The sequence below is a fragment of the Molothrus aeneus genome, chromosome 3 (assembly GCF_037042795.1).
Source record: "Molothrus aeneus isolate 106 chromosome 3, BPBGC_Maene_1.0, whole genome shotgun sequence".
Lineage (NCBI taxonomy): Eukaryota > Metazoa > Chordata > Aves > Passeriformes > Icteridae > Molothrus > Molothrus aeneus.
In genome coordinates, this window is record NC_089648.1 from 58,240,607 (window position 1) to 58,312,695 (window position 72,089).

Below are 72,089 nucleotides of genomic sequence, written 5' to 3' on the forward strand. Positions count from 1 at the left end.
CCAGGTAACAAGTGAAAGGATGAGAGGAAAACAGCATGAAGTTGCACCAGGGGAGTTTTTGCGTATTAGAAAAATACCCAAAATATCCTTACCAAAAGGTTTGTGAAGCACCAGAATAGGCTGCTCAGAGAAGTGGTTACTGTCCTTGGAAGGATTTAGGAGATGTGTGGATGTGGCACTTAGTGACATGGTTTCATGGTGGACTTGGCAGTGCTGGGTTAATGGCTGGACTCAATGATCTTAGAGGTCTTATCCAACCAGAATGATTCTGATTCTATGACTGTCAGCCTATGTGCCTTATGGATATGAACAAAAGGCAATTCTGCTGTCTTCTGATCAGTAGATCAGTCTGGAGTTTTGGAGTGATTCAAAACTCTTTCATCTCACTATATTTGTTTCATTTCAGTAAATTAAAAATAGAGAGAACTAAACATGCAATAAATGGCAACATAAATTTGACACGTGTTGTGGCTAAGGAGGAATACAATAATTTGCAATGGTATCCTCTAAAATCTGTTTCCAGGCTTCCATAATTATTCCAAGTTTGTCCATGGTCTCCATAGCAGCCTTTCCTGAGGCTCAAGCCTGGTGTGGTGAGTCACAGTGGTTCAGCAAAGGACTCAACTCCTTTCCAGGGAGTCTGAGTCACAGGATGCCAAACCTGGACTGGTTTCCTGTAATATAGAGGTTCCTGAGCTATGGCAGACATACCACACATGGTACACAAGCCACCTCAGCATGGTGCTCCAACACCTCCCAGACATTGCCGCAAGGTATGCGAGGGTAAGTAGGAGATGTTGCTGCTGCTGGCAAACAAACACAAATATTTGGAAACTTGTGCTTTAATAAGTTGCTGGACTCTTACTGACTCTGCCCCTGAACTCCTCAGAAGAGCAAAAACAGTTTACCACAGCCCAGCAGTAAAAGTGCTGAATATAGAGCTCACCATGAGCCCTGGGCTGGTTTCCCAAGCTCATTAGTGGTGCTGATGTGGGCACAGAGTGTTACAGCAGCTGCCCTGTGACCCTGCAGCTCTAGAAGTTCCTCACGGTGCTCTTATTCCTGAGGGTCCACTCTGGAATGGTACATTGGGCAACTCCTTCTGGCACAGGAACCTCCTCAGCAACAAGCTTGGGCTTTGCAGCAGACTTTGAAAAAAGGGAGGTGAGAAATTAGATCTTTGCCTCTTAGATTAGCATCCTAACCACAGAGTCACAGATTGAGGCTTCCTTTTATATTTCTTTCTGACTTCTGATCCCCATGAATCTCATTTTCCTGGAAAAGTGGGTGCCCTCCCATGCAGCAGATGGGTAGCTCCTTCCAACTTGCTGAGTATGGTTTATAACCTTGTATTTAAAGGGATAATTTTGTACTTTGAATCTACTCAGACTAAGGAAAGGCAGGAGCCCAGGCCACCCACTCACCGGATGACACAGGGCAGCCTCTGGCAGGTGCTTTTAGCAGACAGCTGCTGTGCACTAGGCTGGACACAGTGGTTTAGTGTATTTGGGAAGTGTTGAGAAGAGATTTACAAGAACAGTTCTGTCTGAAATACGAACAGTTAGATATTGGTTTATTTTCTTTAAACATGGTAGATCCTGAGGTTAACAAGAGCAAGAAACTCCAACATATTAGTCAAGCAAATTACCTCTCAGTTACTGACAGTAGCAACCAGTGATATAAGTCTGTACCACCTAAAAATCTCTCAAGGCACAACTCTACTTGTCTTGTGACACGTTTCACTTCTTGGCACATCCAGACCCATGAGCTGAAGTCTGCTCTTCCTCTGCCTTTTTCACTTGAAATAAGGCCACACTACACAGCAAAGAAGCAGTTACACTGAGTAACACTGATACCCATGTCACATGTCACCTTTCAGCTTTACCTACTGAAAATGCTTAGTGGAATGCTGTCATGGTTTAGGAATGGTATTCCCCAATTTAGTGTTCCCCCTGAAACACTCCAAACCACATGCCACTCGCTCATTCCCTGATCCCCTCTCCCCTCATCCTTGCAGCAGGATGGAGAGGAGAATTAGATTGCAGGTTGAGATAAGAACAATTTGCTGATGAGATAAACAATGAGATAAGTAAACAAACAGTAACAACAACAATATTAGTAACAGACTGCAGAAGACAGGCAAGTGATTCCACAGGTGAGTGCTCCCCACCACCAGACAGCAGGAAGGAACCCAACCTCCCTCCCACCCCCTGTATATGGTGTTAGGTGCTATAGAATAACCTCACAGTTCTGGTCATGCCTCTCCTGGCTACTGCAAAAATTAACCCTGTCCTGGATGGAACCAGGACAAGCTCTGACACCATACACCGGCTGAAACAGAAAACATTTTACATCCAGGCAAATGAAGCTGTAAAGTTTTTCTGAACAGAGTTTGCTGGTGACTGTAGGATGCTCCTTGGGTCCCATCAGGCTTCAAAAGGACAACCTAGTATCTGTCATCCTGGGGTAGGACTAGCCCCAGGACACCAGGACTAGCACCAGCATTTATTCATATGCTCTGACACCACCATTACAAATGTCTTTAAAAATCAAAGAAGAAATTAAATAAGCAGAAATATTTACACTTAACATTAAATGAGAATAAGTCTCTTCATTGTCAATTTGACTTGTCAATTTCTGGCAAAGGCACATTCCAAACCTCACTTAGCTCCTGCCCTGTCTTGATGACCATAATAGCTTTCACAACTGCTCTCCATTCCAAAATCAAAGGTCAAACCAGAAGTCACATGCTTGAAGACACACTGGTTCCATTTTTATCCAGGAGCTAGGCTGGCCCTGCCTCTGAATGGAAACTGGCATCACCTTAAGGTGTCAACATATCTATTTGTATTCAGGAGACAGTACCAGTTGTAAAAAACAACAACAACACCTTAATACCTTGACCATCTTTCTTCCTACCTACCTCTCCTAATAATAAATGTAACTAATGTTACAGATGGAGAAATTATCTTCAATTTATTGAGCAAAGAATGAAGCAACTCCCATTCCTCCCATTCCTTCTGCCCCCCTAAAAAAGTGAAATTGTGCTCTATAATTTTACCAGTTGGTAGCATTTGGTACAGAAAGGGTCACAAGCAGCATAGTACTTCTGATGGGTTTATTGGTCACAGGCAACATTACAAAGCAGTTACACTGAATAATGCTGTCACAGTTCTATCATAATGTGAGGTTGCTACAACACATTTAGATTTCACACAGTGAAACTACTTGATAAAAAAAAAATCATGCTTGTAACATAAGATCAAGAAAATATGCTTGGTTAAAAGAAAAAATGGTCCCAGAACTTCAGCCCACTCAAACTGAAGTTTATGGAAAAGCTTCCTCTGACTTCAGCAGGCTCTGAATCCAGCCTTCAACATGTCCTGGCCAAGTTATAAGGTCAAATGCCTCTCTGCTCAGTTACAGGCTCTTCATTCTTCTGACATACTTGTGCGTGATGTATTTTCTCCTTTTTAAATGAGAAGACCATAAATGTGAAATTGGCCATGCTGAATGTTATACATAAGAGAGCCAATTTTGGGTCATCCGCTTTAGAGTGTGGGAGAATTACAAAGGTGATAATATGTGTACTGGAAAAGGAGGGAGTTCCTACGTGCCTGAGTGCCTGTAGCAGCTGTTTTGTGTAGCCTGAAAGCTTCCAAGAAAGGTCATTACATGCTTCTTCAAAATTTGCATCTCTGACAGCATCTGCATTCAAAAATGGGATTTCAAAACCACAGCTGACAAAAACATGTACTAAACAGAGAAACACATTTTTACTTCAATAATGCAAAATTTTTCATCAAATCTAAGTTTAGCTTGAAGTAAGATAATTACTTCTGGGAGCTCAAACATATTCCTGATGTAAATTCTGCTCATTTTAAGGTGACTTGATGCATCCTACACCCACCTGTTCCAAGGATGCATGTACAACACGTGAACTGTGCATCCAATTCTCTGTCAGTGTTGGAGCCATCAGAGGGCAGCAACATGCTGAGGCTTCCCAGCCCACGGAACTCCTGTAGCCAGGCATCTCTTCCACGTGGGGGAAGGTTTAATTACTGGTCCTACTGACCCCAGTATAGCTTCTTACACCACAACGCTGCATTGTTTTATGACACCAAAAGCTCAGAGTGCAATTCACACTTCAAGGAAAACTGGAGTGAGAAGAGTGTTGTTGTTTAGATTTCAATGGTCACCAAGACTGCAGTTCTTTCCCAGAACGGTATTTGCTAATTGCCTGCATTTTGAAAGTAGAATGCTGATCATAAACTATGCTTTATAAAATTCTCCCTCTCCAGTGCATATCAAAGATAACATTTGTGTTCGTGTCTATGACTATGATGACCAAATGATCTTAGCATGATAATGGACATGGTTCCACCACATCCAAGTGGGAATGACAGGCGCTGCCATCCTGTGTCACAAGCATAGTCCATCAGGAGTCCCTGAGATACAAATATGGCACCCACTCTCCTCTCTACTGGCAATTTGGTCAAGAGTTCTCAATAAAAGTTCCAGCTTATTTTTTAAAAAAAGGTTTTGGTAATTAAAAAAATGTCTATTTACAAATCAGTTGTGACATGAATAAAAACCTTCCATAGGAAAAATCAGACTGTCTCAAAAGTTGGCAAATATGTTTTTAACTGTAAAATGTCAGATATTGGCTGTTTTCCATCTTGATAGAAGCTGAGTCCAGTAATTAATTCTATATCTCTGATCCGAGCTGTATGAAACTTCATTCTCTCTTCAACCCACATGGACTCAGACTTGCCATCCTATTGGGACACAGGAGGAAAAAAAAAAGGGGGCTGTAAAACTTCTTTTTTTCTCCTGAGATGCATTTAATCTACTAAAAAAAGACATTTTGATGTTTTATAAATGCAGAAATCAATAACTGTTGGCAAGCATCTAACAAACAGAGCATGCAAGGATTATACATAGTTAGAAGCTTGTCTGAATTTAGTTCTTGCTGTTCCCACCTCAAGTATACAAAACCTGTAGCTGCACCAGTTGGTGATAATGGGGAATGACAATTTATCTACCATCAGTATGATAAAAATATTCTGAGAACTGTGTCTGGCTCTAATTCCTTGCTGCAGGATTGGTCTACACACTTTCCACACTTTTTTTCTGGCGTATATGGAGTGTAGTTTTGTGTGTTCTCACCACAATGCCAAGGTACCTGAACTAGAAGCAACCAGTGCTCTTCAGAAACATCTGTGTTTTCTCCTTCTGGGAATGCATTTGGCCTTAGCACTGACCTTTTATTCTGGGTGACTCCTCTTAGAAGCTCTTAATCCTTCTCAGCTCTAGACTGAATAGTTGCATTACAGAAGTCTCTGTATGTATCACATTCATGCTCTCTGCATACTCTGACCCCACTTTGCTAGCTCTAAGCTTTGTTCTTTGAACAGATCTATTTTCCCATTTGATGATATTCACAGACTTTGACATAATTCTGTTTGCAAAAATATTGTCTTCTCTCTCAAGATGGGCATGTAGACTGTACCATTTTCAAAGGCTTTAACCAGTTAATTACTGATATCCAACAAAACAAACTCCAGCCCGACTTCAGAAGTTTATGAGGGCCAAACAGACTACTTACTGCACAGCTTTCACTGTTGTCTTCTCTGTGAGGTACAATGAAAGACAAGGCATCTAGAGAACCTTCACACTCCAGAGGAGTTTCAGAAGTATTTTTACAGCTAGTCAGCACAATGAAGAAGTGAGTTGGAACTAGAACTTCTGAATTACCACGGTATCTGAAATACAAAAGATCTCTCTGTAAATCCACCAAATCATACTTTCACAAAGATCAAATTACAACATTCAGCTATATTCAATTTTATCAATTCACCTATTTTGTCCAAGGAAAACTTAGGTCTGGAAGGAAAATTCCAAACCACTATTTTTTAAAATCAAGTTTGGCTTGTAGACTAAATAACAAGTTTGATGAGGTATAACAAATTGATTTGCCACAAAAATGTGTAAAACTCCAGAGGAGATGAAGAGTTCAGCCCAAGTCCAGGAACCTCTCTGCCTGCTAGCTTGAGGCAATTTTGCTAATTGGTGTAACCCACAACTTGTAGTAGAACACTGCCAGCTCAAGGAGTATCAACCATGTCAGCAGGGATAAGCCCTTCCTTGCCTTGTCCTCTGCTAGAGGCAATGGCAATGTCCTAAGTTTTCAGGCTGGTAGACATCATTCCACACACAACAGCTTCTCTTAAACTCTACCTTTAGTTTTAGGATGACACATTTTGAAGGTGCATTTTTCTCTTCAGGCTTGTTCCTTCTTTCTGAACTTTTGCGTGTCTTTCTGAAGAAGGATAATTACTAACAGACCAGTATTGGAGGAAAGAAACAAAGAATTCGAATGTGAAAGGTTCTCACCTTTTCAACTTTTCTGGGGTATCATAGAGCCCATCAGAGTCATAATCAAACACTGGACCACTGACTACATTGACACCATTCCTGGCTGCAGCATATTCAGGCAGGAGGTGTTGATGGAAGTAGTTCCATAACACTGAAACACAGTAATGGAATCAGGAAACAATCTTCACAATAGAAGCTGCTAATACAACTCTGCAGAGTATTCAGTGGAGTATAGACAGACATGATAAGCTAGGAAAACAAATTCTACAGGTGTTTGCTGTTGTTAAAGGTTGCATATAAGTGGGCAGCAGCATCCACTGCACCATGTCCTGACATATCTAATCTTGTGGGATCTCAGCACATCATTCCTGATGTTCAGAGATGCCAGGAGAACCCTTGGGGGTCTCGAAAATCCTGGAATGTTGCCAAGAGTGTCTGGTGGCTTGATTTTGATCCATCCACAGAAATAACAAGAGTTTGAGGACAAGAGAATCACTTTAGAGTATAAGGTGTAAAATAGACACATTTAGAAAGTGAAATATAGATTTTAAGGTTTTTTGGGTACAGGGGGGTTATGGAGACAAGATGGAGGGATCAGGGCGTGTCTTGTCCTTCTTCTTCCTTCTTCTTGTCCTCCATCTCCTGTGGTGATGTTGGCATTTGGGGATTGGTTTATGGTGAAGGTGCACTTGCCAACATGGGTGAAAAGCATTGGGAAATAAAGGTAAATATTGTGTACGTAGATATTAGTATAAAAAGACATGACCGCCCCGTGGGTGGTCAGAGAGTGCCTGTGACTGCTTGCAGATCAGACCTCTGTTGAGCAGACAGAAAATTTTGTAGATAAGAAATAATAAACAACCTGAAGACCGAAAAGCTGAAGAGTCCAGACTCATCCTTTAAAACGCGTGCCACCCAAGAACCACACTACTCGTGTCGGGGCAGAGACAGACAGCCGAACCCGACATAATCTATATAATATTTTAATTTACAATTAAGAATTGAACAGTACTCCATTACAAAACAGGATATCTCCTATTTTCCAGGAGAAGTACCACAGTTATCCTTCTTTTTCACCAGGAATATATTTATTTTCTCTCAGCCAACCATCTCATCTTCCCTCTCTCCCAGGAACCAGGGGTTATATGCATGGTTTAGAAGCCAGCACAACACCAGCAGTTTTCTATTCAACTATGGACATAAAATAGGCATACAAATAAAATACCTTTAAATTCAGGATACATTGGCACAATGTTGCTGGTAAGCAAGGCATCATAGTGAGGTTTCTTTGCATCTGTCATAAAATCTGAAACAAAAAAAGGTCAATTAATTTCACGGATTTTTTACTTTAAACTTGCATTTTCATGCTTTTAGTGATCAGTGTATTAACATTGGGATGGAGCTGACCTAACTTCATTTTCCAAAACTGGTGTGGGTGTAAGTGTCGACTTTCAGTACCTTCCAGATTCCACCTAAAATAAATAAATTTAGTAGCAGCAGCAATTACACTTGTCAGATATACAGTTGGCAAATTTCATGAGATTTAAAAATATCAGGATAGGCTTCTGAATTGTGGTGAGAGAAATAAAATTCATGAATGTCAGGCCAACTTTCCCTGACTGCAGAATCTAGGCTTAAATATAGGATTCTGTTGAAACTTTGCAAACTATGTTTGATGTGGATGTTTAAATAACCTGCTACTTGGTATTCAATGAGTAGAGTAAATAAAATACTTCCATATCAGGTCAGCAACAGTTCACAAACAATTTATCCATGTATACAGAGTGAATTTGCATTTTACCAGCTTGCTGGACTTTACTCAATGTCTATATGTCCTTCCCAGTTTCTTCTGTGAGACGCCACTTTAGAAGCATGATAAGTGCTTCAAAACTTCTGGGAAGTACTAAGTGACCTTGGACAACCCACCAACTGCTGAAGCATCTAAAGTGTTTTCCTTTCTCCTATGCTGAAGTGAACTGCAACAATTCAGCAACTACTGCTTTAATTCTGATTAGGTATCAAGAACACCTACAAAAGACTACACCTGCTACATTACAAACCATGTACATCAGACATACTATACAATGAAGACAAAGTACTTACTTGGAGGAGCAAGAAATCCGTAAGTTAGGCGAGGATGATTGTTGTAAAACAAACAGGTCTGGTTATGATTCTGTGAAATACGAACATCTTTATGTAAACAGTTGGAGGCAGCTCCTGTAGAAGAAATCCATTTGTCCTATTGAACAAGAAGAAAGTATCGTTGTGAAAGCTTACAATAAGTATCATTGTGAAAGCTTACAACTTACAATAATTCTCTTGGTATGAGGGACTGCAGAATTCTAAATATTTGGCTGCAGCTGCCTTTAAGAGTGTGAAGGACTTAATTAAGATGCAAGAATTGTTCCTCTTATGCCAGTGGAAAACAAGACCTCCCATCACTTCATATACCTTAGAAATGAACAGAACTGCAGCACTTTATTCAATTATTACATCTTCTAAAAGATAATCTAGAGGTCCTCATTTAAGACAACCTGATTTACTGACAGATAGACAGCCTCACATAATTGACAGATAGATGTGTGGGCCACTTGTTAAAGTAACTTGTTGCTTCATGCCACTACCCTCAAAATATTTAGGATCAAATAAATTTTCCCAAAGTTTAGCTAAATTTAATTATAAGTCATTATCTAAAACCTATGATTCCCAGATAATCAAATTTAAAATTATTCTCTACTATCCTAATTCCTTTTAAGCATGATCTGGCTTCTAAATTTTCTGTGAATGGGAAAGGCCAAATTGAAAAATCTTTCATTCATCAGATCAGTGCTCTACTCTGAATAGGTATATCTTAAGCATAGGGTTCAGGACCACAAAGACCAGCTTTATTTTCACTGATCTCTTTTTTTCCCCAGTCAGGATTATATTCTGAGAAAAGGATCATATCAGGGCATGAACAGTTCAAGATGGTCCTGAGATTACTTTTTTAAAAGGATCCTGCCACATTACAAACTGCTTTAAGACTATGAAACCCACATTGAGGCCAGTTTTAAGGACAGCACTGCTGTAGCACTGCTGTGGACTGCTATAGCAGAACTATGCTACCAGTGCATTCTCCTATATAGGTTTCTATACCAATGGCAATGGACTCCTCACTTCCCGGTGGATCTGCTCAATCTGCGGGCAAAACTGTTTCACTCTGAGAAATGGAATAGTCAAAGCCAATCCTTATTGGCATAGCAAACCTCACACAAATTTCCACTTTATATCTTATGTGGTTCAGCTTAGTTCCCTGGGAGATAATATCACAGACCCATTTCAACTGGAAAAAGACCTCTAAGATAATTGAGTCCAGTCATTGACTGACCATCACCTTGTCAACTAGACTATGGCACTAAGTGCCAAACCCAGTCCTTTCCTGAACACCTCTGCAGATGGTGAATCCACCAACACGGTGACTCTTATCATGAGCAGATATAAGAAGATTTCAGGAATAACTGACACTCTAGATTTTTACTTTTCAAGGCTGCTTCTAATCTTTCTTATACTTACATCTCTGCCAACAGTGTACGTGCTCCACAGAGCCATCCTGTAGTCCCTGCTGTACCCACTCACGTAGCGGTATTGGTAAAGGAGGCAGTAATTATGTTTTTTCTGCAGAACCCTGGGCCTTCCGTAGGGTAAATTAAGTTTCTCTGTCTTCTTAACTGCAACAAAAATAGTGCTTATTGCTTTTCAATTAATACTAGTTGTTAAATACCCTCCTCCTTTATACACCTAAGGCTGGCTTAATTTTCAATTGCCAAGCAAACAGAAGTCACAGAAATGGGATAAAAAATTTTCATTATTATATCAAAGGCATAGTTTCTATACTAGACAATAAATTAAGTGATGAAGTCATTAAAAATTATTTAAACTTGTACTACAAAACATGTGGAAAGCTTATGTACAAATTAAGCTTCTATTTGAACTAAAACCTTTTGCTGTTAAAAACAGAAGATAAATTCAAGTCGCAAGGTTAAAGTCTTAGTTGATTTTATGTTTCAATTTAAAAATGTGGAATCTGCTTTTATGTAACAGTTAGATGGGAGAGAAACCAATTCTGGTGATTTGAAATTACTATTTCAGTAGATACCACATCGTTGTATGTAAAAATGCATTTAAAAGACTAGGAAATACAGAGGTCTAAGTAAACAATACAGTGACATATTGGATTGGATTTTCAGCTGTGCAAGGGCTCACTATTTGCCTTTGAAAATTCAAGTATTTTCAATCATTACATGACTAAAATTATAAAGACGGTGTCAAAGTATATCATCCATTAAATAGGTCCTCACCATCCACAAATAATTATGCAGTTTTAAGGCAAGTGTATTACATGGGGAAAGAAATTGAGCAATAATGTGCAGGGTTTTTTCCACAGTACCAAAAAATGTGAAGATTATGACAGTTACTTCTCCACCCATGAGGGAAAAACAATTCATATTTTTTTCATTAAAGTAAAAATGCAGTTATAATTTTTTGTCCTTACAGACTGTCAAGTTGCGACAATCATGAGAGAACATGCAAACTGAAGTAACTAATAAACTCTATACAGTCTTAAGGCACTTCTAGGCTGTTTACTAGAATTCTTTCATCTGTGAAATGCTTTAATATCTGATTAGTTCTTAATCAATACAATTCATAATGAAATTATTACTGTTAAAACAGGGCTATACCAGGTCTCACTGATAATTCAAGACAAAATCCTACTGCTTCAAAAATGTAGGTTTAGAGCCTTAAGTTCCTGTTTCTACAAAAGAAAACTGAAATATGTTATTGTGTCTGGCCTTGTCAAGTTTCTTCAAAGCCAGGTAAACAAAGTCCTCAGAGATACTCAGAGTCTGTTTCAGCAAAACCCCCGGCACACTTTGGAGAAAACACATTGTACCATTATAACTGGATTTTATTTTGCTGCTCTCATGAGTGTTACAATACTGAAAGACTTACTTTAAAAGGGTTCTGGGACATGTTTTAAAATCATGACCTGTCATTAGTGGAAAAGATTCAAGAAAGCTCTATCCACTATTTGTTTCAGGACAAACTACACAAATCAACAGAAGCCTTGAATTAGCTCTGGATAAGCAGCAAATACTGGACCCTGCCAGTAAGTGTCATTTATGTCCAGTTCTCAACAATAGTGAGCTATAGTGCGGTGTTGCCAAATATAGAAAATAGATTTCATGAACACACACACACACACACACACACACACACACACACAAGGCAAGGTCTCTATCAGCCTATTTCTGGCAGCCTAATACTCTTGATATCATCTATCAAGGCATTAGCACCTGGGACTAGGTTCCATTTTGACTTACAGTTTTCATTATTTATGTGCTGTTTTACCTGTTTCTGTTACTTGTTTCAAAATAGTTTATTTTCTTTTATGACTCATGAGCACATCAACAGCCTTGCAAACTGCAGCTTAAACATGGCACGTGTATGTCCAATGAATGGAAATAAAGCATAAGTAAAAGAAGTAACAACTCAAGACCACATAAGAAACATGTAAAATACTCCTTATGCCTCATTAAAAGTATGCTGCCATTACAGGTATCATTATTTGCATTGATTTGCTATCGGGTAACAACACTTTTGCTTCCCATTCTGGAATGCTCATACAACACTTTTGCTTCCCATTCTGGAATGTTCATTACTTCAGTACTAGAGAAGTCATAAGTAACAGATAACACATATGCCATAAAGACACACATGTAAGGATACACATTTACCTGAGAACAAATGGTTCAGGAGGACTGTATTCAAAAACATGAGAATCATAGAATGGTACGGGCTGTAAGAGACCAAAAAGACCATCTAGTTTCAACCACCCGGTCAAGACCAGGGAAATCTTCCTCTAGACAAGGTTGTTCAAAGCCCCATCCAACCTAGCCTTTAACACTTCCAGGGGTGAGGCATCCACAAATTCTCCAGGCAGGAGCATAGTTCCAGCAAGTATTTCAAAGAATTTTCACATCATTTACTTGAGAGTTGCTCAGAAGTTTAAAAACATAAAATGTTTGATGACTAACAAGTTTTTGTTGTTGTTAGCTTTTTAATTTTATATTATTATTTGAAATTCTTACCTTCTGTATCAGTAAGATTTAAACGCTGATGAAAATCCCTTATTGGCAAGCCCTATAATTATAAAGGAAAAGCAGTGAGATTCTACAAAGCACATTATGAATTGGTACCACCCTTAAATGTAACTTCTGCCTTGCAAGTTATACATACACAGAACACATGTACTGGAGAGGAACTACAGGGAATTTGAAGTAACAAATTGGTTTTGCCACAAGCAAATCTACAGGCTTGAAAATCACAGTCCAAACACGATATTCACAGAACAGAAATTTCAGCATAATTAAGTGAGGCAAGCAAAAACTGAATGCTTCCCCCATCAAGCTTCTGTGGGTTTTTTCCAGGCTCTTCAGAGATTAATGTGACTTACATAAGTAATCTGCAAAAAATTAATACACAACTACAGGATAGCACTCATTAACCCCAAGCAAGAGTTGATTTTGAAACCAATAGTAAGGGACTGTAAAACTATCTGGAGAATGCAAAGTTTCAGTCTTTAAATACAACAGACTTCTGCCTCCACAACTTTAACCATTTTAGTGCTTACCCCTGTCCTGCAGGAGCAGCCAAGGCTCACTGAAAAGGCTCTTTCTCCCACCACAGAGCATTCAGAAGGATGACTGGTTTCTTTGGGATGGTGTGGGGTGTAAACAGGGTGCTTTAACAGATGGTTTAGGCGTCCATGAGTTCCATTGTTTGGGGCTGGCTTCACACCAAGCAAATCTATGAAAGAATTCAAGTGATATTAACAGGAGGAGAAAGCTTGTAATACACAGCCAATTATATTGTGCTTACCAGTATGGATGAGTCAAAGCTTCACTGCTTACTGCTTATAACACCCAAGAAGAAAAGCAATGTAACCTCTTTAAAAGGGGCCACACACATTCTTAGCTAGTGTTCAGGATGGTACTAGTCTTCTTGCAATGTTGAGCAAGTCGCTTGAATACAGCCACCAATCTCAAGCATTTGCAGTACTCTTAAGTATTTTCTGGATCAAACTCTTTGGTATACTTTTCTTCTCCCAGAAGCAGTATAGTTTCAAACCAGACAGGGAAGTAGGCAGGAAATAATGGAAAACAGGTGAGGACCTCAAGGGGAAAAAATGAACAGAAAGTGGTAGATCTAGTGACAGACTTATGGAGAAACCATGAAGTACAGAATGAAGAATGGAGACAGGAATAAGGAGTCACAGTAACATTGTGTTTGAAAGAGGAAGGAAAGGAGGTTTCCATTCATGATGATAGAGAGATTCTGAAGTAGCTATTTTTAGTAGTGGTGAGTCAAGCTCTGGTGCTCAAGTGAGCACCAGCTCTGGAAAAGCCAGAGGAATGCACAGTGGGACCAGTGAAAAAGAGATAGACAAGGTAGCCAGACCAGTAGATCCTAAACTGCTGTTAGTCATTTAGAGATGGCCCTTTCTCAGAAAAACAAACAGCTGATTTGTGAAAATAGCAGCAACTCTTAAGCATGAGTTTCTGAGGATGCTTAGCAATCTGTTATTAGAAGATTTACAATGCCCAAAAGATATTATACTTTACTGAACAAAACTGACGCCCATCCATTGTACTTACCACACATTAAATTGTATACTTCAATGTTTTCAAATGGATCAACTTGAGTACCAAACTTGAATCCTGGTCCAAAACCAATAAAGATAGCCTAGGATTTACAGAGAAAAGTATAGTGGAATTCTGTTTAAGACAAATTGAAATGAAAATTATCTTTATATTCAGAGGGCATTTTCTTCCAAGAACTTAATCTTGGAATCTTAACCTTTTTACCAACACAGTATGTATCAAGTCAAAAGCATGTGTTTTTCTTTTTTGAAAAAAGTAGATGTACAAGAATAATTTTTAAAAATAGTAGAAGAGTACTAGGAAACCCAATTCTGTCTCATTGTTGCCTTTAGCCATTTATGATGTCCCTTGCTCTTCTCTGCTTTTGAAGAAATTAAAAGGTATTTTCTTAAATGCTTTAAAAGAGTTAATGGAAATGTTGATCCAAAGTAACCATCACATATCACATCCTGTAAACAATTTGGAAGCTTTTAACATGGAGCTCTAAAAACATCTGTTGGTAGCAATGCTTTAAGTGGTTTAAGCAATGGTAGGACCGTAGGCTTCCATGCCTGGTTTGCAGCTGTTCCTTCTTGCACCACTTCCCAAGCTGTACTGGACCTGATCCAGGAATGCTGCCAGCTCAAAAACCTTTCCTTTTTTTTTCCTGCTGGCTCTTTTCCTTCTGGCTTAATTCCCCAACCTACTTTACACTGCAGCCACACAAATGTTACACCAGCATACTGCAGGGTTTGCAGCATGAACAAAGAGGAAAGGGCAACAAATGCTTAAGCTCAACTGCTGCCAAAAACATTGTTTTAAAACTTGTCCTCAGTTATTCAGCTTATTTTTAATGAAGATAAACAGATTGCACACATCTGTGGTATCAAGATACCAAATGAGTGATGGATGTTTTACACTGTATAGCATGCCCCTGGACAAGATCTCCAAGCTCTTTGTGAACAATGCAATTGTTGATTTCATAGCTGTGTGGCAAAAACAGAGGTTAAAACTCAACTCTTAAGTCCTTTCTTTGAGATCAAAGCATAACACAGGCATTATTTTGCAACTGTTGATACTAGAATCTGCAGGCTATTAATGTACTCAACCAGCCTAATTTGAACCAGATGAGGCAGGGACACGCTACTTCCTTTCTGTTGTTTTTGGTTACAGAGTATGAAATACTGTTATGCTGCTATAATGGTAGCCACAAAAAGGATAAATTATATCTGGTTTAGGACTTGTTAGGGGTGCTATGAACTGACAATCCCAAGTGTGGCAAAAAAGTTTGAATAGACTCAGTCTACTGAAAAAAATTTACACAGTCAAAATGCAGCAGAGAGAGATGGAGTACATATGGCACCACATGGCTTGCTGATTGCAACCCATTGCTAGAAACACTATCAGCAGGTTTTCCATAGTCAAATCAGGGAAGAAATATAAAGGGTAAATTGATGGGTAGGCAGCGTAAATTGATACAAGATTAAGACTTTTTTAAAAACAATTTGGTGCCAACATTATATAACTCTACAACATATGAAAAAAAAAGGCTTTTATGAATGAAAATGATTGAAAACAAGTTTCATGAGAAGACGTACAAAGTCCATGTAATACATGGATTTTTCTTTTAAAAGTGTTTACACATATTCACTGTAATAGTTCCAAGTACCTCACAATGGTTTGTGGATTTTAATCCTGAAAACAGAATTTTGAAATCAAGAATAGTGGCTTTCGTTTTATTGATAGCAGAAACTAAAGCAGAGGATAGGTTAAGTGACTTTCCAAAATTAGATGAAACTGAGGATCAGATTTCATGTTTTCCTATGATCTCTTCCCATTTCTCATTAAAGAAAAGTTCAAGACTCTCCTTATTTTTATGGGTTATCCAGCACATGACAGTATCAGTCCTATAAATGTTTTATTTCTTGAACAGCAGATGGAATAATATCACAGATCTTAAATCAATCAAACAAACCAACAAACAAACCTCAACACCCAGCAAACACAGCATTTGGAAACAGAGGAAACTAAAAATAAGAGCTAACATAAGTTTAAACCTTACCTGCATATTGGGGAAGCGATTGTCTGAGCCATGGAATCCACCTTTGCAGCTTTTAATCTCAAGTGGTTTTCTATTAAAAATACACAGTTTATATAACTCACAAATCACATCGGCATAAAGTACATTCAGTGATGACATATTTACTTCTCTGTTAAAAGATACTTAGAGGATTATCCATAGAGAATGAGAAGCCTTTAGTGCTTGGGAAGAGAATGCCTTTAAAATCAGAATAGTAATTTTCTCTGCAAATGTTACCCCTTTGGAATTTTCATGTGTCTATTAGAGTCATTTAAAGTCAAAGCACATGACATATGAAAAAAAAAAATTCATTTCAGGCTAACAGATTTTCATTTCACTGTCACTTGAGTAACAACTTTACAGTACTTTAAGTATATTCTCAATATTTTTATAATAAAAACAGTAATCTAATTTAGACCATTCAGATGAGAATCTTATAGTCTAATAAAAACAAACATCCAACCTGTTCTAGGTCCATACACACTATGTAAACACGCAGTTCTATCAACCCAAACCTGATTTGCACAACTTGCACATATCTATAGTGTTACACAAAAAGATTTATTGAAGAGGTGCACTGAAAAATTCTTCCATGATGAAAGCCCTGAAGTATAACTGTGGTGCTCAAAATTAATACCATTACAACAGATACCACTGTTCTGGGACTTGTAAATTCTTTAATCGAAACACATAAAGTAATGAACTACCATGGACTCAGTAAGTTCAATGACTTACAAGACTGATTTAACCTAGAAATTATTTACATGCTCAGCTTTCATGAACTCACTTTGGAAATTCCAACAGCATGGCAAGATGTGCTCAAACATCTGAGAGTGAGGACTTTAGTTTCTAACCTGCCACTACCTCCATACCCAGCAGGCAGAATATGAATAGCTGCCGGTTTAGAATTTAGCCTCTCCAGGCCAGCAAAACCTGCAGAAAAAAGCATGCATTGTTCCTTTGCAATGTCCTTTTGCTACAACAAATAAGAATATCACACTCTAACAGCTATCACTGAACTCTAAGCACTTGGAAGAGAAAACAATAAATTATTTGTTGTTCAGTTGGGTACTGAGAACTGAAACTTACCGAGCAAGCTGCCACTGGGAGTCTAAATAAAAGTGCAGCGGTTCAATCCGGTCATTATAGGAATAATGGAAACGCTTGGGCAGCAGCTGCTTCATATAAGCTTTGAAAGGCTGGTTTGGTTTTATGCACTGCAATGTTTAAATTAAAACATAAGGAAATTTTGGTGAAATGTGTACTTTATGTCATGCACAGTTCTTAAAAAGCACATCAATTGAAAATGATCTGTAATAACTTCCACTAAGAACAATGTAACTCCACCAGGTTTGGAGTCATAAGATCTGAGACATATGAATGAATACTTAAATCACAAATACTGACTGGATTTGGATTCAATAGCTATTAAAAGATATTTAATATTGCATTATGGACAAAACTTGCTTTTTTTTTCTTACAGCCTACAGTTGTATAGAACCAAACTGTACTGCATAGAATTAATAAAGAATTACACTAAGACATGAACATCATGATACTTTCACAAGTGATAAGAGATTGTCCAATGCAAAAAGTCTACAGTTCTGTAATAGAGAAGGTAACAGATATTTAGGATTTTTAGGCTGATCACACAGGGACAAATAAACTTTTTTATGAACCAAGATCCATTAATGATTTTAAAAAGGAAAAAAAACCAAAATCTCTACCGTAACATTGGAAATTTTCATTGAAGTCATCTATACAAACAGCATTGTTCTCACCAACAGCAGTGTTTGCACAAATGAGAGGCAAACAGATTACAGTGCAGGGATGAGAACAGAAGCCAGGGACAGAGCAAAAAAGCAAATTCGTTACACTGCAACTGACATCCCCCCCCAGAAAAATAAAATTCAATATCCTCTCTCAAAGCTGTTTATCAAAAAGGTGTGAGCACGAAAATCCTGCGTGTGTCCTGGCAATAGAGCTGAGCTTTACACTGACGTGGCCCTCAGCTACTATGGTCCAGATACACAAGTTCTCCAGTTGGAAGAAAAACACAATACACATAATACAATACAGGGAAATGAACACAAAGCTTTAGTTAATGCACAACCCAATAGCTGCATGTCACCTTATTCAAATTTCACCTTCCCCTGTGTGGAACTACTTTTGTTATTGTGGCTGTTTACCAAAGGTCACACACAAAATCCGTTAGGTTGGGAAAGACCTCTGAGATCATCAAGTACAACTATGACTAAACATCACCCTGTCGACTAGAAAAAATTCTTCCAGATGTCCAACCTAAACCTCCCTGGTGCAGTATAAGATTATGTCCCCTCATCCTGTCACTGAATCAAAGTACATATAGTATGTAAGTTGCCCAGCAAACAGCTAATGCTATAAAATACTTGTAAATGTCAACAGAAATTAAGCTAGAGCAACAAATAAAACAACCCTTACCGTGAGGTTTCTGACAATGCCTTCATAATTAACTGGAAGAATCATATGTAAGTATTAGTCACCTAAGTTTAAAAAGATCAGATGTAAAATGAAAACATTCCCATCACGTAATACAAATTATAAGTTTCAATAAATTTCTGGGCGTAAGAAATTATTTTTTCAGAGTGAAAACCATATAGAGAAAGATAATTCCTAAACTGTCAAGCTATTGCTTTTATAAAATTTCAGTTCGCCCTCTCTTCCCTTTGATTACTTATTTACAGCTTTAAGTTGAAACTATATTAGTTAAACTTTAGTTAAATTTATGAGTTAAAAGTTAACTATACTTGCATTTAAACTATATTAGCCACAATTAGAAAAATAAACCAAGAAGTAAGTTTTCAGAAAAAAAGCAACTAAAGGCTGTGTTAATCAAGGTGAATTTTTCTTTGCTAATAAGCCTTTAAACAAAAAGACACAAATGCAACTACCAGGACAGCAGTTTTGTTTAGCAGCTATCCTTAGAAAGAAAGCCAAGCACCAGCTGGCTAAGTTTCAGACTCTTAGGCTTAAGCCAAAAGGGACCATTACATCATGTAGCTTGGCATTTTGTGTAACACAGGACCAACTACATTTCACAGTTCTCTGTCCTGACTCTGATCTCCAACACTTGACTCAAGTACCTAAAGGATTACCCTGGCAGTAGAACCATTCATAATTCCTGCACAGATACACACCATGCTACAAAGACAGCTATGCTCCTTCATTGTAACAGAGCACATGTCCAAAGGAGGAGATGCGCCACTTCTCTTCTTCCTGAACTTCTCCAGGGAGAACCTGACACTGCATTTGACTCCCACGTTCTCCAAGTAAACATTTAAAACAGTTTAGAACAGCATCAAGCAGTGAAGTAAATAGACAAAGTCACTGGGGTTGAGGTCTACAAGTCTTAAAGGGCACAGAGAACAATAATCTCAACAGAAAAAAACCCAACCTACCCTCAAAAAAATGCTATGAAACATGAAGAAAGCTCCTGCACTCAACATTAAAAAGTACTAAAAATTGTAGGGATTAAATGTTTGCCTAAAATAAGACTGCTTAACAAATCAGAGTTTAAAATCTGTAAGTATTCATTGATTTTTTACTCCATTTTATTATTTACGTTTACTTGCAGCTTACCCAATTACTGAGTCAGGCCATTAGGCCAATTTTTTATAACTAGGAAACAGAATACTCAAAATAATATATAAATGATAGTAACAATTTAACATTTCTCTAAGACAGAAATTTTGCAAATTTATGCAAAACTTAATAAATTAGGAAATGAGGTGAGACATGCAGGAAGGATTTTTGGGCTGTCTTGTGCACGGGTGATCTTATTCGAAGGAATGCCATTCACAAGGCAGGAGGCATTTGCAGTTGGTAATTCTGAGGCAGCCCATAAATGTTTTCATGTATTTAAATGTGGAATTCAAATATACTTTCAGACTTGGAAAGTCAAATGATCTTGAAAAACACAAGTGCACACGCTACTCAGTATTTCCTCTTCATCATTGTCCAGACTGTAGCTAAGTGGCATGCACTCAGGTTTACTAATGGAATATGCGGATCCTATGCTTGTATTTGAAAAGTACAAAAACATATAACCCAATAACGAAAGTTAGTTTAGCAACTACATACAAGAGAAATACTCATCTGGAACATTATTAGGTCTTAGGCGAGCTGCAGGACCGGGTACAACTATGAAATCTTGGACATCGTCGAGATAGCTGTTCAGATATGCTGTTTTTCTGCAGCTCCCTACTTCCATCCCTGTAAAGGAAATACATTTTCTTTGAAAATGGGAATATCAGTGTAGAGTCACCTTGCTAAGGAGACATGTAACTTTAGTTGTAGAAGTCAGAAATGTCATTTCTCTGGTGTTTTTATCAGCAATTCCAAAGCATCTGACCCAAGAAGACCATAATACTCATGCATAGAAGATAAAAAACCAAGCACAGATAAACACTATCAGCCAATTCCTCAGCTGAGAAAGACTCTCCAATTTAATAAATAGACAAACTTTCTTCTCTAAAGGGAAAAGAGCTCTTATGAGCCTAAGAACAGGAGTAATGGTCAGACCAAATAATTCAGCCCAGTATCCTACCTAATAATGTTCAGTACCTATCTAAAGAAATAACCAATAGGCACAGAATTATTGACTGGTCTTTCTTCCTGTGCTCTTTATCAATTTTCAGAAAGGGGCTTCGAGTTGTTTATTGCATTTAAACTCCTACTTTAAATAATTCCTGGCAGGTTTACGCTCGATTAATGTCATAATTTTTATAAGCCTGTACAGATATTTGCCTTGCATCATTCCCTGTGGCAAAGAGCTTTGCAAGTCAATTTTGTGCTGCATGAAAGAGTGGTTATATTTCATTTGTCAAGAAAAGAAGTAGAAAAAATGCTTAAATATGTAACTTATAGAAATAATTCCAGATATACAGAAAAGCTAGACAAATAAATCAGAGTTTCATATTCACAGTCCTCTAATAACATATAAAGGAACTGATAATAAAAAGGAAGATATAGCTTGTCTTTTCAGTTCCTCAGCAATTTGTAAACTGTTGCTGTGCAGTGTAGTTAAAAGACAGAAGAAAATTAAATCTATTTTTTTACAGTTCACATTTTTTATTCTATTTCTTTTATCATCTGGTAATAGTCACAAAAGGAATTAGAAATAAAATATGAAAATTACTTAATTCCTTCCTATGTCCTCCACTTCTTTACCCCTTCATAAAATAGTCTGACTCTCTCGCACACTGATTATCTGTCATATCATCTTGATAATATAAAACATATTTTATAGGTATTACTTGCTTTGTTAACCTTGCCAGAAACATATAAGTATAAATTCAGAATATTACTTTATAAAGACAGTTCTTCAAAGTTCTGATATATTTTATAAAGTCAAATTTACCATGATCTGATATAAAAATAATGTTCAGGCATTTATGCAAGTTCATTTGCTTTAGACCATCCATCAGCATCCCTACTATTTTGTCCACTCTCTGTAATGCCATAATGACCTGCAGGACAAAAATAGGAATGTAAAGTAAGTGTTAAAATTACTGTTAAATATATCTAAACAAAAAAGAGAGCCTGCAGACTGCATATCACCTGCACTGTTCAGAGTTACCTCTGCCTACAGAAGATTGGCTGTATCTACACTATACAGCACTTAGCCAAATTTTTTTTCTGCACACTGCACCATGACACAGCTACACATTTCTTTGTGCTATTTCAGTTGCAGATGCTTTAAAAAAGAAAGGAAAAAAAAACCCAAACAAAAGCATCAAACAAAAAACACCTCACAGATTATAACCAGTGAGGGTGGTTTTAAAGTATGAAATTGAGGATGCTTGTTGCATTGTGCTTGGGCACAACCAAGGACAGCAGGGAATGACAAAGAATGCAGATACTGATGTACCGGATAGAATAGAGGAAGCCAAGCCTGCAATACCTTTCCTCAAAATGCCTGTTGAGAATTGGAGCAAACTATCCTTGAAGTTGTGCTCTGAGACTAATATCCAGTCAAACTACTTTAAAGAAACTGAAAAAGCTAAACAATGAACTACACTGTCTAGCAGTGTACGCAGTCTACACAGTCTAGCACTGTACACAGTCTACACTGTCTACACTGTCTACACAGTCTAGCACTGCTTGTGATCAGGGGTCTGGGGCCCTAGCTCACTTACAGAGATACAGCACTGGAGCTACTTTTGAATACTTGCGAGGTTAAAAAAAAAAGTGTTTTCCAATGAAGTCATTCTGTCACCTCTCTAAATTACTAGTACAAGCTGTCTTGCTTTGTATCATAGAAGAAGAGATGCTTCTGCAGGGACTATATGCAAATCCTCAGGTTCCTTCTTTCCAGAGTATTCCTGACATACAGAACTTTAGATCCACTAATTAAGCAAAGGAAAAGGTAACCAATTTAATCATGTTCCCATACTGCAGTTCTAATTATGTCTGCTACTTCCTTACACCAATAGCAACTACCCACAGCTCAAGAGGAATTGGCAAGAGCTTTTTTACTCTTGTCACCAATGAGGCTAAATACTTACTTATGATGCCTAAACTCCCTGACTGTTCAAGATGGGATAAATTTACAAAGGTCCTGAATTTCCAAGAACTTTTTCCTTTCAATTTTTCACTTTCATATTTTAAAATGTAAAGTTGTTCAGTACTTTTTAAGACAGAAGCAGTCCCAAAGACTTCTTACTTATATAATAAATCACAGACAGTGATGAGGCCAGTGTTCCTTTTACCTGTCTCTTTCTGAGAAGGCATAAATTATAACTGCAGAGAGATAAAGCCAAAATCCATCTAACCTTAGTTTAGAGACTGGGGGGAAATTAATGACAATTGTACACGAATACGTCACCACCACAACTTGGACATTGTTATGCAAACCTCTGTTCTTGCTAAATTGAAATTATACAAATATTCTGTTCCCATTCCCCTCCCCTGCCAAAAATCAACATGAACCATTAGTAAGTAGGAGCAGATAAAAGAACATACAAGACATACCCAAACATACATTGGTAATTTAAAAGTTAGTGAAATAAAGAAAATAAAAATGAGGCATACTAAATAGCCTATTATTATATGCTTTATGTCAATGTTAATCATGGATGGACTGTCTACTTGCAATTTTTTTCCTAAAAAGCATACTTCACATGATCTCAGTTAACCTAACATGAATTATGGAACTTATAGAGTCAGAGCAAATTGTCAAGCTTTAAAAAAAAAAAAAAAAAAAAAGAAACTACAAAACTACTTACTCCACTGCTTACTGGTCCAAACTTATGGCCCGAGGAATCTGGTTCTTCTAAATACAGAGTGTAAAAGTGTGGTCTATATCAAACGGTACCAAAAATGTAATATTTTACATACATGTTGAAACAGTTTGAAGAGATTATATTTCAACAATGGAGATCACATATTGGAAACAATGCTGTCATTCAGAGGAAAAATACATTAAACTGAAAGATGCAACTTAACTTAAAAAGTCTTCAGTCATAGAAACAAGTTTGCCCTAAATAATATTTTAACATTTTTAAAATAAAGCAAAAGATATTGTTTAAAACAGAAATTGTGTTTACAAAGTAATTCATTGCAGTACCACTCAAACAGGAATTCACACTCACAAATGTATACGTACCTTTCATCTTCAGGTAGCTGCAGCCAGCGAAGGACAGTCACCACTCTTTCTTCAAAGGGGATTGAGCTGCATCAAAATAATACAATATCAACTAACCATGTGTTTCCAAGAGCTAAATCTTTTAGCCAAACATTACCAAAAATCACTGTACTTTAGCAGAAAAAAAAAATCATTACAGACTTTTTAGTAGGATACAAATTCATCTATCTTAATTGCCTGACTCTACAGGAGTTTATGGCCTGATCTGAATCTCCCTTAAATACTGATTAGAATAATGCTTATTCTAGTAGTGCTTATCCTTATTATACAAAGCAAATAATTGGCTTCAAGGTGCAAAGTCACATGTAGGCTTTTATTTCTATATTATGTTTTGAAAAATTGCTAGTTTAGGAGTAGGGTTGGGTTGAATAAGTTTTTCATACTATGTTACAAAGTAGATCTTTGCATCAATTACTGAAGTAAACCAACAATAAGCACGTTGACTTTTAACAACATGAGGCAACCACAAAGTAAGTATTCAGTGTTTAACACAAGTTCAAGTAACAGTGCATCATCAGTTCCTAGGGAAGAAAACATAGGCAGCAAATCAAGAATCAAAAATTCCATCCTGTTGGAAGGGTGTAAGAAGAGAAAATGATCTTAAGATAGAAATGAAAAGCCTGATTTCTTGGGCAAGATTTGAGATTATTAAATAAATGGTGATAAACATTTTCATTAAGCAGAAAATGTTTAATTGCAGTGAAGAGCAATCGCTGACAAAAATATGAATGCTTTAATATTTTCAAATCTGCAATGAAAATAATTTTTAATTGGAACAGCTTACCACAGTCAACAGTAAAACTTTAGTTTCCATTGACAATATCACATCAAAGCCTGATCCATTCACTCATGAGAAGTGAAATAGTCTACACCAGCCACAAAAGGTTTGTATAAATAGAAAGAGTAAAGAACTAGAGCTTCAAAGCTGGTTATGCTTAAAGTTGATTTTTACACATTAAAACATTTCTTGAGGAATGAAAAGATAATTAAACAAAGGTTCTACACTATACTGAAACAAAGTTAATTGGATCCTAGCCTTTTTTCCCCATTGTACAAAATTATTTAGAAAAGTAGGGGAAAAAGGTATGTTTTCTCTGGCATCTGTCCCACTGCAATCGTTAAAGTCAAATATTCTTCCAAGAGAAAGGTGTTTACATACCTATTGTATATTTCATACAGGTTTGGAAAGGTTCCATTCACTGCTACATCAGACCCAGGCCAGAAGAAGGTCCCTGCTTTCAGCCCTTGGTACATGGCTGTGAGCCAAATCTGCCAGAGAACATTCACCATGGTTAGCACCCATCACCGAACCAGCTGAGAGCCTGCCAGGCCCATGGCCCCTCACCAACTCCACACCCTTCAGCGAGATCAGAACCCAATCATTCCACAGAGCACTCCAGTCCATCCTGCCTGTCATCACTATCTGCAGCCCATCTACACCTTGTAGGCTGATTCCTTGTGGCAAACACTCACATCCCTGGTGCTGCAATGCCACGGAGAGCCAGGACAGAGGTAGGAACCATTAGCAGAAATGCAATGATGGAACCATGGCTGAACACCAGGAAGGGGAAATGTCTCAGAAAACAGTGACAAAAGAAGGGGTGGGAATATTCCAAGGACATATTACCCACATACTCTTGACATACAGAAACAGCATTTTGGTCAGTTCTTTTGATTTTACTGCTGCTCTCATGGTTTACAGATTTATGCCTTCTGCATCTTTCCTGCCTAACTCATACATCACTCTATTCTCAGTGGACTGCAAGTTCTACACCTGTGTGTTCTCTCCTCAAGGAAAAAAAGAACAACCAAATGAAAACAAACAAACAAAACAAGCAACAACAACAATAAACCAAACAACAACAACAAAAAAACCCAGTCTTCCCCACACACTAAATATTTACATCTCGTCCCTTGCTATTCTTTAGGTAGCGCTCACTAAAATTTTTCCATGCCACTTCATTTTCATGGTGATGTCATCAGTTTTGCCATAGGTGTATGATTGAGCTGAGACGATTTCTTTTAAAACCACATCTTTGGACTTAGAAGAAATTTAAGCAGACCATAAACCTTTACTAGTGCTTCTTATTACTCAATCTTATTGGTCTGTTGATTTCCTCACAGAAGTTTAACTGCAAGCCCACTCATAAAAACAGATGAAAATCTGGTAGCTATATTAGCTATTTTAGGTCAGAATTCTCCTTAGGGAAAATTCCGTTAAGTTCAACAAAAGCTGTTACATTTTGTTTCATTTGTTATTTTTTGGCTCTAGTACAGCAATTCCTAGTGGTGCTGAGTAACGCTTCTTGGCTGACTTAGAATTACCCCCTGTCCTCTTTCAACATCACTATGCATCCAAGCCATATTAAGTAACATAACAGGATGATGTACATTCTCAGAAGGGTGTTAATACTTACAGGCTGGCCTTGGTACCACTGTGGGTTAAACTTCTCCTCACTTTTAAGGGTGAAGGATGCGTTTCTTTTGGGGTCATACATCTTGTTATCAATTATACCATGAGATTCAGGATACAGCCCCTGTAATTGAGAGTATGCCTTGTTGCAATGCTCTAAAGAAAAAGAACCTTCCAGCTACTCAGACATATCCTTTAGACAAATATATCCATTGAATAGTCACTCTGCTGGTGACTTCTACTCCACCAGTAGCTCAGGACCCAAATTTAGCAGCATCATCTCTCATTGCATCCAAGCCCTCCTTTCCAACCCTTATTTGCTTCTCAGTGAGATTTAAAAAATATTAGGCACTGTCCTTTGGGATCAAACTGAAAGACACTGCTTGAATTCACACATTTGTTGTATCTTTAGTACCAAAGATAAAGCAATTACCTACGCTAAACCTCAATCACATGAGCAAAAGCTCTAGTTCTAGAAAATCATTACAAGAGCAGTCAAAGAAGTGCAGGCACCAGGTCTTGGGTAGTTTTAGCAGACTTTGTGCTCTGTCTTTAATCAGACGAGCTCCTTTTTACATTTATAAGGAATAAAACACCACCACCATTAGGACCTTGCTACTTTTCACAAGAATGAGGAGTGGAGATAAACCTCTGCGCTGTACACCTCACATGGCTGCTGGTCATGGTTACTGACTGTTAGCTGCATATTCAGTCATGGAGATTTGTGAGGATTGCACAATTAAGCACCTCATTCCTGACCTTGTGCTCCTACCAAAGGTCTTGACAAACTGGGAAGATAAGAAAGCGCAGATCCTAGTATTTGATAGAATTTTAGTTGTGGCATGATGAAACTAAAAAGGATGTATGTCCTGGATTCCAACCCTGCATTTGTGTTGAAAACCTCAATTTTTCTTTTTCCTCCTACATGCAAGAGGTGTCAAATTTACAAGATCAGCTTTGTGACATTTCTATGCAGGCTTAGGTACAGTCCATCACACAGAGCCAATATCAGCATGATACTCAAATCTTTCCTCTCATTTCATACCCTTCTTTTCATCATGCCAGGCTACCTTAATGAAGTGGAATAAGGTTGGCAACTTAAAGCAGTTAGGCTGCTCCCACTCCAAGAGTGGAAACCGCAATTTAGTGCAAATATTTACACAAATAAAGTTGTAAAGTGATGTGAAGTTTTGGCTATATGGGATTTTTCACAGCTACTCTTGGAAGGACTGGATTTACTAACATTAGATCTGGCCACTTAGTTGCAGTGTTATATAATAGCTGTTAACCTAAGTTACATAAATATAATACATCATTTTTCCTATTCTGAAGGGAAAGCAAATTATTTTAATAACACATCAAAATATACTATTCCCTTGGAGAAAACTTGATAATGAACAGTAGTGGAAACATATTATACAAGAATTCTTACTGTGACAATGGAGTAATGGTTGGGAAAGGTTTTTGAAGGATACACTGGTCTCAGACTGGAAGTGTATGTTCCACATTTCTCTAGAGGAAGTAACAAAGAAAATTCAGCAAAATTACTGAAAAAAATAACTTGCAAGTTTCTCTCATGACAATGTATAGCTATTAAAAAAAAAAACCAAAACCATAATATATTTCCAGAAAGTTTTCACTCTTCAAAATTGTGGACTTAATACTTAAGTTTTCTTCCCATATTAATTTACAACCTGACTAAAAGCCTATTAACACAAATTTTATATATGTCTAATGTCTGACTGCAATGGTCACATGAGCAAAACCTACAGCCTTTGTGAAAAGCATGTACAGATAAGAATCAAAAATGAAAGAAATCACACTCTCCAAAGTTGCCCTGGTATGCAGTAAATGCAGTCTGCAGCTTGAGACCAACCAGACACTTAACCCTGGGTGCTCCCAGAGGAGAGGTGAAGTGGCCACTGACACAGTGGTGCCTGGCTCTCTAAGCCATCTGTCAAATGATTGCTTGTTTTGCAGTCTTCCTTTCTTGTTTGTGGGGCTTTTAAAATATAAAAAATAAGCTCTTATTCTAGGATGAATGTCAAAGTTTTCTTTATCTCAATATACAAATCATATGGCTTTAGGGAGATTAGTATACAGTATTTGCTAGTATGAAGAGGCATTAGCAAGGCCAAAGCAACTGGGCAAGCCTTATTTAAGGGATCTAAATTTTCATCAGCAAATGTGTGGGCCCCAATTTTCAGGAAGAAAAGAAATGTTTTTATGACAACTTAAAAAATACCAAAACTGTTTCAACAGATGCTAAAGAACCAAAACTAATGACCCTATAAGAAGAACATCACTGCATCATCTTTACTGACTCTGGGTAATTATATATAATATAAATAGAATAGAAATTAAAGGCTTCATAACATAGGAAGTGTTGCATCAAGGCACTTTGAACTCATTGGATTGGGGCTTCAATTAGATTTCAGTTGAAATACTATATTTCAGCTAATCAGGATAAAAGAAGCCAGGCCAGAAAAATATATCCTTTCAAGTCATACAGGCACCACCTCCCACATTTGTGTTCTGTAAGTAACTAAAAATCACTTGCATCTTCTTTTATTACTGGAAAACACCTAGCACATTTCAACTACTTCCAAATCTGTTGTTGATACTGTTTTCCAAAATCTTAGTTTTTTGATGCGGGTGTCTGGGGAGGTTGTTTTTTTTTTTTTCTTTTGTTTTGTTTTCCCTTGCTTTTTAAAGTAATAGAGAAACACTCTTAAAAAGTTTTGCCAAAAATCCAAGGGAGTTTTTGCTAGGACTTTCCATCAGAGATATCATTATTCTTTTTGTCTCGTTGGCTTTGTTAAAGATGTTTTAAGACAAAAGGATCATTTATCTAAAAGTTAAAATATCACTGCATAATTGTATATGAAAATGTCTTCTCTGAACACCACATGCTCACAGCAAGACTATGCCTTGCTTCACTAAAATCCCTCAGCTCCATGCTGAACTGTTCATCTTTCAAATAGCAGGGAGAGCAAACATATAACAAAACATGGTAGAAGTGAAATTATGATAGTCTTACAGGCATCTACTCTGACAGATTTCTCCAAGGAGACACCAGAATATCGCTGTAAGCACGGCTGAATTAACAGGACCAAATAATGGCAATATTTTTATCTACTGGAATTCTGCACTTATCATCAAACGCTTTAAAGATGAAAATCCAGGCATTTAGCATGGTTCTAATTTAACACAGAATCAGGCAGTCCCATAAGTTAGTGAATGTGAGTAGCTGTTCACTGCTTTGTAAATGCTGTCATTCTCAAACTCTTTTTGAAAATTTAATAGTCCTATAAATGGACAGCTATGAACTCCAAAATTATTTAATACAATTTTTCAGCAATAGTCAAGCAATTTATTCACTATTGTTACCTGCCTACACAGAGGAATAGATTTCATTACCCTTTTCTGACCGGTGAAGTCCTACAGGAGTATTTACTCACTCATAGAGAAGTTTATTTTTACAATATGACTGCTTCCACCATTTTTGGACACATGGAACATAAAGCACATAAGAGATTTGAAGCCACAGGCCCTCAGAGTGGATGTACACCTCAGTGACACCAAGTTTCACTAATGAGAATATTTTTCTCTTACTAAAGAAAATTTGCTTTATCTGAGTATTTCACCAATTTTTTACTATGAGGGAAAAAAGAAGAAAACTGAAGATCCCATAGCACATTGTATAGCAAAGGCCTCCTAGCATATTACCAAAAAATGATCCACAGTACTTTAGAACCGTAAGCATAATGCAGAATTAATACTTGCCCCCAGACTGGGGCAAGTATTTTGTTGGATATAAAACATGTATTATTAGGCATTCTGGTATAAGAATCTTTTAAAAATACACGGTTTGACCATCAAAAACCTTGTTGCTGTGGAGACGTGAAATGACTTTGATGAAATACAAATATATTTGTATTTCTTAGTGGTCAGAATTTGTCATGGGCTCAGTGCAAAGAGAGCAAGTTAATTATAGAAGTCAATGAGAGAAGTCCCACTGAAATCTATCCAGACCAAAGAATGAAGAAACTTTATATGTGTAAGTGGATACTGCAGACTGGAAGTCCTACACATGCTTTGTGACACTTCTATCTTGTATCTCAGGCAGAGCTAGAATAATTTGTACTAGCCAGCCTCTCCTAGAAATGTCCCAGAAATTTTCTCCAGATTATATTTTTTATAACTGCAGCTAATGAAAACTTTGCAAATGTCTCATTTTATTCTAGCATGGAACAAAACTAAAAAGAACCCAAAACCTCAGATACATCTGCGAATTGTTATCCTCTGGAATGCTTCAAGTTGTACCAACCACTGTGTAAAAAAGCAAGTATTTTTACTGATTTATTTTTAGTCAAACTGAAACCAGGCACCCCAGGTAGTAATTTCTGAATGTCAAGAAGATTGGCATATTTTTCAGACAAGAAATACCATCAGTTCTCTACAGACCACAGCCAAAACAGAAACAGGAAAAGTAAAATTATTTAGACACCACCAAATCAAGACACTAAAAAAGCTGAGGAATATTTCTTCAGGAAATGTTTATTAAATTAAGGTTTTCTTGGATTCATTTCATTTTTACCAGCCCTTCTGTATCATCTCCTCTTAGTCTATTCCTTCTCTGTCTTCTTTTTCCAAATATATTCAAATGTTTTTAATTTTCCAAAGCCATTCCACCTAAATATGAGATGATATGCATTACAGAGTAAAAAGAATCTACTTCTATTTTGAATAAAATAACCTCACAGCACAAAAAACCCCAGCTCCTAAATATAAAAGGGGCTATAACTTATAAGATTTCACTAAAAATCAAAAAGGCCTTTTCCTCAAGCCCTCTCTTTCTTGTCCTTCCACTCTCCAACACTAGAAGTCCTTTGTGCATGGGTGTTCTTTAGGGCAACAACTTCCATAATAATGGCAGAAGAGTGAGGATTTTAAAGAGTGAGGAAAGCTGCATTTGTGGGTTTTTTTCAGGTAAGACATCATAATAGTTCTTAGACAAAGAAACTACTCACGTAATTTGCTAATAACAGGTAGAAGTCCACCCCAAGTCTGCAAATATTCCGCTCTGAAGCCATCCAATGAAAATAGTAACACTGGAGACTTGGTAAATCTGAACAAACAGAAATTGAGTATTAAAAGACAGACTCTGAGAAACAGTTTCCTATCACTCATTTCAAGAAAGTTTCCCCAGACAGTGGAAATGTTCATTATGGGGCTATAAGCCAGGGCAAGGAAGTCCTCCTCAGCAGAAGTTTTTCTGGCACAGTGGTGAGCAAACTGCTCCGGTCCCTCTGCTCAAAGGTGGGCAGAACAATCCGTGCCCCAAGAGACTGAGGTTTGCAGCAGGGCGTGCACAGAAAAGTCATTGCAAGGCCTGATTTCAAGCACACCTTTAAGGTGAACCACCTTTAAGATGCTCAGGTGATCCATCTGGTGGGTTTGGTACTCCTTAGCTTGAAATCAGTCCCCTGAAGCAACACTCAGCCCCTCCAACCCTGTTCTCCCACTCCAAGCTAAGAGCAGGGAAAGAAATAAGGCAATGCAAGGCCAAACTTTCCTTTATTCACTTTCCTCCTGAACAAGCTGTAACCTAGATGAAAGAAAATGATTTTATATATATATATACATACATACAGTGCACAGAACTGTAAACAAGTCTAATGTACAGGGTATGTTAAATCAGCAACTAAAACACATACTTTTCCTCTCATCTTATGAAGATTATCCAACCAAAAAGAACTTGCTTACTGCTCCAAAAGTCCTACCAATCTCCAAACTCAAAAATGTGGCCCTGAGACTGGAAACACTGTAACAGCATTTCTGCTAGGAACTTTACAGATAAATTCAGATACTGATTTCACTGGAACCAACAAAAACAAAATCTCCCCTTCCAGTCTCCACAGGACCTATGTTTTCCAGGCTTGACTTGCTCCCAGATTCAGCCCTGTTCAAACAATTTCTCTCCAACTGTAAGTACTTAAAACATTGCATCACAGACAGGAATAGTAACTTCTGTAACATCAGTAACTTCTTCCTTGAAGAAAACATACCCTGTGTGTGACCTATAGACATGAGGGCATGTGAGACTGAAAAAAAATCACTGCTGTACAGCAATAACTATTGAAAATATGGAATTTCATAAAACAATTTACTATTTATAATATTATAACATTAAAATATTGGTTTATTGCCAGCTCATTTTCCCTTTTTATATTTACTTTTTTTAAAACTTTGTTATACTCTAGTTTCCAAAAATAAAACAGTGAGGATAGAAGAAAAATATTATTTATAAAGTGTTGACAATTTCTTTAGTAATGTACGTCACAAAAAAAATCTGAAGAGCCATTTACAAATGAAAAATTTATAAGCTGTGTGTCAGTCAAACAAATGTAAATTCAGGAATAGTCGGGCAACCAAAACATGTCAATCCTAAGAAAATTTTAATCAACAATTCGGACAACAGTTCAGCCAAAAGGATTTATACTTAATTCAGAATTATTACATAGCCCACCCTATACCTCAGATGGAATAAAACCTTTAGATGCATTTCTAAGATGTATGTTTGTAGCCTGTTTTTTAATTTATTTGGCACAGGTGGGAACAAGAAATGAATAATTTTCAGGTCGAAACTAAAGCCATATGGCAGAACAGAGTAAGGAAACTTTATGCACTACCTTTGCCCATATTACAAGTATTTTTTGCACCACAAATTCTGATCTCCTCAAGTTTTGCAAATACCTTCTCCATGTCCCTTCTCAATAAATTGATTCACTTCAGTGCAGAGGTCTAAAAGTCTTCACTGCAAAGTTCTGTGCAATAAAATGCAAACTTTTAGGCAAAGTCTGTTCAATTTACTTACCAACAAGTCTAACTTAAAAAAAAAAAAAAAACAAAAAAAAAAACCAACCAAACCAAAACCAGAAAACCCCACCAAACTTAAAACAAGCACTTAGAAAGGGACTTTACGCAACTGTTTCTGGTTTGGCATTTACAAGTAAACCAACTGTTAAATACATGTTTTGGTTGTCTGGAAATCTAGCTACTGACCCCTTCTCACATGTAAAATTAAACTTGGCAAAATAGGCCATTGCCACAATGACAGCAATTGCCCATTTCACTTCTTGTACACTCTACACATGCCAAAACTCATATATTTAGTGATCTGCCCTAGTGCTCAGGGAAGCAAACCATGACAGACCATGTTAAACCACACTCTCTTTGGAACAGCTCCAGTAAAATCCCCAGACAAACTGACCCAAGCTCCATTCTGAGGTATATCAGCCACTTCCACGCATTTTTCCTGTCAGTGGCCAAGACTGCGCTTGCTACTGAATGAATGGGCTGTCATGAGCAAGCAAGCCTGGGAGGCTCAAGTGTTGGTCCTGTTGGTGATTCATGCTGGCTGTGTCCAAACAGTAAGACAAGCATGTTTCACAGCTCTTGGATAAATAGGTATCCCACACATCCTGACTCCAAACTGAAGGAAATGCAGTAGCAATTATCCCCTCCTATAAACTGGGTTCTATGGAAACATTATGCAGGCAACACAGGCTTGCTGTGGTCTAGTAGGTTCACCAGTCTTCTGGATGATCAAGAGGCCAGAACCATGGAACACATTGCCAAGTTGACCTCCCTCACTGCAGGCAGGTTAGACCATAATTAAAAGAAATAGAAAGAAAACAAAATAGGAAGGAAAAGAAAGTTCCCTTGAAAAGCTTAATGTAATACACAGAAGACTTCTCATCCCACACACATTCATACTGCCTGTATACAGCCATAAAGCACAGGAGGAAAAGCTTTCTTTTCCACTAAATCTACAGAAAGCCTCATCAGGAGGCATAAGAGCAATTCCCAAATATAAAGAGAGATCAGCAAAGAGGAGTAAGTAACCAGATGCTCTTACAGCTCAGTGAAGATAGAGCAAATAGTAATAGGCCTGAAGCACATGAGGACAAAAAGACAGCAAAAAGTCATCAGTAAAGCCATCTATGTAAGTACTAGGATAACCTGCTTAAGTAGGTTTAAATTGTCTGACTATTATTTCACTCCTAAAATGGTGGGAATGACTAGATCACTCCTGAGGTCTTACAGCCTATTAACTTTATAATCCTATTAAACAATATAGAACCCAGTTTTGGAAAGACTTAGTTGTATACTTAATTTTAAGTTGTTGATCAGTGAAATCAGTGAGCAGTTGATCTCACTGAAATCAGTGGGATTTCTCAGATTAAGTACCTCATTGAATGCTGTATCATCTTTTGTCCATTCTGCACAGGAACAGCTAAAACTAAAACAGAATAAAACCAGCATTCTGAACCCACAAAATATGCTGTATTAATATGCACAGAATCAGAATTGATATCCTGAAGTCTCAGAACAAGCACTGCAACTAAATTCACCTGCACTACTGCCTACCACACAGCATAGGAAGAAGTGGATTGTTTACAGAGTTGTTACTTTTGGGAGAGGCTTGTGTGCTAATAGTCCAAGATGAACCTTCAGTCAACACTGTTTGATTCAGCTTTGACCACACATCACCCTTTCCCGGGCTGGGTTTTATTGCAACATTTTGGGGTTTACCAGGATTAAAACAATTTTAGAGGAGTAACTATGTATCCCTTTCATGAGCTGAACAGAAAAAACAAACAAAAAACCCTAAAAACAAGTTAACCAACAGGAGTTGCCCTACAGCATTTACGTCAGTAACTTTGACTGTGGATCTGCACAAGACTCTTTGTTTACCAACCTCTTGGGGGCAACACTTCCTAACCCTGTTAGAGAAATCATCACTCTAGACTCAGTTCTCAGCAAGAAGTCCCAAATGGCTCCTGAACTCAGAACAAAATTCAACGACAAAAACTTCAAGAACCACCCCTTCCTACATAGGGGATTACTGGGGACTTGGACTAAGCTGGACAGAAGCTCCAGTTTCTGTCCTGATGAAGGTTCTGAAAGTTCAGCAACTGTTAGTGCTCTGAATCAGAGTGAAGGGTACTCAATTGGTATGAAATATTTCACATGGAAATATTTTGTATTTTGTTTGACAGTATTATAAGGCCAATGAATAAAAATAGCATGATTTAAATATCTTAAGTAAAAGCTGTAATGACATAAGCACAAAATAAAATGCTTTTACTTTACTAGAAATATCCCATTGGGCTATAATTTCAAAATCAAAATAAAAAGGTGTGTGTTTTTTGATACTACACAGAAAAGAATATAGTTGTCCCATAACATGTCTAGTAAGTATTTACTACAGGACCATAAATCAACCTAGAATTGAAGTCCCTTTTATTGACAGCCTAGATATACAGCCATAGTTTATAGTCAACTTTAACTACAAACTTAGTCAGAAGATCCCACAGCAAAAACAGTTCAAGTAATACAAGATTTTTTTTTCCTGGCTGGGAGCTTTGCTGTACTATTCAAGCCTGAGTGCTGATGCCATAAACCACATGAGTCATTCCTCACACACTGTATACATAACTTGCAGGAGCAGGCCCAATGTGGAGCTGAGCCAGAGAATACAAGGATCCCTTGGCACTTTACACCTTTTAAAGAAAGTAATTCAGACAGCTTGCAAATAGTGTTGTCCCACTCCTGGTAGAGCTGGAACACAGATCTGCCCACAATTTGCAGTCCTGAGGCTGGAAAATGCAAGGTATTGGAAAGGTCTTTTAAAGAGACAAGAAAGGGAGACAGGAGTCTAAGATTGCTGGATGGGTCCCAAAATATTTGGAATGATGGATATTGTAGCACACGTAGGTCAATAATATGACTGGCAACCAGGCAGATTCACCCAGGGCACACATATCTGTGAGAAACACCAGGACTGAGGAATAGGCAAATCTTGCAAGTCAAGCAAGTGCTGAGATAGAGCAACCTGATGGGTTGGTAAGCACCACCAAATGCTGGCTGAACAGGTGCTCATCTCTGTCTGGCAGCTGCTTTCACTGTGTGTGTAAAAAGCAAGCAGGTCCCAGGAAGGCACAGCAGGGAGCACAATGTCAAAAATGAAATGCAAGCAAAGAGCAGAGCTACGCAAATATAAAATTTCCTCACCCTTTTGGACACTGAGGTTCAGTAATGTTCTCACACTCTTCTTCAACCCAGCTTGCCTCTCCTTAAAACAAATGAATGCAATATATTTTTTAAGACAGTACATTCTTACTGATAGATGCAAGGTTTTTTTCATGCTACCAGATGCTTTTAAAGTCATATTATGTTCTTGCTCCGTTTACACAAATTTAGGTACATATGAAAGAGGGTAGCAATTTGTTGATGATACTTACCTTTACAAACAGCTTGATAATTAACACAGCAATCATTGTTTTCCACACAATCATCTGAACAGGAACAATGATATTCTAGTCGCCTCTTTTCTCCACACCTGAATTTATTGCAGGTCCATATGTGGGCTAAAAAACAGGTGAGAGAGAAGGACAGCACAATGATTAATACTGCTTTAAGTCCAGAACTAATAAAGCAAGTGTTAAGTTCAGTCTCAAATCTCTACTCACTGAGAAATAGTCCTCAGGTGTAATAGAGATAATGAGTTATCTCATACACGCATAGTATCACAAACTTTAGCACTTCAGGAAGTAGGAACACCCATGAGTAAATATCCAAGAGCACAATCATCTGAATACAACTATGCAGCATATGGGTATAAATACCACAGATCAGAAAGAATTCATTTTACAGATCTTTTAAAATATGGTAATTTATGGGTTTAATTTGTTAAGCTCATACTATAAAAAAAGCCCCAAAACTCCACCAGATTAAAAAAAAATTAGCCTGAATTTGGAATGCCTAGAAAACACTGAGCAGCATTAATTTATTCTGACTTGCATTTGAAGTCACAGTGGATTTTACCAGTCATCATCAGCCACTCCAGCCTCTTTCAGCACATCTTAGTAATAGGCATCACTGCCACTATTTAAGACTCTATACATAAGCTCACAGGAAGACCTACTGACTTCAGCTCCACTGCTGATTTTATTAGAGAACAATATTGGTTTCTCTGAATGGCATATTCCAATACATTGTATCATCTGGAGACCTGGATGTTCTGGTTGAACATGAGTCAGCATTGCCCTGGCAGCCAGGAGGGCCAAGCGTGCCCTGAGGGGCATCAGGCACAGCATGGCCAGCCAGGCAAGGAAGGGGATTGTCCTGCTCTGCTCTGAGCTGGGGCAGCCTCACCTCCAGTGCTAGGGGCATTTTTGGGTGCCACAATGTGCTAAACTATGAGAAAGTGTCCAAAGGAGGGCCATGAGGATGGTGAAGGGTCTGGAGAGGAAACCTTATGAGGAGCAGCCGAGGTCACATTGTTTGTTCAGCCTGGAGAAGAGAAGACTGAGGAAAAGCTCCATTATAGTCTTCAACATTCTCAGGAGAGGAAGCAGAGGAGCAGGTATCAAGCTCTTCATTCTCATGACCAGTGAGAGGACTCAGGGAAAGAGCATGAAGTTGCATCAGGTGAGCTTTAGGTTAAGTATCAGGAAAAGATTTTTCACCCAGAAGGTGGCTGGCACTGGAAAAAGCTCCTCAGGGAAGTGGTGATAGTGCCAAGCCTCACAGAGTTCAAAAAGCATTTGGAAAACTGTCAGGCACATGGTGTGACTCTTGGCCTGTCCTATGCAGGGTCAGGAGTCAGACTTCATGATCGTGATGGGTCCCTTCCAACAGCATATTCTGTGATTCTATGATTTGTTAGCAGTCATAAACACAAATAAATCCTTTACATTGAATTTACCAGCTGAGTGAATACTTAGTGAAGGTACAGAAACGTGGAAGCCAAATCTAAATGTTTGAGCAGAAGACACTCAATGATTTTCATACATGACTAGCAATTAGAGATCCCTAAAAGCATTGTCAGGAGATTAATCTCATTTTCAGTAATTCCACTAATATCAAATAGATCTCTATTTCCATAAGAGAGAGAAGAATCTATTATGGTTCGAGTTACATGATACTATTGGGAAATTAGAATTTGATTCTCCATTGATGTTAGGTCTAATTTTAAAAAACCCAAAAACCAGCACCAATGAATTCATTCATATTCCTAGTGCTAAGACAGACTCTCCAGTTTGTTTCTAAAGAACCTTTATACTCAGGAGGAGTGATGTAAGAAAACAGAGTAAAACCCTTGCGATTATATACCTGGATATATCAACTATATATGTGTAACTTGATTTTCAGTAGCAGTCAATTGAAGCAGGGATCTGAGCTCAGTTTAATCATTTGGTTTTCAACATCCACATCGGAATTTTAAATGTATCAGTGTGGTCTCACCCAGAAATTAATCAAATGTATATAAAGAGGAGTAAGAAGAAAAAAACTTATCTGAAAGGAATGCTGCTTTTGAAGCATAAAGGCAAAACCAAAGGAAAGAAAATAGTTAAGTGCTGTACTTGTTGTTCTACCCACACTAACATCTTTCCTTGTAAAATTTCTCTTAGGTATTTTTCACACGTTTGTCTCTTTGACCTTTGCCTTCTGGCAAATCATGGCAGCTGCTTCTCATTTCGCAATCCTTCACCAGTGCAATCTGTTTTGTCATCCTGCCTTGATTCATGCTCATGACCCTTGCTTCACATTCAGGCAGGGGAGTAGCAAGGCTGTGGGCCTGAGCAGCTGGGTAGGGAGAGATGGCAGCTTTCACAGAGCTGCTCTGTCCTTCCCCTTTTTCACTCAGGCGATGACAGACAAATGCAATATGCAGAATGCACTTCTATTCCAGGCTTGCCCAAGAACGTAGGAGTTATCCCTGATGCCAGGGACAATGCGGGTTACTGTTGTCTCACCACCAGCAAACAAAAAGCTGGCTAAGACCTCGAGTTGCCATTGTTCCTCCTCCTTCCAAGGGGGAGGGCAGCAGCACAGTCTGTGGCAGCCTCTTCTCACAGGAGAGCTATGGGAAAGCCAGCCTACTGGCTTTGTCAGCTCCTAAGTAGTCCAGCTGGGTGAAATACAACCTTTGCTTGTGTGAAACAGCAGCTGTACCAGAGCCCTGATGTTTCCACAGGAGTCCCCAGTACCACCATCATCACTGCAACTCCATCCAGGAATGCAGCCCAGAATAAAATGGGGAAGATGAGTGGCATCAGAAACACTCTGCTGCTCAGTAGCTCCATTTTGCATTCACAGCCCATCTGAACTAAGCCCTGACCAGAGCAGCACTCACGTACGCTGAGCTGTCCCCTGTCAAAGAGCAGGAGAGATTGCTCCCTCAGTTTCTTCCATCCTTACCTGGTTGTATACACGTTTCCTGGTAATCTAAGCAGCAGTTTCCAAGCTTGACACAATCTTTATCGCAACGGCAGCTTCCAAAGGTCCTTTCAAAGCAGCGACCTTTGCAGGTTTTCACTGTAATATTGGATAGTGTTAGATATCAGTGGCTGAGCCCAAATCAGTCAACATGCAAAAGAAACTAACACAGCCAGCATGTGAAATGACACAGTTGGTGATTCCAACGTACAGGATGGCTGCAAAAACAGTGGCAGCCAAAGGAAACACTTGATCCAACCAAATGCTAATTTCCTCTTACTGAACAAAAATAATTTTTCATCACATTGAACAAAAGGTTCTGTTTTCTTTTAGCAGGAACATCATGTTTCAGTATTGGCAGAAACCAATGAAATAAAAGCTAGTTGTGACTGTCCTCGCCCCTGTGTCACAGGAAGATGTGAGTACAGGCCCTCAGAGTATGTAAGATCTCAAGATGTAAGGATGGTTGTTCCAAAGCAGACACAAGAGATACAAACATGAGTATACTGCTCACAAGTTTATTTTTTGTTCAATTTCAATATCAAAAAAAGACATAGCATTCTTCCACTAGATTGGTGTTGCTGAGAGCAGGGGATAATCATAAAAAAAATTTTAAAAACAAATCCAAACAAAAAACCCCAAAACCCAACCAAACAGCAACAACAAAACAATAAAAACAAACAAACAAACAAAAAACCCTAAAAAACCCCACCACCACCCAACTAGAAATTAGTGATGTGAAGGATTAACAAAAATAAAGGATTTAGTCACACTGTCTAATCCTGAGCAATCACCAGAAGGGAGTGAGGGAAATCCGTCATTTGGCTCATCTTCTGAAGAATCTTGAGGTGTGTGATATTAGGAAAATGAGATACTAATGAACCAATATTGCAGAGCTGCAATAAAATGAGAAAAAAACTATATATATTGTAACAGAAATTGTATAAACTGAACTTCTGTTGAAAATCATTTTATGTTCAGCTTTGAAATTATTCTTCATAGTTGTTCCCAAAGTGAAGCCTAACTTCTTTAAAAAAAAAATCTTTCGTAACCTTCTACCTGAAGAAACTTCACTATTGAAAAAAACCACATATTTTTCAGAACAGAAAACAGACAGAGGAATTCCACCAGGAATGTTTTCAGGCTACAATTCTAACCAGTAAAAAAAATAACCTTTTTTTTACCTCCATAATTGACTGGAAAAGATGAAAAACAAATGTTCCAGGACAACATGAAATAGAAGTTGTTGTGTTTTGTTGTTTCATTTTGGTTTTTTTTAATGGTGAACTGAAAAAAGCCAGCCATTCACCACAGTGACAGCTGGGATACATGGAAGTTGCCAGATCAGACACTGAGTACCAGGATCACTTTACCTCTCAAGTGAGTACACACAATTATTGATTACACCTGAGGTTTATTTTCTGGTATTTTTATTCCACTCTTACTGATGCTGCTTCAAGCAATGCATGCAATCCTCCTCCTGCAGCAAGAAGGGGGTAGCATTTTGATAATATGAAAATTAATTCACCAAAAAAAAAAAAAAGGAATTGTTGAGTAACATTACTAAATAAAAGACATAGTGTTTACCATCTTTTGAACAGCTAGGCTTCAGGCCAAATATACATCCTAGGATTGTCGTTAACACACAGACACAGAGTACCTGTGGGACAGGAAGGAAAAGAAATAATATTAAATTACCACTGAATGGTTTTGAAAGTGCTCATTTTCTCTGTAATGCTATACAATTGTACTGAAATTCATAAATATGCTGATTTAGAGGCCGATTTCACTGTTTTCACTGGCAGTTTTCACTTCCACAAGTAGTCATGTTGTTTGCAATTAATTAGCAGTGTGTGAACATGCTCGTCACAACTGGGCCTATGTATATAATTTCTTCTCAAGTCCTTTAGCATAGACATATATCATCATGTCTTCCTTGATTTCTTTATATCATTCTTTCATGATGATATATTTCTATTTCTTACACATTTTATAGAAAACTTTTTTACTCCACTCCTTCCTTGTATGTTGTTCTAAGAGGGTGAAGTTTTGCCATTAACCATAGATGACAAACAGAAGGCATAGCCCTCAAGTGATACCTATAATTTTCTTAGGCAGGAAAACCCTTTCCCACTTCCTAGTATCCAGTTCATACTAGATCTGGGTCCACACAATGGTAAGCAACTGTGGGATGTCATATTAAGGCTGACCACAGTGTCTTGCACTGACCAGAAACTACAGCTGTTTTCATTATGGATTTTGGATGTACTGAAGTTATGGAACAAGCACTGTATTACCCTGGTCTAGCAGGTCACAGCAGGATTTAATGCCTACTCAAATGCAGAAACAGATTTCTTTTAACCTCATTAAGTATTGGTTTTATTCCATAAACTCTTTGAAAAAGTAAGTGTACTATCAGTGCTTAGACAGTAATTAAAGAGAAGTCAAGAATGCAGTTACAACAGCTATTCTATTTAAGTGCAGAATGTAATAAAGTACTTTGCCAGAAGTCCTGAAACAGAACATGCTGCAATAATGCAGGCTTTCTTATACGTAAGAATTTGGGGAGATCTCGGTAGGGAAAGAGTGTTCATACCACCTTTCCAGTCACTGTTTTCTGCAGAAAAATCACATTGAAGCAATACTTCAATAACTTCACATACCTGGCTACACAATTCTGTCCATTTTTTTCTCCTTTCCCATCAGTAAAATCTGCTGAGTCAGCCTTGAGTAGGATGCCTGAATCATAATGTGATGTGGCAAAAATTCCTTCCATTTTAAAATGCACCTAATTATTTCTCAAGTTTATTCTTTTTAAATACCATGAACACTTCAGTAATTAAAAACTATTTGTGTTGCTTTTAACAACTCTACAGTTTACTATGCAATTTTGTTCACTAAGCAGTTAATAAAGACAGTAAGAAAGCAATTTCTGGAATGTGTAGTATTGGAATTCAGCTATTACTCTGAATTTCTGAACTAAAAATTATCAAAAACCAAACTAATCAATATAAAAATATTTCAAAGTACCATTTATTTTAAAATTGAGCAATAGACTGGATCTGATGAAGCTGTGGCTTCGAATTCTGAATCAGGGAAGTCACTGGAATCTTATTCAACATCACACGTAGCAAAGAAATAAGCATTTTTTCAGTTAAATTACAGTCTTTGAATTGACAGGGAAAGAAGCAAAATAATAAAAGACTGAAAAGGAAAAAAATATAGCATCATCTATTTACCTGCATCTGAAAAAACTTACAGAAATATACAAGTCTCCATTCAACCTAGCTATCACGAATGAACACAAGTACAGAGCTTTGTGCTTTTCTTTTTTTTTGTTGTTTTTGGTTGGTTTTTTTGTTTTTTGTTTTGAAATCAGAATACTAACAGGTGCAGCATCAACAATTTCTGTTACATCAGTATCAACAACATTATCTTCAATGTAAGATGGACCTTGTTCTGGACCTTTCAAATCCCTCATATAAAATATCACCTAGATAAGAGCAGGTGGGCAGGGAGATAGGTGACACTTCAAATGCAAGATGTCAAAGCACAGCAAAATCAGTGGAGAAGGCAAGACCTGTTATTGTCCTTTTAACATTATTATTCTGTTATTGTTACTATTATTAAATTACAAATGGATTAATTTATCTTTTAAAAGCCAAGTTGAGAACATTTTATTTCAGGGCGAAGATTTATCGCTTCTCTGCTCCCACCAGGCCCTACTACTAAGATCAAGAAGTAGAATGTCCTCTGAGATGTGAACACAAACATGCTTTAAAACAAGCAAAACCCACAGCTACTCTATTTGTAACAGCTTTGTTCCCATATCTTCAAATAGGTACCTAGACCTACGACCTATGGGATTTTGGCCACCTAAGGCATCCCTGTACAGAAAACACATTGCAGGACCACTGAATGGACTATTAATATTCCCTGATGGAGTTTCAGTGTAGGTAATGCAGGAGTTTAATCACTAATGCAAAAATAAAATCTACATAAAACCCACCCAAAAGTGACAGCATTATAATAACTTCTCAATGTAAAGCTTATAGAACTTTGCTAAAATTCTCCCAAATAATTTCTGTGATTTTGGCACCAAATGTAATAAAATAACAGTTTTATCACAAACATCACAACCTGTCTTATATTCCAGGTTGTCAGTTTTATGCTTCTATGAACATAATTCCAAGAAGCAAAAACAAAAGGATTATATTCACTGAGGCACATGAGTACTCTTTTGGGTACAAAATACTATAAAATGCAATACTAAATGCAATTATATATTAAGATCTTGAAAATCTCGACTCACTACATTAAATCCTTTGTTTTCTTAACCTTAGTCCCATTAGGTTAAATTTTTGTCTTAAAAATATTTTACTGCAAAACACTAAAGCTTCCCCCTCCTTTCTGATTTTCTCTTTCTTTCTTTAACACTTAATAAAGATTTTTTACAAAAACAGTAATTTTACCCATTAAACATCTGACAGTGTTCTAGGACAGCCAAATCTAACCCAGTGGAACCTCATGCAATTGCAGCTTACTGTTTAAGGCTTTGAATTGAAGCTTTATTTTGAGCCTGAATGACTTCAGTCACATGGATATTATCCACACAAATGGCAAAATGTTCTGCTGGAACAATAATGAGCAGCTAATACTGGCCAGCAGCAGCAGTCCTGACTAGGCACAGTAAGAGGTGTTACACCAGTAGTTGACCTATTGTCAGTGGAAAGGCGCTAAGATTATCAACTCTGTAGATGATGAAGAATATTCAAATTATTTTTAAAGATCCAGATACTCACTGCATCTCACTGCTGCACCCTAAAGATGAACCAGTTTACTTTGCTTCTTTCTATATTGCAACATATCTCTGCTGTCCAGAGAAGTTGTGGACACCTTGGAAGTGTTCCAGGCCAAGTTGGACAGGGCTTTGAGGAACCTAGTAGAAGGTGTCCCTGTCCATGGCAGGGAGGTTGGAACTAGATGATGTTTAAGGCCCCTTCCAACCCAAACCATTCTGTGATTCTATAAGAAAACCTCACCACAGCAAGTAGGTTACTAATTTTACCTGACCTGCTTTACATACAGGTAGGTCAGGTTGGAGATGCTGCAGCCTGCTACATAAAGATTGTATATTTTTTTAATCCATACAAAGACAAGTAGCTGCATGCATGCTTGTTTACTAACAAGGACCTTGTTTAGCAACCTGCAACAAGCACCAAATTCAAAGCTCTAGCTACTACCACACTGTCAACATAACACCTGCCTTGAAGGTTTAATCTGCCTTTTTAAACCATAGGAAGAAATCTTACCTGTTCTCTCTCAGCCATATTCTTCCACTCAAAAGAGAATGCAAGAATTGAGAACAAGGTGCCATTAAGAAAGAATATGGGAATCCAATATTTCATAGGAAAACAAGTAAAATTAAAGAACTTGGCCTTGTAATACACAAAAGTAGAAAATTAAAGTTTTATGATCTGTATCTTATGAGGCTACTAGCACAAACTGTCAGATTCAGTTCTAATGTCGCATCTGAGCAAAGGTTTTTAAAACAACACAGTAACAACTGCAGAGAAGAAAATGTCCTTTTTTGGTTTAAAAATAATTTTTAGAAAGTTTGTTTTGGAATCACAAAAACATTGTCATCTAGGGATGAATCTTTGTCCCATCACTGCTTCCTTTACATGGGAGGAAGCAATAAAAGCTTTGCTTTGTAAACAATTATAATGGTTGGGAATAGGTGGTTGAAAGTCTGGAACACTGCAATCCCGAGAACATTTCAAAAGCCTTTTATTTCAAAAGCCTTTCATTTTGAGCTGGGTAAATGGAAATATGATGGCATGGTTAGAGAAGAGAAGAGAATAATTTCCCTCACTCATCTCTAGAGCTGCAGCTGAAGAGAATTTTTCAGCAGTAATTTTGGGGAGCTGCTGGAAGGGCTGGAGTCAGCAAAGCATGCAGGCTGCAAACACCTGATCCCAAAGAGACTCCTCAGCTGTACAGGTCTTACTGACACACAAAGAAATCTCTCACTGGCCTTAGCTACTGCCACCTTTCCTATCACATTTTAGTCCTCCTGTACACAGTTAATACTACTGTCCCTTTCTCTTCATTCTTCTCTAGCTCTGTCCACCTCCCACATTCCCCTCCTCATTCTGTATTCTGTATTCTATATTTTCTTTGGCAAAGAACGTACTGATACTTCTTTTAAGGAATTATCATGCTGAATTACATTTATTTCTGTGTTGATCTTCCTCACTCCTTGCCTGCCATGTACCCAGTTGCTTTCTGTCTCCCTTCCTTCATCCCTGGTATTCTATGGCCAACAAAACTTGTCACTCCAAGGTTTAAGATACATCCATTAACAACTATGCAATTATCAAGGAAACCATGCAAAATAATGTTTTTCCATCCTAATCTACATGATTGGTTCTCACAGTTGTGTCATACGTATCCATGAAGGGAGGATGTCTAGACAGGGTCTGTAATGCCAGTATTAAGAAAACCCATGGAATTTTCCAAAACCACTGGGATCTGCGAAAGGCATGCTGTGTTTTCACTGTTTTGTGCACCTAGAATAGATGATTACTGACCTGAACCTTAACACTAAAATATCTTCGAGAAAGAATTTCACCTGCAAAAATGTAAAGAACACAGTAACAAATAATGAATTTCAAGCAAGAACAGTGTCACCTTCTGACAGTTAAAAATGCAGACAGCATACTCTATAAAGGAAAAAAAAACTACACTTATCTACACTTGCCAGGGGCAGCAGAACACTTACTCATGCTTGTAAAAATTATTTTTAAACCAGCATAAACCCCTTGCCAACAGCTCCGTTTTATTCAAAAGCAGGGGTTACTTAATAAATTTTAATAAACTGAAAGGAGGTAGATACTTCAGTCACACCAGCGCAGCTACTTAAGTAACACTTTAGTAAATCACCTAAAAAAAAAAAGTAAATCAGCACTGAACCAAGTGCACCACCTCCTTCTTGCACCAGTCATCTCTTATTTCCACATTTGTAAATATTTTTATGGTCTACAAAGACTTGATTCTGTTGATCTACATTCCACTCATAGAGGCCAGCAGGAGGAGAATCGCTGAGGCTCCCAGGTCCTGGCTGTTGTACAACACTGGAGGCGACTAAATAATTCTGAAGTCAGTGGATCAAAATGCTGGAGATAACACCCAAAACGTTTTGAGAGCTAGAACTATTTACCATGAAAATGCATAGGCATTATTGTTTTTCTTCCTCAAAGAGGCACATAGGACGTCTACTCTCATTCTTTGTATTGAATGTTCTCAGGACTGTTATTATGTGCTATTGCAACCAAAGGCCATTCAAAGGACAAGAGTGTTTTTAATGTAGATTGAGCCACTGTAAGGTATTATAAAAGCCTTCACACAGCTCACCTAAGAGTGATAACACTTCACTCAGTAGAGAATTATCAGCAGAAGACTATCATCATACTATAGATCTCTAATACCTTCCAAAACTATTCAAGCATCTGCTTTTAACAAAAAGATACCAAAAGACAGAAGAGTTAGCATCTGTCAGCTAGTCAGCTGGAATCTAAAATATTTTTCTTATTTGTTGCTTGCCCAACTGTGAAGGTACATACTCTCCAGGAAGTCATTAGCACTTGAGCTGTTGTTATCAAAGCTTTACCCCAGCTGTTACCTTATCACTGCACTTAAGATCATGGGAGAATTTAGAGAAAAATTAAAGTGCAACAATATGCTAGCCAAGAAGAAGGGGAAATAAAACTTCAATTGACAAAAAGCAGGTAGCAGCTGACTCTACTATTTAATCAGCAAGTAGATTTTTGTAAAAACCTAAGGAAAGAAAACTCATGTTATGAGAAAAAAAGTAAACATTGTACTTTCAAGCACAATTCTTTTATTCAACATAGTAGACTAAGAACACAGAACAAAGCCCACTGCATGTCATCCGCTTTAGTGGCAACCACATATGAATGCACAACTGCATAGAAAGGAAAGAAACTGTTAGTAATTATGCCAACTAAAATTTGTTTTGCAAACAACTGGCACTTGACTCATAAATAAAAGCAAAATTGGATCTCAAAATATGGCCTTGAGCCATCTTCATGCCCTTCTGTTCCAGATGTCCCTTTTCAAGAATGAAGCCAAAGCTTTTCCTGTTTAGATTACTGTCATGAGAGTTGTGACAAGAACAGAGTACAGAGGGGGCGGCTTCTACAGGGTACTGATTATACCACAAAATATACCAAGTAAACCTATATTCACATCCATTTTTCTTTGTCAGATACTGTTACAACTGCCACCATGACAGCAATATTAACTTCCACAGGAAGACAAAATGACCTTAAAGAATAAGTGAAGAAATCCTGCAAAACACCAAGATTATTAGGAGTGTCAAATAATTGCAGAACCACAAGCAGTATAAGAAGAATGCAGGACAAATCAGGTTTCATACAATCATTTAGGCTGGAAAAGACCTTTAAGATCAACTCAAACAATTTCAGCTATTCATTATAAGTCTTTACTGAGTACACTGATATCGATCAAAGACACATCTTCAGCCCTGAATCCTTTGACCATTTTCCCAAAACAAAGACAAGGGATGATAAAGAGGGCATTATTTACCTCAGCACCTTTTGAATATAGCCCCTCAAAAAACAAAAGGTAGACTATCAAATTTTGATACCTCACAACATGGAAACATATTTGAGCCAGAAGAAGGTTCTAGAACTGGCCCATTTACCAGCGTTAAACAGTGAAGTGAAATGAAATATACATGGCCAGGCTGGATTATTGGTCTTCTTGAAGAAGCTATAACAACACTTTTTGTTATCCTAGGAACAAAAGCAACCAGTGTTTAACACAAACTTGTATCCACAGACTACACCACATTAGAAAGCATTTATATAGGTTGATATGCCTATATGCCATTACACAGCAGAACTGTGACAAGATTATGCTCACTGACTTTCTTCAGAAATGTAAATTCTACATTTTTTCTTATTACTTCCTTTTCTCCTTAGCTAACCTACTGTGTTAAACAATTAAACATTATTTCATTTGCAAAAAATCCTTACTTATGCTACTTTTCTTTGTCCTCCATCACACCCCATTTACCATTAAAGCCACTGCTACCTTATAAACCCACTTACAGGTAACTTTTTATACAGGTAACTTGTGCAACATCTATGCAGAAATGTACTTTTTGCTTTTCAGTACAGAAAGTGTTTTTTTCAAAAGAGGTCAAGAAGTATATCAAAACAATGTAAAAATATCATTCCAATATTCAACATTATAAAAAAGCTTTTCTTAAAATCACATCTGCTACTGTTTCATTGAAATGGGACAGTGTTGCGATGCAGCACACTGACAAATTCTATCATAGGGTATGGTCACAGTGATACTCGCCAATATATTCATTTCTATTTTCAGCTCCAAGGTGAGAAACTCCTCATACCTTTCATGTTTTTAAAGCCTTTATTTACTCTGCTCCTCCTTTCAGCCGGAAGGAACAATAACATAGCTTCCACTGCAAGTCAAATCAGAACAATTCACTCTGTGTAATTCCAGTGAGACCAGTAAAAAAATGCAAAGGAAAATTTTTGAAGAGCAGGAGTTGGAAGGAAGCCCTGCACAGTTTTTGTATCTTTGGCCTTGACTGAAATCCAAGTTATAGGGCAGTACCTAAGTTGTTCTGAATTCAAGACAAAATTATTACTACAGAAAGCCTATCCACTTAAACTGTGTTCTTTATTATTTTAGTATCCAAGAGTTTTGCAGAACTAAATGAAGGTGTTCAGAACAAAAGCTGCCTCCCTTCTGCCAGGAATTTGGCTGGCTGTGCTCGGGGCCAGTTCTCTGGTACTGGTTCAGTTATCTGCACTATCTGGGAGACCTCAACCAGTCTTGAAGATAGCTCTCCAATAAAAAGCTAGAGAAAGCCTCAGAAGAGTCACTCCTTGTTTTAGCCAGCCTTACCTCTGTGGCCTGTCTGGAATTTGGTACAGCCACACTGCAGTCAAGTCTATCCTGGCCATTTATTCTGTTCACCCAAACTCACAGGCCTGCCTTCCCTTACCTTGGACCTCTCTTACCATTACAAACTCACCTGGCAATTTAGACTATTGGCTGAACCTGGTTGATGTCCCCAAATCCACTGTGCTCACTTGGCTCACACACAGCAAGACTGTCCCTTTCCAATAAGGGCACTGGCTTGTTGCCACGACTGGATACAGTTTTACCTTCTCTTCCAGCATGACCTGCCTTCACCTGGTGCCTGACAGGTAGGCAAAGATTTACTGCAAACTTTACTGCAAAATTAAAGAAATGTAATGGAAACCCTAAGTCACAGATTGCATCAGAACTCTGAATGCTGGAGCAGTAAGTATGAGCACACAACACCAATCAAAACCCAATTCACTTGTTTTGCCTGAATGGACCAAAGGGCTGAGCCAAGCACAGCGTGGCCTAATCTACACTCCCATTCTCCATTCCCTAATTCTACACTCCTATTCCTAGGCCAATGTGCCTGTTTTCAGGCATCCAGCCAACCAGAAGCATTGACAGATGCATCAGTCACACGGCTGGGTGTCCTTCAGCCTCTCCCAAGATTTGCACTCCAGCTGGAGTCCAGGCAGCCAGAAGCATCCACACACACTGCACTCCAAGGGGTGACTGAAACCTCCTGCATGGCTTAAATCCTCCAATTCAGCTACAGAAGAGACTATTTGATAGCCTAAACTCTATGCTGTTTTATTGATGTTAAAAGCCATACCTAAACTACCCAGCTGAAAGCGAGCTGAAGTTTGCTTGGCAAATTTTCAATCACCCCTTTGATTGTGCATCCAAGTCCAACCCAGTAGGGCAATAAAATTTAAACTGAGTTCTGATTACAGTTTTTAACAAAGATGGTCTCTACTCTCCCTTTGTGAAGATTTTTATAAAAGTGGAATTTGAGGAGCTGTTTTTCTCTGTTATTGCTTTGGTTTTGCAGTTGGTGTTGGGTTTTGTTTATCTGTGTTCACTGTTGTTTGATTTGAGTTCTTTTTTTCTAATTCCTTAATTCCTGCAAGTGTTTCTTTGGACAATATTTTTTTACTTTACATAGCTTCTGCCTTTTAGGATAGGTTATGCCAACTCACTCTATGAAGTGTAAATAAAGCAAGAATACAAATTAACCCTCAAAACTCTTCAGAGCTAAAATTTCTATTTTTTTTTTATTGTATAGAACAAAATTATGACTTTTGTCTTCAATACCCAGCATGAAAATTGCCACTTGAAGGGCAAAAAAGAAATTTTGGGGTTACATTTCCCTGAGTATAATGAGAATTATTTGCAAAGTCTTCCCTAAAAAGTGAGTAGACTGAAGAGAAACATTCAGCTATAATGATTTTTAAATTCAAACCCCAAACTTTCTTTTAATGGCTTAAATTGGATAACAATGTCTTTATTTTTTGTATGTATAGTTACAATTTTATTCTAATTAATGCATTTAAGCAATATGAATATCAACTCAATTAAAAAAAAAGTTTTGTCAAACACCATGTGTTCAGACTTTAAACCAAGTCACAATGGAAGCTGGAGAGCTCTAACATTGGCAGAAGACAGCTGTAAAGCATCCTTGTTTCCCAACATTGGAAGAGGCTTTCCTACAAATTATTAAGATATTGGAGATCAGCCAAGAACTCTTTTAATATTTCTAAAATGAAAGTGCTTCAAAGTCTATTAAAAATATGGCAATCTTGTTATCGTCATTCTTTACTTCATATTTTACCAAGGGATGTTTAATGCCAAAAAAATTGAAATCACCCAACAGTTACTCTAATATTACTGTCGAGCTGTGTGGTGTTTCTTGGATCTCAGAAGTCCCATCTAAACTCAGTCCAGCACTGCCATGGAAGCAAGTAATTTCAGCAAGAACCACCTTTCCCTACTGAAAAATAAAGAAAAAGTTACAAGCCACATAAAGCAAAATAATACAAAAAAAGGATGAAATTGAATGGTTTGCTGAGGGCCAAAAATAGATTAAAGACTGAACATGGCACCCGGGCCTCTCAGATTCAGACAACAGCATCCTTCAATCCAGTGCTTGAGAACTGACTGATACCCATAAAAATACCCACACTGAAGTAAGCTGAAGTCAATAACCACAGTCCAAATTACAAGGTTTGGGTAATTAAATACATATTCTGCCTTTTTTATGGAAAAAATAATATGGATACGCATTAATAATTTTGTTTTAAAGTACTAATCTATACAAATGTTTGGGTACCTACAAACATCTTTAAGAGGAAAACCATCAGCATGAAAACAACCAAACAGGAATACAATCTTCCCAATAATAGTAAAAGAAGGTTGTTCCCACATCTTCATCTATGGGGAGGAAAAAAAAGAACCAAATAACAAAACCAGACAAACCTACCGTCATCTCCAAAATCCTGACATAGCACACCCATCTTTCCCCGCCTGAGCCTAAAGCCAGCAGCTATGAGCTATTTTCAAATGAAGTGGTGAATACCTTTCAGGACTCATACAGAATATCTTTACATCCAATAGATCTTTTTTCAACACTTAGACTCTTTGCTGACTGCAGCAATGGCAAATATGAACTGGCAACAGAAATTCTCCCTTGGGCAGAGATTGTCTCATTTATTTATGATAAATAGGGGTTTATGATTCATAAAAGCTTAACATAGCAACCAATGGATGACTGAAACCAGATTTATAGAATAATGGAGCAGATGGTCCTGAAAACTACACTAAGGCACATGGAAAATAAGAAGGCGATAGCTATTGTGGCTTCACTAAGGGCCAACTGTGTCTGACAAATTTGGTGGCCTTCTAAAATGGGATTACAGCAGTGGTGGAAGAGGGAATAGAAACCGAAATCATCTACCTGGACCTGTGCAAAGCATTTGGCATGCTCTGCATGAAATCCTGGTCTTTACACTGGAGAGACATGGATTTGACAGAGGGACCTGGAACCGCTGGATGGTCACACTCATGAGCTATGCTTAGGGGTTGGATGTGCCAGTGGAAACCAGTGAGGAGTGGCCTTCCTCTGGGTCAGCATAGGGACCAGCACTGCTGGACATTTTGTCAGTGACATGGGCAGCAGGATCAAGGCACCCTCAGCAAGTTTGCCAATGACACCAAGCTGTGTGGTGCCATCAACTGGAGGGAAGGGATTGCCATCCAGAGGGGCCTGGGCAAGCTTGAGAGGTGAGACTGTGCAAAGGCCAAGTGTGTGATCCCTCATGACAATCCCAGTACCAGCACAGGCAGGGCAGAGAATGGTTTGAAAGCAACCCTGAGGAGAAAGACTTGGGACTGTTAGTGGATGAGAAGCCCAATGTGACCCAGCACCCCCAGCTGGTCTGCAGATGGCACAAAACTGAGCAATGCAGTTGACAGAAGAATGGGATGACACCCAGAGGGACCTGGAGAAGCTTGAGAAGTGGGACCACAAGAACCTAATGAAGTCCAACAAAAACAAGGTGCTACACCTGGGTAAGGGAAATCCCTGAGGTGAGTGCAGACTGGGAGAAGGACTCACTAAGAACAGCGCTGCAGGGAAGGACTTGGGGGTGCTGGTAGATGAAAAGCTGGGCACAAGCTGTTAATGTGCACTCACAGCCCAGAAGGCCAACTGCATCCTGGGCTGTACTCGCAGAAGCGTGACCAGCAGGTCAAGGGAGAGGATTCTGCCCCTCTACTCTGTCCTTGTGAGACTCCACCTGGGGTGCTACATCCAGCTCTGGGGCCCTCAGCATAAAAGGAATTCTTAAGACTTCTTGAAGCAAATCCAGAGGAGGACCACAAAGATACACAGAGAGCTAGACCACCTCTTCAGTAAAGATAGGTGGAGAGAGTTGAGGCTATTCAACCTGAAGAAGAGAAAGCCCTGGGAAAACCTTACATCTTCCAGTACCTGCAGGAGCAGGAGAGAGACTTGTTACAGAGCATGTAGCGATCAGACAAGGGGAAATGGCCTTAAACTGAAAGAAGGTATTTTAATATTAGAAATTGAGAAGAAATTATTTATTGTAAGGGTGGCAAGACACTTGAAAAGATTGCCCAGAGTTCTGTGGATACCCCATCCCTGCAAGTGTCCAAGGCCAGAATAGATGAGCTTTGAGCAACCTGGTCTAGTGTAGGTGTCCCTGCCCATGATAGAGGAGTTGAAACTGGCTGATCTTTAAGGATCTCTTCAGACCCAAACCATTCTATGATATGATAAGGCTAGAAGAGACCTGAAGAGGTTTTCAGTTCAATCTCTTGCCCAATGTTGGAAGTTGGCTAGTTTTTAGGATGTGCCTTGAAAAAAATAAAAAACACTGGACAGCCTTAATGAAAAAAGGGGGGAAAACTTACAGACTATAAAAACATTAAGTGCATTCCACAGCATTTTTTTAAACTTCACAATTTATTATCTTTATGCAATCTGAAATGCTTGAGTTACTCTTTAGATGAGACTAACACACTTCCAATGTCTCAGTCTGGACCTTACCTGGAATTTTTTTTGTATTTTTTTTCTACTTCGGAATCCTCAGGCTGCAAAACTCCATTAGAATTTTTCTAACAAAAGCATCAGTTTAAATGAGTTTTCCAGTTCTGACAAAAAGTCTGAAGCTGTTGAAAAGAAACATTCTCTTACATTATTACTTTATTTCTCTCAATGTTTCAGCTGTTAGACTGGCATGGAAAATTTTATTTTAATGGAATGAATGAATCAGACCAAAATGCAATGCCTGAGTTCCTGGCAAATGGGAAAACCTCAAACATAAGCAAAGGTTATGCTGCTCTTGGGCAGCAGCATACTGCTCGCTCACATGACAGCCTGGAGACACTACAGACAGTTCACTGGGCTTTAAAGGAACAGAAGTTTGAGCTTAGAAAACTGGCAAGACAGTAAATAAAAAGGTGGCTTTATGTGCTTAGGGAAGCACTATGGGTTAGTAAAATCCACCACTTGCGGAATCCTCCCTCTGCAGCAGCAGCAGCTGCCCTGTCATAGGGTAAGATCAGCTCATGGACAAGAGCTGGGAATTTTAAGGTTCACAAACTGCACAGACATCTGCAAGTGGCAGGTGCTTGTGAAGGAAGAGTAGAATGCAGTCCAGTCTCAGCTTTCCAGAAAAATAAGAAGAGTGATTCAAGTATTCCTTAATCAGCAGAAATGCATTAATGAGGTTTTAGAAAATTTCAACATAAGCTCACGTGAAAGCAGTCATTTGTGGGATTTTTTTTATCTACATAAATAAAGGAGGCAATAGCACATACAGCCAGGATAAATGCAGGCAAATGAGATTTACCTAACATCTGGACACTTTAACAGTTTCACATTACTATAAAACTACAAACACCAAGCAGGTAAGTCTACTCACTTTTTTAGGACATTTGGATATTGTAAATGCTTCATAAATACATTGGTTTCTGAGAAAGAACAAACTAGCATTCCTAACTCCATTTTGCCCCTTTCTGACATGTTTAGGTTAAATACATTCTTGTTTTACTCAATCCAGTATCACCCGCAGTATTTAGAAAGTTTTCCAAGTTCTCACTGAATATCTTATATCATCTCTGTGTTTGCAGTCACCCCAAAAAAATAGTGTATGGCCATAAATATTTAGAATTTTTAAATTATTTTTGTATAGATGACATATTTCACTCTGACACTTTCATGAGCACAGGAGGAAATTTTTACCAGTTCTCAATGAATGGCATTTAGAAAATAAGAACTTAATTCAGAAGAATAAGTAACTGCAAACACTAACTTGTGCTCACTCCAGTCTCTAAGTGGCTGTGCATCTCTAAAAATTTTGGTGCATTAGAGCCTAAAAAGCTCAGGACAGCAATACTAGGTTCTAAGGCTGAAAAGAGCTGAGCTGTTTTCACCATCCAACTGCAGTGGCTTTTATGGCACAACCTTAATCTCCCCAGAAGACAACAAAGTAATGAAACGAGCTACTAACAACAACCTTTATTTATGGGGACATTTCATCAAAAACGTTGTCAAAAAAAAGCTTTTGCATGGAAGCTACCATAGACCTTTGCATGAATTTCTTTTCTTATAACATTCTGACAAACTTAGAAACATAATTTACCTCCTGCTATGTCAAAAAGTATGACCAACCTGTAGTCACAATGATATGGGTGGATGAATCATTCGAAAAGGTAGCCAGATTAGAAAGATATCAGTAAATTTGGATAGGTACCTTGACATTTCTGCTTCAATGTATAGAGGACTATTTATGCATACATACATAGTGACGTCTACTGCAGTTCCACTAAAGGTTCCTTCCAAGAACACCATAATTCTTTCACCTTGATAATGAGTTTAGCCTCATAATGATTACTCCAAGCAGTTTGGAAGGTCTTATTTTCACATCTCTATGAGGAGGATAATTATAATACAGCAGCATGGCTAAAACTGGAAAGTGACCTACCTGCTAACAATGGCTTTGGCTGCTGGGGCTTCTGAACAAGGGCCAAAAGCGCCTCGCAACAGCACTTGGAGACAAACTTTCAACCCACGGTAGCCCGAATTCAGAGAAAGGCAAGTTTTTACACTTCCTCTGTCCTTTTAGCTCTTTAACTCTTTTTAGCTTTTCCAGCCATATTTTCCTATTTTAACCGGGTTTTGTCTTCCCTGGTGTCCCCCCTGCAGCATACAGCTAAAACCGCATGATGAAAGACGAGACAACCATTGACACCACAAAAGAATTTTGAAAGATTCAACGCTGAGGACCGTCAAAAGAGTAAAATAAATCAAGAGTTACGAATCCCTCTCCAAGGCAGGTCGCTGTCTATACGCAAGTACCACGGTCCTGACTCCCGAAGCGGAGCCGTCCCGTAGCACTGCTGCCCCGGGCATCCCGAGGGCAGTCACCCTCTTCCAAAACCGCCGAGAGGCTTCTGAGGTCCCGCCACGGGCTCGTCTCCCATCTCCCGAAGCCTGGAGACGGGCGAAACACCTGCGCCAGCTGCACCGCTCCCCCGCTCCCGCCGGCGCGGTGAGACCCCGCTCCGCCCGCCCGGCCCCGCGGCGCCCCGGCTCTTACCAGGGAGAGCACTTTGTAGGTGTTGGGATCCTTGCTCTTGCCGCCCGGAGGTTTCTCCGGCTCCTCGGCCACCTCCATGGCCGGCAGCATGGGCACAGCCGCAGTCTGCAGCCCGCCATCAGCCGCCCCTACCCCGTCCAGGTGGTCCTCATGGCCCTTCCCCGCTTGCTGCCCGTTCCCCTGCATGGTCCCGCGGCTCTGCCCTCCGCCCGCCCGGACACGGCTATTAATAGCCCGGCGGCCCGGTCCCGCCCCGCCCGGAACGCGGACACCGGCGGCCCCCGCTCCCCCGCCGGCAGCGGCGTGGAGGAGGGAGCGGGATGTTCCCGCCTCGCTCGGTCACCCCGGCTCGGCCGCCTCTCGCTTTCCGACCCCTTCCTGCAGGTAAGGGCGGGCGCGGCCGCCCTCCCTGCGGGCAGGGAGGCGGTGCGGGGCCGGAGGACACGGCGCTGCTCCGAAATAGTGTCCGGGGGAGGGCGCCGGGCCGTGTTTACGAGGGAGCACGGAGAAAGTTTCCGCTGCCCGGTCCCCGGGCGGAGGCGGTGGCGCGGCTTTCCCTGAAGCCGCCCGGCGGCGGTGGCACAGGTGTGCGCGGGGGCGGGGGTCCCGCTCCCGGTGCCGCTCCCGGTGCTGCCAGAGGCAGGCAGCCAGCCCCCGGTGCGCGTTTGCACTCACAGCGCCGCCGGCTGCTGGTCGCCCTCGCAAGGTGCTTCCCTCCATCCCTGCCTGCAGTTCTTCACCTCTTCCCGAGGAGGTTTTCCCCTTCCGTCCGTCAGTGCCTGCGGGATGCCCACGGAAACCCCCGCAACGCGGGGCATCAGGCCAGCCGAGAGCCCGCACACCGGGGCCGCAGCGCAGCAGGCGGTGTCGTCGCCCGCCCGGGGGACACTGCGACTCCTTTGGGGTGATTTGGTCTGTTCAGCCGGGAGAAGAGGGGACTGAGGGGAGACAGCATCCCAGTTTACAACTTCCTCGTGAGGGGAAGAAGAGAGGCGGGCACTGATCTCTGTGGTGACCAGCGACAGGACTCGAGGAAATGGCCTAAAGTTATATCAGGAGACGTTTAGGTTGGTTGTCAGGAAAAGGTTCTTCATGCAAAGGGTGGTTGGGCACTGAACAGGTTCCCCAGGGAAGTGGTCACATCACCAAGCCTGACAGAGCTCGAGAAGCACTTGGACAATGCCCTCAGGCACTCGGTGTGACTGTTGAGGATGGTCCTGTGCCGGGTCAGGAGTTGGACTTGATAATGCTTGTGGGTCCCTTCCGGCTCAGCATATTTTCTGATTCTGAGATTTTGGACTCATTGCCCTCAAGCCAGGCCCTGCTCAGAGGGCTGGTGTTGTTGGGGTGAAATCCATGCTTGATGCCCTTCAGGGCCTTTTATTGGGACTGGCACCATCTGGCTCCAAGATGCCACTTCCCAATCATTCCCACTAAATTCAGCCCTGCTTGTTTGGCATGAGAGAGGTGTTTGTACACACCCTGACTGTCCATGGGGTAAGGCAGTTCACTCCACGTATGTAGGTAAAACACCAACTGCAGGGCTGACTCCAGATGTGGGTCATTCCTCCTTTCTGTAATAGATCAGTGAGGGTTGAGTACCATCAAGATTTGCAAAGTATGCCTAAGCTTAAAATCACTAAAAGTAAATTTAGATTCATTCTCCATAATTTTTTAAGTTTTTTACTTTATACAGTTATGTATGTTGACATTGGGCTTAGTCTTTCAGTTTTAATGGGGGGTGGGTTTGATTTCCTAGGGCTTCAGGAGTCTATATCAGATTTATTTTACCTGTCAATGTACTCAGAAAGGAGTGGCCCTTGCATAGTTTCCAACAAAAATCCATATTTTCTAAAAAATAGCTACACTGAAATGAAAATTTCCTTTGGAAGTGATCTTGATCCCTGTTGAAATGTTGTTGCTCTGCTTTCTATTTCAGTTGAGTCGCACGAACAAGCTGTCAGTACAACTTCCCATTAAAAATAATTGCCAGGATGCAGCATGTACATTACTGCTGGTCTGTAGTGCTGCTGCTGCAGCTCACAGCGTGCTGAGGGTCACCGAGGGCTGCTCCCACATGCCTGTTGTCATCTAATGAGGTACCATAGGTGCAGTCTTGAGAATTTCTACCCTAATGTTTCACTTGGTCACATAGGAAAGAGAAAGGCAACAGAAACTGTGATAACTAAGCCCTTGAGCCTACATTAAAAATCTCATTTATTCCATTAATGTGGCATTTCAAACAGCTGTCCAGCTGAGGAGATGACTTTTTTTATATGGTCAAGGCTTTTGGCATGTGAAAGTTGCAAATTGAATACTGGTTGTGCAATACTTTTAAAACTCTCATAAAAACTGACATAGTCAAATTGTTTAGGTTTTGGTTTTTTTTCAGTGAATGTGTCTTTAATAATTAGCTCAAGTGGCAGTAGGACCCTCACTTTTTTTTTTAATAAAAATGAAAAGATATTGCAATCATGTGTGTAAGTTCAAATCTTTTCTTTTTCATTTCCAGTCACACTGGCAAGAAAGTAAATGTTTTTTCTCGACAAACAACAAAAAAAAAAAAAAGAGAAATTAAAAGTTCACAGGGTTTTTTTATAAATTAAGTTTCATTTTTTATTTCCTTGTTTTTGCATGTAGAAAGATTTTTTAATTGTAATTCAAATAGAAATCTTTCTTGTCCAAAGTGTCACCCACTCAAAAATTTGAATAGCACATATTGTATAATGATGATTCAATGACAATTATGTATAACTACATTGCAGACAAAAAGGTATCTTTCTTTTCTATAGAAAGAAAGGATATTCTGCAACTGGAGCTAACTTCTGAGTTGTTCATTCATTAACCATTAACTATTCTTTAACACTTACTCTTCTGTGCACAAATATTCATAAAACAGCATAAATTTTGTAAATTTCTTTCTGTGACAGTACAAATAGTCAAGGTACTTCAGTCTAGGCATGGAAAATAATTAACCAGCATGGAAAATAATTAACCTAACTGTGAGAAGTAAGCTCGTTTCAGCTGACTGACAAGATGTCAAAGTGCTCTAGACAAGCAAGTCTGGAAAACCAAAAAGGACTAAGTTTTGGCGCTGAATATTTCAAATATATCTGATAAATCTATTGACTACTGGGGGAAGAGGTAAAATATTCCCAATATTAAACCTTCAAAAATCCACATCTGCTTGGTCTCTTTGGGGTGAAGTTGTTAAATAGCAGTCAATACCATTTTAATAAATCTGTGACAAAAGACATCATTGTGCAACAAATTAATAGCAGAGATTACTGAGGTTGCAAATCCAAATTCCAAAAATTGTCTGCAGCCATTTCAACAGAGACTGAGGAAGCTTTTGAGGAAGTGAGGGCAGCTGCCAGCTCCAGCAGTAACTGAATCAAGCTGCCCAACCAAATGTCAAGGGAGAATAGCAGTAACACCAGCTTCATGTTTGCAGGCCTTATCTGTGAAGGGAGTCATCAGAGATTATCAATTTTAATTTGCTCTTCAGCTTTTAGTGGCTGCAGCAAAGATAAACAAACATAAATAATGTAGTAGGAGAAAAAGGTAAACACGGGAAGTTTTCCATGCTGCTGCATGTCACAGCTTGTGATGTTTTCTCCTTGCATTTTTCACCTCGACAAAGTCTCCACCAAACGTCTGTTTTTGGAAAGACCTGAGCAAACACCAAGTTCTCTCATCTAGCCCCTGTGTGTGAGGTGGCTGTGGCCCATTTAGGAGCTGTGGTTAGTGACAGGGCTGGTAACTTGCACCATGTTGCATGATTGGACTATCCATTTGCACCAGCCAGAGTTTGGAGGCCCTTGCTGCTCTCACAGCTGGGGCACAGACTGAGTTTGCAGGCAGAGGAGCATCATCTTGTGAGGTTGCCAGTGATAATCAGCTCCTGGCTGGCTGAGTCTTGACCCTTGCATTGCAATAAAAACCAGTGGTTGGTGGTTGTGGCAAGTGTTTCCTGTTGCATTGCCTCTAATCCACAGCAAAATTCCTGTAACCATGAAGAAGACCAGGAGCCCTAGGAAAGCCTGAAGCTGCTTGTTAATGACCATTGCTGCTCAGTCTTACACTGGACTCTACCTTATAGGAGCTAATTGAAGCTGTTTCTCAGCCCCTGCTCTGAGGACTTCTCTTGTTGTGTGAGTGTTGCATTGTAAACTAGTCTGGAAATCATTGAAAAATTAGCAGTTATGGTAGTTTCTGAAATATCCTTATGGGTAGTTTTATTTAGCATTCGAAATGTGTCTAAAACTTTATAAAAATGCAAGAAGTCCTTAGTGAAAGGAACAAATGAAACTGGAGGTATATCTCCAAACTCTTTTATTACTTCTGGGAGTAATGCCTAAGTTGAAGTCAGAAATCCCATAGCATTTATGGGCATATCAAACTGTGTGGACTGAACAGTTTGCATCTAGGGATGGCACATAACCAAGCAGAGATCCAAGACACAAAGGTAAAGTAGAGTTTCAAGGCACATGTTGCAAGTCTCAGATTCTGAATTTAGCATCAAGATGCCTCTTTGTCAGGAAAAATTAATTCATTCTTTATAACTACTTGCTTCAAAATCTGTTAATTTTCCTCCCCAGCATGCCCCTTTTAATAAGTGCAGAAAGAAAATAATTTTTGCAAATAATTACTCACTCTTTGGTTGTTTTGCTGGTCTCCAAAAAAAAAATCTCTAGATAACAAGCTGATAACTTAATATTTCCTGTATAATTGAAAAATGGCATAATTGTTCCTCCTTTCAGTCTTAGTTTGGCAAATATTACTGGAAATTTAATACCTGTTAAGACAACGGTTTTTTGATAGCTGGCAACAGTAGAAGAAAAATATGAAAAGTCCTTTAGCAATAGGAAACAATTGCTTCACAGTGATTTCCTGTCTCTCTAAGCTATATAAAAATGCCTCTATTTGATTTTAGAAAAAATGCCTATACTCCTTTAAACTATAAAATCCTGATATGATGACAACATATTGGCAGGATTTGTTGGGAAGCAGACTATAAGATGCTTGCATACTTCAATGCTAACCAAGCAGACATTCTTTATGCTCTTCTCAGCATAATCTCTCTAGCAAACACAATTTCAATACCTAATCTGCCAACCATATCTAAGTGGTTTGCACAGTCAAGCCTATTATCAGGAAGAATACTTAGTACCTATGCTGGAAAAGTTGTAGGATGTTCACAAAAAAAAAAAAAAGAAAAGGAGGAGGAGGGAGGAAGAATACAGTATTAGAGTAAACACCTGAGTGGTTTCTTGAAGACCTGAAAGATTAATGCAGTGGTGCTTGTAGTAATATTAAAAGCAGTGCTTATCAATCTGGGAGGAGTCCAGAGCAAAGCAATAGTGTAGGTGCTGCAACATCCACTGCAGCTAGAGGGTGATTTAAAGATTAAATGTTCTTTCACATGTTAAGTGTTGTCTTACAATTTAAGCTAGATATCCCCTTACCTCTCCTTGATGTTTCACATCTTTAAATGAACAAGATTCAACACAAACCAGAATGGGAAGAAAAAAGGCTGTTATAATAGATAGTCAGTTGAAGGCAGAGATTTGAAAAAAATGCATAAGGATTTTAGCAATGGGCATCCAGCAGCTCCATACAAACTTATACTCTAAGTCATATGAACAGTTTTGAAATCCACTTTTATTTCACCCCTAGAAGTACAACAACTGCTCTATTTAATTAATGTAGACAGTGGTCAAAGACCTACAGCTGAGAAGATTTTTGAGCCAGAGGGAAGATCTCCTGCTAAATACTGTTCGAGATAATTTTTCATCATGTCTAACCACTTCTTCAACACATACATATTTTAGGATCTACCCCATCCTGTAGTATAAAATTTTGCATGCTAACTTTCAGTGAAGAAATACCTCCTTAAATTTTAGTATATTGTTGTCACCATGTAAAATATGTAGGTCAATGTAATTTGAGGAAGTTCTATGTCCTGTATAGTTTTATGTCCTACATATAGTTCTATGTCCTATATAGCTTTACCATTCAGATGCTGCATGTCTCCTTTTCAACAGCTTACAGGCATTGGCATTCACTACCTTTTTACTGGAAACACGTGCATGGAATGCCAAGTTTATATTTCACTGCTGGAACATAACCTATTTCATATGAACCTACTAAAATGTCATCAAAACAAGATTCTGGAAGAAATCTTTAATTCTAAAAAATACCTGGAATGATGCTTTAAGTCAGGCTGAATTGAATTAGCATGGGGAAAAAAAAGTGATTTTCACCATGCAAGTTGTTTCTTCCGGTGTTTCAATAAACAACAAATGATCCAGGAACTTGTTGCACATTTAAGGAAACATCTGGAATTTTCAAATACGGTATTACTCAATACACAAAAATAAAATACTACATGCAGGCATAAGAAGAGTAAAAACATGTGCTCTTAAGGAAAAAAGGAAGGTGTAAGATGGGAATTCAACATTATTAACATCAATATTAACATTATTAACATTAATGTTACACTTGAAAAGTATAATATTAAGGCCAGCTGGAAAACTCAAGAGATAAAACTCAAAGATCTTGAAGAGGGAGGGAGGAGTGGATGGACAGAGGGGAGTACCTGGATGAAAAGAAAGGGGGAAGTTTTATCTTTGTTTTTTAGAAGTGTAGGTGTTATTTCTCATCCATCTGAAATTTAGTATGTTGTGTGCAAGCGTTTTAACAGATGATCCAATGCAATAGAACAAAACACCTAATGAAAATATCTTGTTGTTTTGATCGAATTTCCTCTCCATAAAAAGGACATCCATAAAGCTTCCAAGTAATTTGAATAGTTGTGGTGTTTCTGTTCTTCAGAACTGTGACAGCAATAAATACTCCATGTTTCTGAAGATTTGACCATCATAGCCTTTACTGGACAGCTGGTTTTGCAATCCTGAGCAATTCTCTACGCAAACACTTTTGAAAGCTTAAACACTGTTTAATAATAACATCTGTAGATAAATTTTAAACAAAACATGAATTTTAGAGCTAATAATCTCTGAGAAAGCTGATTAGAATAATGTTTTCTAAGGGAGACTGATTTTTCCAATGGAATTATCTATCATTCAAGTCTTACATGTTGTTAACTGTCAGAAAAAAATGCTTATCCTTGGACTTCCAAGTCAGTCTATGCCTGAGCTGGTCACTGACACACACCTCTTGCTCACCCCTTCTGTTTCTGTGCTTCTTCTGACATGATGCACATGCAGAAAAATCCACTAAGCAAGTGAACATGGTCTTCTGACAGCAAATGTTCACACTCCATCTCCCAACAGTGTGAGTGGGTGTGACCATCACCCGAGCTCACAGTACTCCCTCAAACCTGCAGTCTTTAACTCTGCTGTGTCACCCAACTAACCTGTGCTGCTTCCTCTTAGGATCTCATGTCAAAAAAATAACCAGGCAAATTCCATGAGAATATTTTTGTATTATTCTTTTGGGCTCCATTATTTGCTTCTTCCATGTTTACAAAAGCCGATACTAGAAATATTTATAAAAGTACAAAAGGATGAAAAATTGCTTCTGGCAAAGCTGCTCCAGAGTTATAAAGTGAAACCATTTTCTGGGACATGTCCCAGGCATAAAGCCCACCAAGGGGAACAACACATGCTTAAATAAATATTTTTGGAGAATCTGCATGAAGTCTCAGCAGGGTGCCTGCTGCTGAATCCCTGCCACCTTATGGTCTGGGCATATTATGCCTGACCCATGCACCATTAAAAGACTGTCTAGAGATTCACTGGAGCTAGGTGTCAGGAAGTACAGCTATTTCCAACTCTGGGGAATACCAGGAAGTGCATTCTTCCAAGTCTGTTACAAGGTCTATGTATCCCAGAATGCCCTACCTTTCAGAAGGCCAGAAGTTCACAAGGGGTAGGGCATTCCTTAAGATGAAGTAAAAATGTGCTTTAACTGAGAGTCAGAAGTCATTGCCCATATTCTTGTTGCCATTGAAACTCAACCCATTGCTCTGCTTTCAGAGCAGAATTTGAGTCTGCTTTTAAGAGTCACAAAGAGAACTGAACTCTACAGGTGATGCTGACAGACCTCATCTGGGGAATCTGTGCTGAACCAGTCCTGAAGGCACACATAGTCAATACTGACAGCACAATTAGTATAAAGGAATACTAAATTTAATTTAGTAAAAAGGAATACTAAAAACATAAACCTTCCAGTCTCTACTATTCTCCTTTCATATCTCCCTGTAGCCCATAGTGAAGTGGAAGGCAATACTCCTGCATCTATTCAGGATGCAGAATAACAAAAACCAGGTCATTAATAAACACAGCAGCCAAGCCTCTGCTGACCTGAAGACAGCACTAGCTATTTCAGGCAGCAGGCTCTTGAACCCATTCACTACTCAATTCACTCTTTGTTTCAGATTAATTTGCAAATGAATCTTCTGAGGACTAGAGTTAATCATCCCTTATAAAACTCCTAAATCATTTATGTGAAATGTGTTAACAAACTTTTTTTGCAGATGTCTACATTAAACTAAATCAGTAATTCCCCTATGTGGACATGTCACAGCCAGATTATCTTGAGATGTCAGTGAAAGATTTGCTCATTTCATATTTGCTTCCCTTGGTGAAACTTGTTTGTCCCCAGTTTCTCAGTAGTCCATCACTTATGAGAGAGAAAATCTCAGCTAAACATCACTCACTCTAGGATACGCACTGTAGGTAATGCACAGTGTTGCCTTCTCATATGAGTTCTTCCTGTGAGGACTTAGAAGCTGGAAAAAAAGGAAAAATATCTCAAAAGGCAGATGTATGAAATTTACCTGACAAACAACTCCTCCAGAGCAAAGCTTAAAAGCCAATTTTTACATTAATTTTTCTCTTCATGTTTTTGTGAGAAGATATGAAGTAAAAAAACCAAACTGATTTTATCATCAGCTTTTGTAGGGTTTCTTAAGACTGTCAGTGTTTAAAAACTAACATGTTCAACCCAAACTATGTATTTGACTTTAGGGAGGTTGAATTGACTCAACCAGGATGTTAGTGGTGTCTAAAATCATTTTATCCTCACCCCAGAAAGAAACATGATGTGTTTTTAGTTAATGTTTATTTTTATCTGGGGTTCCTTTTTCATGGAAAGTTCCAAGAGCTATACATACCAGATATGTTAAAAACATAGTTTACAAGTTCTTGGTAAATCAATTTGTCTCGGAAGAGTTGCTTGTCTTTGGAAGGCATCTCTCTGTAGTTCTTTCAGGGTGTTAACTAACTGTGGGGTTGTTAGCGTAGTTACCCTGAAAGTTACTCTTATCTTCTGAACTGCAGAATAATTTGCAGAGGAAGCATACCAACAGTGGTGACTGCTGGCATTTTGAATGTGGCACATCATTTGTGCTAAGGCATTCCCCTGTTAGCTACCCCATTGGAAATGTTTAGTGTTGATAATCACAGTAGCGCTCACTGGCAGCAAGTTGGCTCATGTAAGATGCCCTGTAACACACAGTTAGAACTGCTCAACAAAGAGCTAGACAAGAATTTATATTTTGAACTTCGAAATCTGGTTTTAATTTAGCCTATTTAGAAAGAGGTCAAGAGTATATTTTTCATTGCTCTCCATGGAGAAGAGGGATAGGTCAACCAGTTCCTTTAGATGAAGTAACAATGTGCTTTAATTGAGAGTCAGAAGTCATTGCCCATATTCTTCTGGTTTAGCAATCCACCATGCCCCATGGGCTTTCAGCTCATGTACAAAGAATTATGAAACAAGAAAAACTGTGGGCACAGCTCCATGTTCTTCCTGGCATTCTTAGAGAGCAATGGGAGTGTCTAAGAGGATTCAGTAAATGCAGACTTTTTCTCAGAAACAGCACAGACAATTTCTCCATGCAGACAAGTCATAGTTTCTTTGCATGATACCTCACAGAGACATTTCCTCTGGCTTTTTTTGCAGCCCTCTTTACTAGCACAATATATAGTACAGGAGCCCAACACCTCTCACTTTCCATGTCCCTCAGGAGGAAATTCAACTCAACAACCTGAGATCAATCAGGAAGACCGACCTGATAAGGAGACTGACTCACACAAGACCAGCACCTGGAGTTCCCACTGTGACCTGGTCTCTTATCACAACCACCAGTTTCAAAAAAGAGCTAAGCAGGTGGCACCAGGTAATAAGGTGGGATGAATCCCAAACAATAATGGTGAGTCCTTGTACTCCATCTAACCTGCACTTTGTTTACAAAAGCCTACATGGTAGCAAGTATTTTTATTTTTCAGATTCCCCACTAATTGTTGAAAGATAGATATTAATGGAATGAATTTTGAGGAAGCAAGGAAGATATTACTATACTTCTGTATGCCAGCTTAAAGCCTCAAAGTACATGTCACACATCAATCTTTTTACAAGTTTTATATGTGGAACAGAGACAAGTGAGCATTTATTGTGGTCTATGAACTACATAAATACTGAATCCTTGCATGGTTTACGTGAAAAGAATTTGGACCAACATTTTTAATGTTAAAAGCCACAAGGCAGTAAATCTGGTCATTCTTCCCCTTTATGGTATAAAAATCCAAAGCCCCATCCTAGCAGTTTACCTTATGCATCAGCTCAAGCATATAAAAATTTTTCCTCTGATCTTTTTTCTGAGGTTCTATATCAGCAATTGGTGTTTATCTTATGCATTGGGTATCCACTAGGTAAATGAAAAGTGGACAGAAAGGTAGAATATTTTTTTCAACTACTCTGGAACTCTGCAAATGATAAAACAGGCAGGTCAAGCATCCTAGCATAAGAGTTAAGTAGTTTTCTGTCACTAATCAAATAATGATACTGATGAACAGTGATGAACTGCTGCATCCTGCATCCAAAATAATAAAAGGTATAGGGACCAAGCTATTAGGATAGTCACCTTATAGTCACTCACTCATCATATCTCACATCTCGGGTGTTTAATAAGTTTAATATGGGCTCCTGCAGTTGTTCTCTATCTTCTGACTGTTCTCAGTAGATATAAATAGAAATGACCTGCAAGGCAGATTCTCTGACATTAAAGTTTCTGAGCAGACCACATCCTCCATCATGTGCCTGCTGTCCTTTTAGCCAGGCTGCCTTGCCCAGTCTCTGTATATGTTCCAACAAAAATTCATAGATCGTTTTCTTATGAGTAGTTGGAATAGGATTTTGGCAAGGACAACAGCATGAGTTTTGGATGTGCTGAAGAGGAGAGTCATGGCAGAAATGCTGCACTGGAAAAAATTTCCTGCCCTCAGGGAATTTTTAGGACTTCAAAACCTCTCACATCCTGCACCAGGTCAGAGCTGTCTTTCAGGTGTGGGGACCCATCAGGCAGAAAAACAACAAAAAAAGTAGCAGGTTGGTTATTAAGACTCGAGTTGTACAAAATCTGGCATCAAGTTCATGCCTGCAAGCTGCTCCAGCTCTGGATTTTGTCACCTCAGCAGGCCATGGAGCAATATGGCTCTCAGCCGGGATTCAGTGACTTCAGGTTGTTTTTCAGCTCTGGAGAAGCCTGAAAGAAAAAGTCACGGAGATGATGTGTTGGCATCTAATCTTGTTCTGAAAATTGTCTGGCTGACACTGTTGTATTAGGACACCACTGAAAGCAAATTCAGACTCTGCAAAATTATTTAATTTCATGGATCTGACTAATTCATTATAAAAAGAAAAAAGAAAAAAAAAAAAAAGAAAAGAAAAAAGAAAAAAAGCCAACACCAAAAAAAACCACCAAAACCCAAATAAGTTTTATTAAGCTTTTTCTGACCAACTCTATCCATGCCCTTTTCCTCCTAGCTAGTCAAAAGCACTTTCTGCAGACATTTTCTGGCCCAGCATGACATCTCCTGTCATTCTTCCCAACCTCACAAACACAGCTGGAAGTAAAGCAAGTAAGGAACACAGTTTTCCTATCCACATGTTCAGGAATATGATTCACAAGCAACCAAAGCAGAGCATGAGCTAGGACTGATGAAATGGCAGCACCAGCAGTGCTCATACAAATCCTGGCCACACAGATGCTTTTTATTTAAATTGCGGTAAACCCAGGCAAGTTTCTCAAGTTACTGGTTGGCAAGGACTTGAGGTGTTAATTAATCTGTTAAACATTGTTAATCACTGTCTCAATTGAACAGGTCTTGCATTATCTTCCTAAAGTAAAAATGCCTTTTTTTCTTTCACTTAATCATTATTCACTGAGGCAAAGAGCACAGGCCCAAGTGAGTCATTGAGGCAGTTGCTTGCTATTGTGGGTAACTGTGTAATTCAGGCTGATTCAGAGGCTGACCAACCTCTTTACTTTAAAGTATTTTTCTTCATCCCTTGCAATTTTCATAGAATAGATGTTCCAGAAGCCTACTGGTGAGAATCTGTCTTCTGATTTCCAGTTGTAATCTACAGCTAGCAAATTTATGTGTCATTATTATTATTTCATGCTAGCATTTTTCTATATCATAAACTACTCTTTTTCTTTTCTTTCTTTCTCTGCTGTTCATCACTATCATCCTAGCAGTACCAGAAAGAGTAGTTAACCCCCTCTCAGATTCTGGGTTTGCTTTGCTAAGCAAGAAAATGTTTTAAAATCTCTTGTTGTTTGTGAAGAGATTAAAGCAGGTAAGCATATAGGGATTTAATTTTCCGTATGATATCAGAGTCCTCCTTTGCTTTTGCTCCAAAATGAAATCACCTCACATCTATATGGAATTAGAGGGTTTCCTTACATTTTGGAGTCTCTTTCTTGTACTAAAAAACAACAAAAATTTATCATCAGTATGTATTTTCCAGCCTTACATGAGCTCTACTCTCTTTCTACCTCCAACGACCACCACTGAAAGCCATGTGGATCATTATTTGTCAAGCTGTTTAGCTACTGGCAATCCAGGACAGGAAGTTTCACCAATGGCAATCACACCCTTTTTCAATCTGAAGTTTTCTGTTACATAAGACCTTTCTGAAGCCCTGTGTGTACTCTGTACAGGCTTCAGGATGTAGCATGTAAAGCATGACTGAGATCATGTTACTGGAAGTTTCACTGCCAGTGATGGTCATCCCAGGCCTACACACAATCTTTGTGCCCCCTGGTCTGAGTTGGCCAAACCCATAAGTAGCTACATGTGAAACCATTCAGAATTAATATCTGAAGAAACAAATATGCCATTATTTGTTTTCTCTCCCCTACTTGGCCATTGGGGCATCACCACAGCTCCTCAGTGCAGCCAAGCCCCTGTGGCCATATAAACACCAATACACATGGAACACCTCATTTACATTCAAAGTAATAAGTACAAGCTGACAGTAGCTCAAAAAGGACACTGAACAGTTAAAAAGCATATGGATTATCAGAGATGAGGAGGAAATCACAGTTTTCTTCAGTTTAACCTCAAACCTCAGTACACAAACCAAGATGCCACACAGGAAAAACCTTGAGCATAAACAGGACACTGATGTGTCATGTCCCATATGTCATTATCCCATGCTATAGCTGTCCAGAATAGCTGTGCAGCTTGGTTGGACAAGAAATAGACTGTGGATTCAGTGATTCATAAAGCAGAAGCTTCAGCCAGAACAAACTTTGTTCAGTTCTATTTTACAGTGAAGTTATTCTGCATTAATCACAGTAGAGAAACATGTAAGAGAAAGTAGAAAACCAATTCCTATGAAAAAATATAATCTCTCTTACCATGGGTTTCATAAAGTTCCTGAATTATTCAGATTTCCTTTTGATTTTATGTCATGTATCAATTGTGTTTCAAAAGGTACCATTTTTTTGAAGCAATCAATTAGCAAATTTGTCAAGTAATATTGCAGCATTATGCCCACTTCTTTCCTTGCAAGTGCCAACAGCTGGATAAGACAAAGATCACACTGAGACACAGGTGATGGGGAGAAACACAACTGGGGCTGGTATGAGACAAAGACACACATTAGAGCAAGAAAAATGATGAGCAGGAACCATGGGAAAGATGTCAGACATTAGACATAGCCAGTAACACGCCACACAAAAAACCTCAGGAGGGGTGGTTTCTTCTTCTACCCAACATTGTAGGTCAACTACAAAGAGAAGTCACTGACCAGTCCTTGTGCCCACCACAGCCCATATTTTCCTAAGCAAAAATTACTGGTCCTTTTAGAAACTCGCCTCCCTGCCATCACCCTTCCCATCAGACAGCATCCTCTCTGCTGTCACTCTATCTGACACTACCTTTAGGAGTCAAGATTACAGGGAATTATTTGCTGCCAAACCACCAAGAACAAGTTTGATACACTGAACAGCACCTGAAATTGATGGAAATGTCCACAAATTAAAATATTCTGAAACAAAAGAAAAATTTAGTAAAACAAATATGAACTTATATCATGTGTTTCCTCAGCCTATGTAGCTAAACTGTTTCCAAAACTTTGTACTACTAATAAGATGGAGTTGCATACCACAAAAAATGTGATCTAACTCGTAACTGAGTAAAGGAAATGAGGCAAGATTTCTCATTCTGTGGAAAGAATTAGAGTAAGCAACAGCTTGAACTCACCTTTCCCATGGGTCTGCAGTTAAGCTTTTAAAAACACAAAGGAACAAAAATTTCAATATTCTGGTTTTTTCTGCATTCAGACAGTGATTTTTTTTCCTGAACTTCCTCCTCTTTGTAACTGAAGATTCATTTGTAATGCTTAATGGTGCTAGGGAGATATCCAGCATGTGTAACCTGAACAAAAAATTAAAAAGAATATTAACTAGTGAGATGAAAAGAAGCAGACAATGCCCCTCGGGGAAGAGTGGAAAGGAGGGCAACAAACTCTTGGAATATTCTACTTCATGAAAATGTGTTTGCAGATGCAGAAAAGGCATCCTTTTGCCTAAAATGAAGGAGAAATTAATAATGAGAAATTAAAACTTACTATCATTTCCAAATCATATTTTGCATTCTTGGCTGATGGGGATATCTTTTGGATATTCTAGAGATTATAGAAATGGTATGCACAGATGTAGTTTTGGTAGTTAGACACAATTCCATCAGCTTTTCCCCTGACAACAAATAGGAATGAGGAAAAAGTCCAAACCAGCACAGCTGAATAGAAGGAAATTACATTGACTAGGTTGCCTAAAAATCAAACAGAGCTTTCTTTTTCAAAATACTTTTTCTCAGCAACTCCCTGTAAATCCTCCTTCTTACCTGGGAGAGCTGGTTACTTCTGAGGTTTGAGAGAGAATTCTGTGTTATGACCTGTATATGATATAAAGAGAAGGACAGAAAGATTGTTAGTTCCCATAGTTGTTATGGAATTTTTTTTGGTTGATCAAATTGAGTCTTTATGCTTACAGTTGACTGACACAGTTTTCATCTGTGCTGATGAGTGTTAAGCGGCTCATACAAAAAATCTGACATATCTGAACTGCAGGACTACAAGAAAACTTTAATCCTGCCTACAGAATAACAGGCTTGTATTCTGCCACTAACAAAAAAAATCAGAGCAATATATAAAATGCTTCAAACAGCAT

The 72,089-nt window shown here is 38.7% G+C and overlaps 1 protein-coding gene across 1 annotated transcript; it reads right to left on the bottom strand.

Moving 5' to 3' along the window:
- Nucleotides 1-3,099: 3,099 nt before the first annotated feature.
- Nucleotides 3,100-56,782, bottom strand: ENPP1 (ectonucleotide pyrophosphatase/phosphodiesterase 1). Its single transcript, XM_066547003.1, has 25 exons — nt 56,597-56,782; nt 41,115-41,187; nt 39,510-39,626; nt 36,548-36,673; nt 36,318-36,378; nt 31,268-31,365; nt 27,667-27,746; nt 26,239-26,358; nt 24,981-25,090; nt 23,783-23,848; nt 23,403-23,475; nt 21,536-21,644; nt 20,257-20,388; nt 18,598-18,629; nt 17,227-17,354; nt 16,120-16,189; nt 14,073-14,160; nt 13,049-13,224; nt 12,507-12,558; nt 9,931-10,085; nt 8,482-8,617; nt 7,604-7,684; nt 6,397-6,529; nt 5,609-5,765; nt 3,100-4,778 (listed from the first exon to the last, which is right to left on the bottom strand). The coding sequence occupies exons 1-25, from the start codon at nt 56,780-56,782 to the stop codon at nt 4,611-4,613; spliced, it is 2,727 nt and encodes a 908-aa protein (XP_066403100.1). The 3' UTR covers nt 3,100-4,610.
- Nucleotides 56,783-72,089: the final 15,307 nt, after the last annotated feature.

Excerpts from the sequence above, each read along its gene's own strand:
- ENPP1 (XM_066547003.1), bottom strand. The coding sequence starts at position 56,782 with ATGCAGGGGAACGGGCAGCAAGCGGGGAAGGGCCATGAGGACCACCTG. Across the intron at positions 31,366-36,317 it reads GAACCTCAGTGTCCAAAAGG|ATTTACCAAGTCTCCAGTGT; the intron begins GTGAGGAAATTT and ends CTGTTTGTTCAG. Across the intron at positions 4,779-5,608 it reads ACAACAGTGAAAGCTGTGCA|GATGGCAAGTCTGAGTCCAT; the intron begins GTAAGTAGTCTG and ends GTGTCCCAATAG.